Raw genomic sequence first — 69232 nt, 5'->3', positions numbered from 1 at the left:
AAGCTCCTTTTCTCTTTCATACCATTTCTTAGATTTAATTAAAACCAGATTTTCCAGTACTGAGTTGCCACTGTAATTCCTGTTCTCCTCGTCCTACTTCCCCCCCCCCCCCCCCCCCAAACCCCCAACAAGAAGGAAGATCAACTGGTGTGCCTGTTTTCAGACCTCGTTGCTACCCAGTGACCCCTGTGGGCTTATGCCACATGGGGATGTCAGTCGAGGACAAGTTCGCACTCTCTGATGCCCCTGTGGTAGAACCCGCTGCCCGGACTCGCATGTTGAAGGATAGCCACTTGCTCGAGGTATTGGAGGGCCATCGGTGCCTGTGGATCCATATCCCTGCAGGTACCCTCCCATCTTCTGGAGATGAGGGGAGAAAACGGGATGTAATTCAGTAGGACCCGATCCCTGGTGGACCTAATGCCTGTCGCTTCCTATATCTCTGTCTCTCCCTTTCTCTGTCCGTTGAGATCCCAAACGTCATGGCTCTGCGAGGCTGCTTTTGGAGAGAGAAAGTAGGTTTTTCTCTAGGTTACCTTTTTGTATACCATTTGCTACCTTCTATAGGTCTACAAGACCACTTGTCTCTCACCTCCTCTCCAGGCAGAAAAGCCCAGTCTTTCCTCGATTCACCACTCCCTAATGATAGGGACCAGTCTCGAGGCTGTTCTCTGTGCTGTTTCCAGGGCTTGAATGTCTCGCTTGTTTTCTGTGCTGGTATAGCAGGCAAACCAGCCAACTCCACTGCTCCAGGCGAAGCGAAATGCTGCAGATGCTGGAAATCTGAAATAGAAACAGAAAATGTTGGAAAAGCTCAGCAAGTGAGGCAGCGTCTGTGGAGAAAGAAACAGAGTTAACGTTTCAGGTCAAAGACCTGACGGAAGGTCTTCGACCTGAAACGTTAACTCTGTTTCTTTCTCCACAGACGCTGCCTCACTTGCTGAGCTTTTCCAGCATTTTCTGTTTCTACTGAAGCAAGAATGGGAGCCAGCATGGGTGATTCAGGAATAACTGGGAGGCTTGTAAAGTGCCCTCTGTATATCCATCATCCAGTAAAAGCTGGAAGTTCCTGTGCAGTATAAAATTATAGAATGATATAGCACAGAAGGAGGCCATTTGGCCCATCGTGCCTGTGCCTGTATGATTCATAGATGTTCACTCATTCTTTGCTACATGATCTGCAGTGTTTCTCAGCATTACCTCTTTATTGAACTGTGCAGCCCTTAACGTATTTTTTTTTATTCGTTCATGGGATGTGGGCGTCGCTGGCGAGGCCAGCATTTATTGCCTATCCCTAATTGCCCTCGAGAAGGTATGCTGTCCGGGGAGAGCAGTTTTATCTTAAATTCTCCAAGCTGTGAGTGGCGCCTGTGCTAAACCTGCTTACTTTGTGTGACTTTATTTACATTTGTATCCCAACACACGTTGATTGGAATTGAGATTAATTTACCTCCTAATAAAATGCACCATTGGAAAACTGGAATTGTGGCCCTAAAATTTAACTATTCCACAGAGCCATACACGTTTCCAGCATAGTAGGAGGCCATTCAGCCCATCGTGTCTGTGCTGGCTCCTTACTAGAGCAATCCAAAAACTAATTCCACTGCCTCACTCTCTCCCCTTAGCCCTGTACCTTCCTCTGCTTCCAATGTTTATTCCATTTTTCTTTAAAAGATGATACGGTCTCTACCTCAATCACTCCCTGTGACAAGGCATTCCATGTTCCACCAACCTTCTGCATAAAGAAATTTCTCCTACCCTCTCTCCGCATTCTCGGTAACAATTTTAAATTGATGACCCCCTCGTCACTGACTTCCCAACCACAGGAAATAGTCTCCCCCTATTGACCCTATCTAAACTCTTCATCGTTTTTTTTAAAAACCTCCATTAATCCTCTCCTCAACCTTCTCTGCTCCTGTGAACAGTCCCAGTAGCTCAAGTCTCTCCTCATAGCTATAGTTTCCCATCCCTGGTGAATCTACGCTGTTTGCTCTCTATGGCTTTAATGTCCTTTTTATAATGGGGCTCCCAAAACTGCACACAGTGCTCTAACCATGGGCTAACAAACGTTTTGTACAAATTTATCATTACTTCTTTACAGTATAAATGTACAGCACACCTGGTGACAGCTGATCTTCACGTTCCGAGTAAAGTGAGTAAGTTGGGTAAGTTCCAACCATTGGGATTGCAGTTCATCACGGCTCATCTTAACTCCCATCTACCTGTCTTGGTTCTGTAACCCTTGATACCCTTGCCGAACAAAAAATTATCTGTGGGTGGCCATAATCAGGATCGGGTGTGATGCTCCCACAGTGGAATAGCTTGCTGACACTCAGTTTCCCTGTAGCAAGGAGCCAGCAACTGCAAAAAAAAAAGGGGGCAGAAACAGCAATGGTGGTGTACCCCTTCTGTGTGATTTGTGCTGGCATTCAAGAGCTGCCAGTATAGAATGCCAGTGTTGCCCTCGACTTATTCACTGCCTCAGTACCAACACAGATTAGGAAAAATTGCACCTAAGCCAATACGCTTTTACGGTTGTGCAGCTGATGCTCTTAATTCATAACCACAGACTGCTCTGACCAGTCCGGCAGCCTCCAGCGCTCCACTTGAGAACAGTTTGACAGTCCACTCCAGATACGACCCTTGCTTGCTGGGACAAACTCTGCAACTGGGCCGCTGGCTGTTTTCGAGTGGACGCTGGAAAACTTCTCCCCTCCGCCATTACGAGTCGCTGGAATCCCTGCACCTGTGCAGCCCATGACGTTTTCAGAACGGTCTTAAAATCCTTGTTGGCTTTTCTGCGCTTGTTCGTAAGGGGTTGGGCGGGGGGAGGCCGGGGAGGGAAGAGACAGTATGATAGGATGGCAGTGTAGGTCCTGATCCTCGGTTCAGCCATCTGAGGAAGTCCAGGACACAGCCAAAGCAGCTAACCGGTTCCTACTTGTCTTGTAGTGCTGTGTTGAGAGCGAGCATTGAGTGGGGACTGGGAGTTTAAGAAAATTGGGGAGGATGATGAATGGGAAATGGCAAATCCAATCCACCTGCTTCCTTTTGTTCTAGGATAGTGGAGGAGACAGGCACCTAACTGGGAGTCCCTAACAACCTAACCATGATCATGTTTGATACTTGGGTATCCGGTTTTTAGTTGCATTGGGTGGTGGGGGAGATGAGGAGTTTCAACAGAACCATTGTCGATGCCCAGTACTGTTTCCCCTATCAGTGCGTTCCGTCTGAATAAAGAGCTGAATATTCCAGCGTGATGGCAGCAGAGAGCTTTTGGAGGAGGGTGCGAAAAGGGGGCAGAAGCGGTGTCTAAATTTGTCCTGGGACACACTCTGCGCCCCTCCCGGGATTGTGGATCGTTTATACCTTTTTTCCCCCTCCCCCAGTAAAATTCAACGTTTTGTCTTGTCTTACAAAGATCTTGTTTTGCAATCATCTGTGATGAGTGAAAGTGGCTGCTGATTTTTTTTAATGTCGTAACGGATCAGTGAATTGATGTGCAGTAATCCGAACCCTGTGTGGGAAAGATGCACCCGTTCTCTCGGCTGCCCCCTCTTTTCCCCATATTACCACCGCCCCACATATTTACTTCAGCCAGAGTTAGTGGCTCCGGCGCTGGACTTGTCCTGTGATTGCGGCCCCATGTGTCTAGGTGATTGTCTAGCAAGCAGGCTTCTCACCCTTCCCTCCCTGCTCGTCATCCCAGAAAAGGCTTGTGTGTGTTTTTTTAAAAAATTATTTCCCCAGACTTCATCCTGGCTCTTGTGTTTACAAATTGGAAAACTTGCAGTTGGCGTTGGTGACATTTTTAAGATCATTGATGACCTGGAAGGAAGTGAATTCTCATTGCCCTCGGCTGTGAGGAGGCTCGAATTGTACCTGGTGCGCCTTTAGTACAATGTACTGTAACAGACTTTCAGTGTCTTGTGTACAGGATTCCTTTAGAACGAGCTGTGTTCTTTTTAGAACCTCTGCAAAATGATACAGATTGTTAAATAAATCTTGTATATACATTTTTGTACCATTATTAAGGGCAGACCTTTCCTAATAAATTACAAAAGATGAATTGTTTTATCGCGCGTGTGTGCTTTTTTTTGGATATAATCTTGCTGGGCTACAATTTCACAGGTGCCCGCTGGTATCAGCCGCATATAGTGACACCACTATTCCCGGCTAGGATGGAGATGATTGGGTAATTCCTCCGTCAATCACGCTGGGAGACCGCACTGTTGTAAGTGACTGGGATTGATTTTACGCACATAATTTGCATTCCATAACTATCCCTGCTTTTATCGGGAGAAGTTGCTGTAGTTTCGGTCATGAGCTCTGTTTGCTGTAGCTCGTAGAGACTCTTTTTTTTAAATAGTGTGCTGTTTAAATAGACTCTGTTTGAGTTCTACCATAAGTCCTGCCCTGCCCCGCCTCGCCTCCACCTCATTAGCTGACACAATGGTGTCAATAGATACTTTGTCCCGTATCTCACCCAAGTGGCCATTGGCAATCTGAGAGGTCATTCGACTGCAAGGGGCATCGAAGTGGGCTTGATCCCTTTCCTCCTGTCTAATCCCTGCTGCACTTTCAGCAGCCGTGATAGTGATCATGAGCAGGAGCCCTGGCTATGTTTTCTTTTCCTCCCCCTTCCTCCTCCTTGACCCAGGAGCTCAGCCTAGGGTTGCTAACTCTGGCTGGAGGTAATCCTGGAGGTTTGATCACGTGACACCTGATCACTTGACGCTTGCCCGCAGTTTGCAAATGTTGTTGTAGTTACCTTTTTATAAAGATTGGGTCTCCTGTAGTTAAAAGAAAGAACTTGCATTTATATAGCGTCTTTCACGACCTCAGGGCATCCCAAAGCGCTTTACAGCCAATGAAATACTTTTGAAGTGTAGCCACTGTTGTAATGTAGGGAAACACAACAGCCAATGTGCACACAGCAAGATCCCACAAACAGCAATGAGATAACGACCAGATTATCTGCTTTATTGATGTTGGTTGAGGGATAAATATTGACCCAGGACACTGGGGGAGAACTCCCTTTCTCTTCTTTGAAATAGTGGCCGTGGGATCTTTTACGTCCGCCTGAGAGGGCAGACGAGCCCTCGTTTTAAGGTCTCATCCGAAAGACGGCACCTCCAACAGTGCAGCGCTCCCTCAGTACTGCACCGGGAGTGTCAACCTAGATTATATGCTTAGGTCCTGCAGTGGGGCTTGAACCCATCTAACTCAAGGACGAGTGCTACCGCTACCAAGGTAAAATGTTGAGTGAGGATGGGATCGGGCTTGCCCATGATGTCTTCAGTGGTTGAATAGTCTATTGACAATCACTATGGAGCTCACACCTAGATGAGGTGCTTATGGAATGTACCACGGCGAGAGAGAGGGGGACAGAAAACTAGCTCAAAGAGAAAGAAGTTGGCATCGTACCATTGACTTGTCACTTTAGTTTCTTTAATAAAGCAACGGTTGTTCTGTCATTTGGGAGGAAAAAAATCATTGAGAAAGAGAAAATAGTCACAAACGAGCAAATGCATTGCCCGGCCCAGAATGTGATTTATTCGCACGCCTGGAGGGGAGAGGTAATTTGTAGTTGTCATACAGATTTCTGGCAGTTTCGTGTCATGTCACATCTGAACGGTTGCAAGCCCCTTTGCCAAACTCCAACATTAACTTGCAAACGATTGCGTGGACCTCGGCTCATTGGAAGAGCTTTTAGCAAAAGGCCAAGCAAGTTCTGATGCATTCTGATCAACCCCACCTTGTTTTTTCCACTCTCCTCCCCTTATTCCACCAATCTCTTGAACCCATTTATGGTTGCATTATCCAACGACAATTCCTGTATACATTTCCACTGCATGGGCTTGACTTTCAGTTGATCTCACCCTCCTGTCAGCTACAGTCACTTTCAAAACACAATCTCTTTCTAAAGTTGATGAGAATTTCCCCTGTGAGTTACACTTATCCCTTGGGCAGAGTTATAGGAGGTCCATGACTCTGCCTGCAGGCAAAATGGAACATAAGAACATAAGAAATTGGAGCAGGAGTAGGCCAATCGGCCCCTCGAGCCTGCTCCGCCATTCAATAAGATCATGGCTGATCTGATCCCAACCACAAATCGAAAGAACACAAGAAGTAGGAGCAGGACCCGGCCACACAGCCCCTGGGCCCTCTCCGCCACCCACAGGGCATTGACCGATCCGAACTCAGCTTCATGTCCAATTTCCTGCCCGCTCCCCATAACCCCTAATTCCCTTTACTTCTAGAAAACTGTCTATTTCTGTTTTAAATTTATCTAATGATGTAGCTTCCACAGCTTCCTGGGGCAGCAAATTCCACAGACCCACCACCCTCTGAGTGAAGAAGCCTCTCCTCATCTCAGTGAGGAGAAACTTCTTCGCAGGGAGGAATTTGGTAGAGGTAGTCTTGGGTATTGTCAAGTCAGCTGTCGGCCACCAATGCCCCAAACAGAGACTGGCACGGGAAGGAGTTGAATTAATGAAACCCGCTCGTTCACGAAGAGCGGAAGAGTTGGTCCCTTTCACTTCCTCTTCCTTATCTCGTTCACGCCATCCTGTAGTCCAAGGTCTCCTTTTCCGTGTACTCTGTCCATGTGGAGGAGGGCATGTTCCGGTAAGGGTCCAGTAGGATGCGGAAGCAGCGAACGACGAGGAAGCCCAGGAAGATGAAGAGGAAGGCGAGGAAGACAAAGGTGGTCTTCTGCTCCAGGGTCACGGGGCTGACGGATGAGCCAGCGGCCGACACCGGAAGGATGGTGTTCAGGAGGTCGTCAGTCATCGCTGACACTTTGGTTCGTTCGGCATCAACCCTCTGAATCTTCATTCCATTGAGCCAACTGCTTTGGAAAACCTGTATTGAAAATGGAGAGCAAATTAAAAATCTTTTTTATACGTGTCCCTCTTAAACTGCCTATATAATATATTAAAAAATCTTATGCCTGCATGCAGTTCCTGTCTCCAAAACCTTACTTAATTGTGTTAGGGAGGGGAAAAAGTGGCCAGGATTCCAGACTGGAGTGGGACTTAAACCGCCAATCTACTGACTCGGAGAGGAGCGGGCTACCCACTGAGCCACAGGTAACACTCGTGTCGGTAAAGGGAAGGCCTGAGATCAGGAAGATCTCCCTCACACAAAGTCATCAACACTTGGAACAGAGTTCCAGGGCAACGGAGGCCATAAGCCCTGGAATTATTTAAGAAACAATTGTATGCCTGGATTCTGAGCCTCACATTTTAGGAAGGACGTCAAGGACGTGGACAGAGAGAAGCTGGGATTGTTCTCCTTAGAGCAGAGAAGGTTAAGGGGTGAGTTAATGGATTGAGGGATTTTGATAGAGTACGTAAGGTGGGAGGATCGGAAACCAGAGGACACAGATTTAAGATAATTGGCGAAAGAACCAGGAGGGAAGATGAGAATTTTTTTTTACGCAGCGAGTTGTTATGATCTGGAACGTGCTGTCTGAAAGGGCGGTGGAAGCAGATTCAGTGGTAACTTTCAAAAGGGAATTGGATAAATACTTGAAAAGGAAGAAGATTTGCAGGGCTGGGGGAAAGAGCAGGGGGGAGTGGGACTAATTGGATTGCTCTTTCAACGAGCCAGCACAGGCACGATGGGCCGAATGGCCTCCTTCTGTGCTGTGTGATTCTATGATGTCATGACGACAAGAGGCAGCTATCGATCTCCCCCGAGCGCACAGTGGCTGCACTCTCAACAGGGAGAACAGCACATTTCAAACACCTTCTTTCCTGGTGCAGCTTAAGTGGTGGCGATGAATTATTGTGCAGACTGTAAGGCCTGAAGAGGGAGTTCTCGGGCTGTGTGTGTTTAATAGGCATTGTGCTGGAGTCCAGGGGATTCCCTTGAATCTACCTATTCCACTCCTTAGATAATCGTCTGCATTTCAATCAATACCCTTATACATTATTCAAGCATTCCCTGTTGTGGAATGCAGGGGCAATCACCAGTGAGACATGGAAATACAGCTAAATACAGACAATTGTCAGGCTGTCTCTCGTGATTTGTAACCTGCTTCCAGTGCTTGTCAAAAATAACAAATAGGATCGATTTCTTTGTTTCATCCCTTGGCTCTCCGCCTTGGTGTCACCTCGGGCAACTTGTGCCCTGGCGTCTGTTTGTGGCCTTAGTGGGGTTACCCTAAATTTGTTCTGTTTCCCAATTTCCTTCCGCCCTTATGCTTGGTTCTGACCTGGTGTCTCCCTGTGGTGGAGGGATAAGGCTGGGAGCTCAGTGGGTGAATGCACCACCATATGTCTGAAGCGCTCACGCCTCTCAGTCAGAAGGTCGTGGGTTCGAGTCCCCACTCCAGAGGCTTCAGCACGTAATCCAGGCCGACACTCCCAGTGGCAGTACCGAGGGAGTGCTGCACTGTCGGAGGTGCCCTCTTTCGGATGAGACGTTAAACCGAAGCCCCGCCTGTCCTCTCAGGCGGACGTAAAAGATCCCACGGACACTATTTCAAAGAAGAGCAGGGGGAGGTCTCCCCAGTGTCCTGGGCCAATATTCATCCCTCAACCAACATCACTTTAAAAACAGATTACCCAGTCATTATCACATTGCTGTTTGTGGGATCTTGCTGTGCGCAAATTGGCTGCCACGTTTCCTACATTGCAACAGTGAGTACACTTCGAAAAGTACTTCAATGGCTGTAAAGCGCTTTGAGATGTCCTGAGATTGTGAAAGGCGCGATAGAAATGCAAGTCTTAGATTACATTTCTAATCAGAGACAGACATACGAACATAACAGAAAGTAGATTTTTTTTTATTCGTTCGTGGGATGTGGGCGTCGCTGGCGAGGCCAGCATTTATTGCCCATCCTATTAGAAAGGAAACAGAGAGAACAAAACTATGATTGATCAGACAGACAGGAAAACAAATTGGTGATATGATACAAAATATATCAGGTAAATGGATAGAAATGGTTGCCTTTGAATATGCCGAGGGGCTACCCTGAGGGTTTAGTTATTAAATACATCATGTAGTGTGGAACTAACTCCCAGGTTTGGCTCCCGGTCTGTGCTGAATTAGTTAATCACAGCCGGTTTCAGCTGTTTGGCGGCTGGAATTGTCCATGGGTTAGGGAGATGGGGGGTAAGATCACCTAGGCTCCGCCCCTCTGATCGCTGTCCAGTGCGGGTACGGAAAGGGTCTCCTTCCACAGTCGAGCAGCCCGCCAAACCCCACCTTGAGAATGGCCAGACACACGACGGAATGGTACCTTCAGGAGAGGAGGGGGAGATAATCAGGAGGAAAGAAAGAGATAGCCCCTCCTTTTCCACCAGCTTCAAGCAGTTTTAATTCCCAAATACTTGTTAACCCCAACTTTTCCCTCTCCTCTTGGAGCACATTCAATCCTATCAGCACCTTACATGGAAAACTGATAGGAGTGTTTCAGCGACAGGGAGAGATTAGAATACGGTTCACCCATTTGGTTCGGAGAGGGAGAAAATACAATTATACCAAGAAAGACTCAACTTGTTAACCATTAATTCCCACACTGACAAGATAGTTCGAAAGGAAGCACAAAAAGACAATTTTCAATTAGATAACAAAGGACAATTTTTTTTTAATTTAAAAAAAAGTACATTACATTTTGTACCAGCCTCTGGCAGATTAAATATGAATGGGAGATGCACTTTATCAGAAATGTATTTTTTAAAAAAGATTAACAAAAGGTATATCGAACTCTGAAATTAATTTGCTTCCCAATTAAGTCACTCTGTTTTTAAGTTGCAATGTGAACGTATTTATAATACATACCCAGCTGTTTTTTTTGCAGAGATGTACACCAGTTCCTCGTATGAGCTGCTCTTTGGTTATCGGCTGCTGTGGTAACAGTGGTTGTGATTTATTCCTTACTAATTTGCTACTGTGATTGGAATGGAATGGAAAAATAGCCTCTACTTTCCACACACACCCACACACACACACCCCCACACACACACACGGGGGGCAGCATTTTAGCCCCACCTCCCAGTTCCCATTGGCTGCTGTAGCTCTCCATGGATGTCAGTGGGAAACAAGTTTCGAGAAATAACATTGGCTGACTGAACTGTCCGTCAAGGAAGTTAGGGAAAGCTAAGACTCTCTTGAAAGGAAGAAAGACTCGCATTTATATAGCACCTTTCACGACCTCAGGACGTCGCACAAGTGCTTTACAATCAATTAAGTACTTCTTGAAGTCATTGTTGCGATGTAGGAAACGCAGCAGCCAATTTGCGGACAGCAAGCTCCCACAAACAGCAATGTGATAAATGACCAGATAATCTCTTTTAGTGGTGTTGGTTGAGGGGTAAATATTGGCCCAGGACTCCGGGGAGGACTCCCCCCTGCTCTTCTTCCAATAGCGGCCGTGGGATCTTTTGCTTCCACCTGAGAGGGGCAGACGGGGCCTCGGTTTAACATCTCATCCGAAAGACGGCACCTCTGACAGTGCAGCGCTCCCTCAGTACTGGCACTGGGAGTGTCGGCCTGGATTGTGTGCTCGAGACTCTGGAGTGGGACTTGAACCCACGACCTTCTGACTCAGATGAGAAAGATGTGGTTGGTATGTAAAAAGGAAAGAAGAAGGGAGTGGAGGAAAAGAAAAAGCAAGTTCTGAAGGATGGAACCTCAGACAGTGCAGTATTTCCCTGGAATGTCAAACTAGATTCTGGGCTTAAGTCTCAGAGCAGGGCTCGAACTCACAACTTTCTGACCCAGAAGTGAGAGTGCCACCAACCAGTCTTACAAACCAGTGTAATAATGGATTGCCTCAACAACACCAACTTGCATTTATATAGCGCCTTTAACGTCCCAAGGCGCTTCACAGGAGCGATTATCAAACAAAATTTGACACCGAGCCACATAAGGAGATATTAGGACAGGTGAACAAAAGCTTGGTCAAAGAGGTAGGTTTTAAGAAGGAGAGAGAGGCGGAGAGGTTTAGGGAGGGAATTCCAGAGCTTAGGATCTAGGCAGCCGAAGGCACGGCCGCCAGTGGTGGAGTGATGAAAATCGGGGATGCGCAAGAGGCCAGAATTGGGGGAGCGCAGAGATCTCGGAGGGGTTACAGAGATAGGGAAGGCTTCAAAAGTACTTCATTGGCTGTAAAACGCTTTGGGACGTCCTGTGGCCGTGAAAGTCGCTCAGTAGATGCACGTTCTTACTTTCTTTCCTTCTTTCGATTGCTATCCAGTGGCTCTTGCTTCGAAATTTTAAATTGGAGGTGTTGAGGGACCGGGAGCCAACATGGGTCAGCGAGCACAAGCGGTGATGGGTGAAAGGGACTCGGTGCCAGTTAGCATACGCGGCGGCAGAGCTTCGGATGGGCTGGAGTCGATATGGGAGGCCGGCCAGGAGCGCGTTGGAATAGCCTGGAGGAAACAAAGGCACGGACTCTAATTCATCCAGCGTCTGGAGGGAGGTGAGAAATGGGGACAGTTCCTAAGTCTGCAGCTGCTTTATTACTCGACGTCTCTGCTGATAGTTGGCTGCATGCCTTCTAATTTTCCAGCTTCCGCAGGGCACAGACACCCATTACCGAGAGCAGCTGCCCTCATTTATTTTGCTGCACTGCCTGAATGTGTTCGAGCCTGGTTATACGTTTCCCCCCCCCCTCGCTCTGATCGGTGGGATCTCCCCCTCACATCGAAGGGCGCGTGACCCTTAAGGTTGCCAGGATTGTCCTGGAGTCTCCAGGAATCAAAGGTTTGCTCTCCAGGACACTGCTGCAAGCAACCCGGAGAAAAATCATAGGGGCATTGTGTTTTTAAAAAATTTTCTTTGAGCACTTTTGAGTGTTAGTTATAAAACTATCAGAGATGGGCAGGGGGGAAAAGAATGTTTGAGAGACAGTCAAGAATCATCCAACACCCCCAAAATAGAGAATTGATCTGTTATCTCAGGGTCTACCTGCATTTCCAGCCCACGAAAGCCCTCTCCTCTTAGTCAGATTTTCTGTGCTTCCCTCTCCCTCTGCTATTCTACTGTAACCATTTACACCTCCTCTGGACCCATCTTTTGTTATTACGTTGTTCTTTTCCTGCCTCTTTTTTTGTACTTGCTTAAAAGACGTTCATCTCTAACATCTTCCAGTTCTGACGAAAGGTCATCGACCTGAAACGTTAACTATCTCGTTCACGCCAGGTGAATGACTGTCTTTCTTCTTTTAAGATTGTTTTTGCATTCCGTAACATCTGAAGGAAAGAACGGAAGACTTGCATTTAAATTGCCTTTTGGAGTAATAGGGTCAGTAATAGGATAAAGCAGCCCGCTTGACTGGCACCCCATCCACCACCTTAAACATTCACTCCCTTCACCACCGGCGCACTGTGGCTGCAGTGTGCACCATCCACAGGATGCACTGCAGCAACTCGCCAAGGCTTCTTCGACAGCACCTCCCAAAGCCGTGACCTCTACCACCTAGAAGGACAAGAGCAGCAGGCACATGGGAACAACACCACCTGCACGTTCCCCTCCAAGTCACACACCATCCCGACTTGGAAATATATCGCCGTTCCTTCATCGTCGCTGGGTCAAAATCCTGGAACTCCCTCCCTAACAGCACTGTGGGAGAACCTTCACCACACGGACTGCAGTGGTTCAAGAAGGCGGCTCACCACCACCTTCTCAAGGGCAATTAGGGATGGGCAATAAATGCCGGCCTCGCCAGCGACGCCCACATCCCATGAACGAATAAAAAAATTACTGAGTTCCCAGCTATCTGATAGTGGAACTTTGCAATAAATAAAAAGCAACTCGATTTTTAAAAGTAAACTAACTTCTGCAAAAAATTAATATTTGTAATACTACATCGGATGGCAAGCAAATTAATAGTTCAGTGTCAGTGCTGCTATAAATACAATGTATATACTGCTCAGTATGTGGGTAGTTGAATGACAAGCTGGCTGATTAACCTTTGTATAAACTCCTGGGCGTAGATTGTCATCATCGCGATGGTGGTATAGTGGTGAGCATAGCTGCCTTCCAAGCAGTTGACCCGGGTTCGATTCCCGGCCATCGCAGTCTTTTTTTTTTATTCATGAATTTTTTTTTGTTTCCTTCAGAAATTTAACCTATTTTTAAATGTCTTTAAAAAAAATAATAATTCAATTATAAATTGATTTCATTTTTTTTCCCTTTCTCGAATCAGTGTTATTCGTAAATTCTATTTTTTTTATTTGGAGTGACAGCGTCGTTCGCCAATCAGCGTGCGTGTCCGTCGTGATTGACAGGGAATTCCGTTCATAGGGCTGGCAGGGGAAGGCGGGGCTGTGCTCCCGCCTCGGCTTCCAATTGGCGCATCCAGCGACCAATCCAAGTGCGTCCGTGGGCACCTCCCTGAACGGGGTGGGCGGGAGCGAATGGCGGAGGAAGGCGTATCTGGAGTTTGCGCAGAAGGCGGCGAGTGGACTGCATCTGGCACTGGTTCAGTTTGCAAGATTATTCATTTCTTTTTAAACACAGGCAGATCTGGGAAGGGTTTGAAAAACACTCAGCAGCGTTGTAAAGATTGTTGCATTCTTGCAACAGCTGAAAAAATACTTTTAAAAGGAGAAATAGAAATGGAATATTGAACAATGAATTTATAATAATCTACTTTACCTCATTTTTCTCTTATCCTAAAGACATTGACTTCTTGATGCAGCCCTGCCCAGGTTCCTGCAGGAAGCACCAGGAGGTGATGAGGAGCCCAGGTGCTTTTGCAGGTTTCCATTTCTGTGATCACGATTTGCCTATTCCAATGCTCTCCTGGTCGGCCTCCCATCTTCCACCCTCCATAAACTTAAGCTCATCCAAAACTCTGCTGCCCCCCTGTATCCTAACTCGCACCAAGTCCCGTTCACCCATCACCCACTGTGCTCGCTGACCTACGTTGGCTCCCGGTCCGGCAATGCCTCGATTTTAAAATTCTCATCCTGGTTTTTAAGTCCCTCCAGAGCCTTGCCGTTCCCTATCTCTGTGACCGCCTCCAGCCCTACAACCCTCCGAGATCTCTGCGCTCCTCCAATTCTGGCCTCTTGAGCATCCCCGATTTCCATCGCTCCACCATTGGCGGCCGTGCCTTCAGCTGCCTAGGAGGTCCGAAGCTCTGGAATTCCCTCCCTAAGCCTCTCCTTTAAGATGCTCCTTAAAACCTACCTCTTTGACCAAGCTTTGGGTTATCTGTCCTAAATATCTCCATATGTGGCTTGGTGGCAAATTTTGTTTGGAAAATCGCTCCTGTGAAGCGCCTCGGGACGTTTTACTACTTTAAAGGCGCTGTATAAATGCAAGTTGTTGTTGTTAATGGCTGTACCGCAACTCCATTAACCCAGAACACAAACACCAGCAGCTCTCCTGAGTGACTGTTCAAGTGTGAGGCTAGACAGTGTCAGCAGGCTAACCATCCCTGTAGGTCTAAGATGGGATGGGATCTGGGATCTGAGATCTGCCTGGTCGGTACAGTTCAGTCACACTTGGTGGCTCACTTACCTGATAAATATCAGCAGGTGGGGGAAGCAGGAGCAGCAGCAAAAAGTTTAACCCAATTTCAGTGTCAATCACCCCAGTTCAGGTATACCACCTGTGCTCAATTTGTGGCCTGCTTGGGTATTTCAGCTGGCCTGCTATGCAACCATATTTGGTTCGCTATTCAAGAGCATTATTGCAATCACACACGTGTCTGGAGAACAAGGTGCTGTTTTCTTGCCCTCTTGTCGTTAAGTAGCAGAGGGAATAACATCAACAATACTCAATGCAGTCGTTGGTGTTCTGTAAACCCTTTCATTACAGTCATGTCATTTCACATTGACTTTGAAATTACAGTGAAAATGAATACACAAATTCTTAACATGCTTATGTGCAAGCTTTTTTCAGAGATATTAACCCATCCATAATGAATTTTCTAATAAATTTGGATGTTGCGCACCCCTTATTGGGGCAGCTCCATTCTGTGACACACAGGGGATTGGAATACAAAAATAAGGAAGTCTTACTACAATTGTACAAGGCTTTGGTGTGACCTCACCTGGAGTACTGTGTACAGTTTTGGTCTCCTTATCTAAGGAAGGATATACTTGCCTTAGAGGCGGTGCAATGAAGGTTCACCAGATTAATTCCTGGGATGAGAGGGTTGTCCTATGAGGAGAGATTGAGTAGAATGGGCCGATACTCTCTGGAGTTTAGAAGAATGAGAGGTGATCTCATTATCTCATTGAAACATAAAAGATTCTGAGGGGGCTTGACAGGGTAGATGCTGAGAGGCCCTTTCCCCTGGCTGGAGAGTCTAAAACTGGGGGGGCACAGTCACAGGATAAGGGGTCGACCATTTAAGACTGAGATGAAGAGGAATTTCTTCACATAGAGGGTTATGAATCTTTGGAATTCTCTACGCCAGAGGGCCGTGGATGCTGATTCATTGAATATATTCAAGGCTGAGATCAATAGATTTTTGGACTCTAGGGGAATCAAGGGATATGGGGATCGGGTAGGAAAGTGGAGTTGAAGTCAAAGGTCAGCCATGATCTGACTGAAAGGCGCAGCAGGCTCGAGGGGCCGAATGGCCTACTCCTGCTCCTATTTATGTCACACCTGCAGCTGCCCACTTCCACCACTAGATGCAGCATCGCAAGCTCCAGATCCCCTATGCTTACACCCCCAGCATCGCTAATGCATCCCCGAGGGAAACTCGCTGTGTCCCCACTTTCCGTGGGGAAGCACCACTAGTTTATTTTAAACCGGGTAAGCCGACCGATCAAGTAAACAAAGGATTAGTACTCGTGTTCCACAGTGTGACTTCAAGGTCACGTCACAAAGAGGATTCCAAGGCCGTTTTATTTTTAGGTGGTTTTATTAAAAAAAAACCTTCTCCCAAGTGTACAATAAACGCACATATAATCCTGTTGCACTAATGGGGCACACAATGGTTTAAAAATGAAAATCTGGGACAGCATCTGAAATCCGAAGCAACGCAGTACGTTGTCTTCCAGCAGCTGCCCCTGGAAGAGGGAAGTGTTTTGTGGTTTTGGAGCCCCTCCCCTGCTTTTAGAAAAAAAAACTTTGCGGCCCACCTTCACACAGAGAAACGGATCGCACGGTCACTTAGATTTAAAACTGAAATGAGGACGTGGCGCGGGCAGCCCGAGAGGAAAGCGGGCCGAAAGCAGCTGACTGACCGGCCACTGAGTGGCTCGGGCACGGGAACGATCGAGTGATCCAACCCCCCGCAAAATCCACAGGAAGACAGGAACAGTGTGAGGAGACGGCCGAAATAATTAAAAAAAACACACATTAACCTGGAAATGCACTGCAGGTCAGGCAGCAACTGAGAGAAAGACAGGTCAAGGTTTCTCCTGAGATCCATCCTCTCAGGACAGATCCACAAATGGCAGAGACAGACAGATAATGCTGGAAATGCACAGCAGGACTGTGCGTGCATGTGTGTGTGTGTGTGTGTGGAGAAGGGGCAGGTTAATGTTTCGGGTGTAGACACTGGTCAATCATTTTTTGACCACAACAGACACAAAACTAAAGGCGCTTAAGCACCACCACTGGCGGGAGGGTGAAATTACAGCGTGACAGGTTTACATAGGAAATTCCCATTATAGATGCTGGATGGACCTGCTGTGCGTTTTCTCTCCGTTTCAGATTCCCAGCGTCCGCAGTTCCGTGTACCTTCCGCAAAAATACATTTGATTAACAGCCTCCTAAAAAAGAAAACACAAGCAGACGGATATCGCGAACGTAAAAGGGGTCGGAGATTAGGCGACCGGGTCAGTCAGGCTCTGGTGTGTGGGGAAGGGCGACTTAAATCCTCGCTGGCATCCTTCATTCGACTGGATATTTTTAATGTTTGTTTGTAACGTGCCCAAAGGCCAGATGTTTGGTGGATGGAAATCATCACGGCCCCAGCGTACAAGAGGGAGACGAGCCTCTTCCGACTATGGCGTTTGAAGCTCAGTTCTTCTTCGATTTGGCCGTGTCGTATTTCCTCTTGCTCGAGTACCACAGCAGCAGGGGGATGCCGATGGAAGGTAAGGTCATGACGCCAAAGGCTGCCCAGTCCAACTGGAGAGGAATGGTTTTTTTTTAAAAAATCACCTTTAAATCGTTGAATCTTACAGGGAGTGCACACAAGTACAAGGTTTTTAAAAATATATTAATAGATACCGATGCATTAAATAGACCCAGAGGCAACACTGACACTGAATTATTTTTTTGCAATAACTTCAAGCTTAATTGGCTGTTCCCCATCCTATCCCTCCCTATCCATAGACTCATACAGCACAGAAGGAGGCCATTCGGCCCCTCACGCCTGTGCCGGCTCTTTGAAAGAGCTATCCAATTCGTCCCACTGCCCTGCTCTTTCCCCACAGCTCTGCAAATTTTTTCCTTTTCAAGTATATATGCAATTCCCCTCTGAATCAGTGTTTCTTTTTCCCAGATCAGGAAACAAAACCTATCCTGATCCCCAAATACCTGCCGTTTCTTTGACTTGTGTAGACTAGGGATTGTGTCAGGCTCTCCCAGAAGTTACACATTGCTCCTTTTAAGTGGAGACACCTGCATTTTAAACATTTTTTTCTAAGATATAAATAAAAAAGGACAGTAAGTGATGTTGGTCGATGGAGGAATGTTGGCCAGGACACTGGGAAAACTCCCCCCCCCCCCCCCTCCTCTACCAATAGTGCGAGAGGATCCTCAACAACCATCTGGAGGATGCCACCTTCAACAATGCAGCACCCCCCTCAGTACTGCAGTGAGTGTGTCTACCTCGATTATGGGCTCGAGTCTCTGGAGTGGGACTCGAACCCACGACCTTCTGACTCAGAGACAAGCGTGCTAAACGGACACAATTTACTGAAAGCACAGCTTAAAATATTTAACTTGATTTGCCTCAGGGAACCACAGAGAAATCTGATACTCACATAATGAGGTGAGAAGCGCCTATCGAATTCTCTCTGTGCCAGGATGCCACCCTGCCCAGGAGCACTCGTGTAACCCACCTGAAGAGAACGAGACAAGATGCTTATTACAGGTACAGTCAGTCTTTGTAGGGGGCGGATAATTTGGCCGAGTGAGATCTGATAACTGGGACAGTCTCGCTCCCATTAATAGGTTGAGTCATCACACGCTGGGGGTCTGTGCGAGGAAGGAGTACTGACAAAAGTCACCAGATCTCCGCCCAGTGTCCCGGCTCCTCACCCAGAACAGCATGTTGATGAGTGGGCCCCGTGTAATAAATTGGATAGCCAGGAGGTGAAGGATGGAATACTAGAGCCTGGTCTTCAGTTGCTTCCAAGCCTTTATTCAGAGAGATCCACATTACCTACTCCACCCCCTAGATAAACTCGCTTATAAAAAGGATACAAGAGAGTCCCCAATTGATACCCACCATCTGAATACAATTAACACTCATTGATATAAATCATATGGATACAATTAAGATTATAAAGATTACAATTAAAACACATGTTATCCCTGTGTAACACGCCAGGAAGAACACTTAAAAAGAAGCTGAAAGTTTAACTTGAGCAAACTTCACAGTAGGTGTGAAGATTACACAGTCGCTGGTTACAGTCTCTGGGGGAGGGAAAGAGGGAAATGAGGAGAGGGAGACAAAGGTTGTTGGGGGCTCATGGAAGCAATAACCAATTTCTATTTTTTCCCCCCAAAAGAATTGGTATTTTGGTTCTTTGTCCTGGTAGCATGGGCATTTAAAGTAACCCCTGGTTGCTGGAAGGAAAAATGTACATTTACATAGCACCTCATGACTCTCAAACCTCCCACAGAATGAATTATACCGTGCAGTTACTGTTACATTAGTAAACACTCTGCACCCAGCAAGATCCCATGAACGGCAATGGGTCGAATGGTTAGGACATCCATCCTGGTGGCGTTAATCAAGGGAGGAATGTTGGCCGCGACACCGGGAGAACTCTTCTTCGAATAGAGCCATGGGGTATTTTACACCCAGGCAGAGGGAGCCTCAGTTTAACATCTCCCCTGAGGAACAGCACCTCCAACAACGCAGCACTGAAGTGTTACCTGCTCTAGTCCTGGAGAGGGGCCTGAACCCCCGTCGTTCCGACTCAGAGACCTGTGCGCTACTAACTGAGCCAAGCTGACCAGAGCCCGTCTCCCAGGATACGCCCAGAGCCTTCCTGGCCTGACAGCCTGCATCAGCAACCCTGGCTCAGCAGAGTATTAATTTCGTGTTTGAAGTGAATCTGTGCACCGAAACAGACTGGACACTAAAATATACTAATTAGAGAAAAATTAACGGGTGCCACTCACGTTCTGATAAGCTAGTTTTCACAAATAGCCTCGCTTGAGCAGAAACAAAGGAGAATCATAGCATCACAGCACAGAAGGAGGCCATTCGGCCCATCGTGCCTATGTTGGCTTTTTGAAAGAGCTTTCCGATTAGTCCCACTCCCCCTGCATTTTCCCCATACTTTTTCAAGCATATTTCCAGTTCCCTTTTGATAGTTACTATTGAATCTGCTTCCACCGCCCTTTCAGGCAGCGTATTCCAGATCAGAACAACTCGCTGCATAAAGAAAATTTCTTCTCATGTCACCTCTGGTTCTTTTGCCAATTATCTTAAATCTGTGTCCTCTGGTTACCGACCCTCCTGCCACTGGAAACACTTTCTTCTTATTTACTCTATCAAAAGCCCCTCAATTTTGAACACCTCTATTAAATCCTCCCCTTAACCTTCTCTGCTCTAAGGAGAACAATCCCAGCTTCTCCAGTCTCTCCACATAACTGAAGTCCCTCATCCCTGATACCGTTCTAATAAATCTCCTCTGCACCCTCTCCAAGGCCTTGACGTCCTTCCTAAAGTGCGGTGCCCAGGATTGGCCACAATACTCTAGCTGAGGCCTAGCTGGTGATTTATAAAGGTTTAGCATAACTTCCAAACCGATTCCATCACTCACCACCACCTGACTCCCCTCCTGGGCGAGGTAGGAGATAGTTGCGGAGGTGAAATTGAAATACCCAGCTTTCAGTGGCCGCAGCACTACTGTGTGGGTGACGTTACTGGCTCTGAGTAGAAGGGAGTTAAGGAAGCAGAGACACACACAGAGTCCTCATTAAAAGCTTTTAATTGCCCCCGATATTTTTTTTTAAAAAAGCCTCAATTTTCTCCTCTCCTGCTGGGATAGAAAGAACTTGCATTTCTATAGCGCCTTTCACAACCTCAGGACGTCCCAGATCTTTACAGCCAGTGAAGTAAAAGTGCAGTCACTGTTGTAATGTAGGAAACAAGATCCCACAAATGAGATAACGACGAGATAATCTGCTTTTTTGCAATGTTGGTTGAGGGATAAATACCGGTCCAGGACACCGGGGAGAACTCCCCTGCTCCTCTTCAAAACAGCGGCCGTGGGATCTTTTACGTCCACCTGGGAGGGCAGACGGGGCCTCGGTTTAAGGTCTCATCCGAAAGACGGCACCACCGACAGTGCAGCACTCCCGCAGCACGCTTCCAGTGTCAACCTAGATTATGCACTCAAGCCCCTAGAGTGGGGCTTGAACCCATGATCTTCTGGCTCAGAGGCAAGGGAGCTACCCACTGGGCCATGGCTGACTTCAAGGGACAAGGGCAACACCCAGAGCCACCCAATGAGATTACTGCTTCCTTGGCAGCCACAGATATCTGGGAATGAACCTGGAAGACCAAGCTGAGTTTAAGAGATATATATTTACTAATAAATCTTAAATCCACTGTAGTTGTGAAAAGGATACGGAGCAATACGGTCCCATTTCACAGTCAGCATTCCGGACACAATTCCAAAGTCCTCTGGAGGGAAGGAGTCATCGCTGAGCTCCACATCTAGTGCAGCACTAACGGGAACAGATAGGATCGGGATGAACACCTCAAAGGGGTAAAGTTAAACAAATGCAGAAGTCCGAACCCGACATGCTTCCCCTCCCACCCACCCAGTACTTCAGCTAAGTTTACAATCTTAACACGTAAACCCAGGCAGCGAGCGTCAGTTAAAAGTAGGCTTGCATTTACATCGTGCCTTTCACAACCTCAGGGCGTCCCAAAGCACTTTTACAACCAATGAAGGACTTTTTTGAAGTGCAGTCACTGTTGTAATGTAGCAAACGCGGCAGCCAATTTGCGCACAGCAAGATCCCACAAACAGCAATGCGATAATGACCAGATAATCTGTTTTTTTAGTGATGTTGGTTGAGGGATAAATGTTGGCCCCAGGACATCGGGGAGAACTCCCCCCTGCTCTGATTCCAATAGTGGCCGTGGGATCTTTTACATCTACCTGACAGGGGCAGATGGGGCCTCGGTTTAACGTCCCATCCGAAAGACGGCACCTCCGACAGTGCAGCGCTCCCTCAGTACTGGCACTGGGAGTCTCAGCCTCGATTATGTGTTCAAGTCTCTGGAGTGGGGCTCGAGCTCACGGCCTTCCGACTCAGAGGGGAGAGTGCTACCCACAGAGCCACGGCACGGCAGGGCCATACTTCCTACCTGGATCCGACGTTGTAGATGTTGTACTGCAGAGTCAGGTCCCGACCCTCCACTGCGTATTTATTTAAGAGGGATTTGGAGGCCAGGAGCCTTGCTCCTTCGTCACTGCTGACAGCAGCAAAGAGCACAACGCACACACTAATCAGAAGCAACCTCATCTGTGGGGGGGAGAAACAATAAAATGAACAGTTGCGTCGAATTTACAGCACAGAAACAGGCCATTCGGCCCAACTGCTGCATGCCGGTGTTTATGCTCCTCCCACCCCTCTTCATCTCACCCTATCAGCATATCCTTCTATCCCTTTCTCCCTCATGTGTTTATCTTGCACTTTTATAGCATCTGATCACATCAAACGTTACATGAAGAAATTTTTTTTTGGAGTGCAGTGATTATTTTACAGGCAAACTCCGGGTAAGAGTTAGAGAACTGACTGGTTCCTGTCTTAACGGACGTTGGAGAGAACAAACACGAACTGGTATTGCACCCTTCACGTCTCTAGGATCCCCTGATCTCTTTCATTTTCCATGCAGATTATTTCCTTTCATTTTAAGAACTAGTCCCTTCCTGATACTTCGATTTGATGATATAGCGAAACAGCAAAATGCAGGAAACTTTGGGAAGCAGAAAAGTAAAGCTGGTTGGAGCAGAGGAGGTTCTCTGTAACGACGGCTAAGGAGCTGGGAGACACAAAACTAAAGGCGCCACAGCATCATCACAGGCAGAAGGGTGTAATTACAGCGTGACACGTTTACATAGGCTGTTCCCATTATAAATGTGGATGCAGAAATTTATAATGGAAGTGCACACAGAAGTAAGTTTTTAATATATTTATAGATATTTGTATCAATGCATTAAAGTTAGTCCCACTCCCCTGTACTTTCCCCATAGCCCGGCAAATTTTTCCTTTTCAAGTATTTATCCAATTTTGAATCTTTTTGAAAGTTGCTATTGAATCTGCTTCCACCGCCCTTTCAGGCAGTGAATTCCAGATAAGAACGTAAGACATAAGAGCAGGAGAAGGCCACAAGGCCCCTCGAGCCTGCTCCTCCGCCCAATATCATAACCGCTCGCTGCGCAAAGAACATTTCTCCTCATCTCGCCTCCGGTTCTTCTGCCAATTATCTTACTGAAGCCCCTCATCGCTGATAAATGGCCTCTGCACCCGCGCCAAGAGCTTGACATCCTTCCTAAGGTGTGGTGCCCAGAACTGGACCCAGCTGTGAGGCGCAAACAGTGGTTTCTAAAAGTTTAGCATAACCTCCTTGCTTTTGTACCCTGTGCAATTATTATTTATAAAAGCCCAATTGCTTTTTTTTTAAAAACAGCAACTTAAAAGACTTGTGTACGTGAACCCCTCAGGTCTCTGTTCCTACACTCCCTTTAAAATTGCACCATTTACCCCATCCTTCCTTCTAAAATGCATTACTTCTGGGCAGAGTCCCCTTTCTGCCCCTGTGCCAGGTAACGCCCTTTCACCCCCTGACCTTTCACCTCACCCGGGCCCCCAGCTCCTTCAGTGCTTACGTGTACATCGCCCTAACCCCACTAAACCCTCAGTCGATCGATCGGTCACCCCCTCCTTCCCGCGCAGCCGATCGGAGAGACTCCGTTAACATTAACGGGAGTCATTTTTCTTAAATACAAAATATAAAGTAAACGGCCCGCGCGCGCTCCACACACTCACCCTCTCGAGCCCGGACCCCAGGAAAGACCGCTGCGCATGCGCCAGGATTCCCGACGCCACGACGCGATTCTACGTCGTTTTTCCGACCGCCGGCAAAACATTTTTTTTTAAATCGTAACTAAAAATCTCAGTTGGAGAGACCGTCCCAGAAAATCTAATTTCTTAGTTACGTTCAGTCGTGGGGTGGTGGCGGCGGCGGTGACTACAAATCCTAGAATGCATTGCGAAAGTGGGACGCGCATTCTCTTCTGGGAGATGTAGTTCACCGTCGGCCTTTTCCGAGAGGGCGGGTGCGAGAGGAGAACTACATTTCCCGAAAGGCATGGCGTTGGAGACGCGAAGGAGGGGCGCGTCTCCAAGAGCCCGCGGGGCGTTTCCACACCCCCGCCAATGAGAAGGCGCCACGCCATCGACACTCACGCGCGTTTAATGAATAGGATTGGGGGGGAGGGGTTTCCACACTCGTAGCTTGCGCTGACCGGTTACGTCATTTGCCCGGGCGGGCGTTTGATTGACAGCTAGCTTTGCTGGAGCGGACGGACGGACGGAGAGATGGAGTTGCACCTGCTGCTGCCGTTGGTGCACGCGCTGCTTTTGAATTCGGCTCGAGCGGCGGCCGCCGAGAGCAGCGACGTCGTCGAGCTGACGGACGCGGACTTTGAGAGCGGGGTCGCCGAGCACCAGCTCGCCCTGGTGGAGTTCTTCGCGCCTTGGTGAGCGACCCGGGACCCGGCCACCTCAATTACGCGAGCGGCCAGTTTCTGCAGGCTTTCGCGGCCTAAAATTTTGTTTCCCACCACATGATTTCCCTGCTAAATTTTATTTATATGCAATCTGAAAGGATAGACATTCCTGTCTAATGTTTTTTTTTCCCTGCACACATTTCCAATTGCAACCATTCATTGCAAATTGCAGATTTTATTTGAGGTCTTTTCAAATTGCAAATGCTGGGAATCTCAACTAAAAGTTGCAAGTCCCAATCATTTCAGGGCCTGTGGTCCTGCCAGTGATTTGCCCCCACTGTGATCTGTGCAGAGTTAGGCTGAATGCAGCCTGGGGTTGGCTGGTGTGCTGGACTTGGCCTCAGTGCCCTTGGGTTAGGGAGGGGGTGCAATATCTGGGCTGCTGCCCGTCATTGCTGTGCAGTGACCCCCCCCCACTCCCCCAACCTTGAAACGAATGGACGTTGGATAAGAGCAGGATCAAGTTTGGCTGCGATGCCCCACTTGGTTGAATAGCTTGTTTATTCAGCCCCCCCCCCCGCAGTGGGTAGGATTGGGCTTGGGTTCTGACGACTCCCACGGCAAGGCGTTTCCCGCTGATTTGAGCTGCTACGCTGGGCTCGGCTGCGATGCCCCTCAAGACCGAATGTCCCAGTTGAGGCCGCTACGCGGAGAGAGGCCTACAGGAGGGGGCGTTCCCCTCGGGATGTGTCGGAGCCCTGCCCTGCGACTCCTCCTGGGGGGGGTCCGAGTCCAGCACATCCGGGCCCCTATGGGACGGGAGGGAGTGCTCCCGGGCCCCGTCGCCTGCCTCGTTTGAAGGCCTCGGCGGACTTGCTGCCCTCGTGTGCCCGGGCACACCCTGGACGGCGGAGTGTCGGCTGAGCTGGGGATTCATTGCTGTTCGACCTCCTTGCCTTGCTCTCCAGGGGAGGGGTACACAATGGAGAACAGGCAGGATACGCTCCTGTACAGCAAGCGAAAGGGGCCCCAATTAAAATGGAATTATTGGTCCTGAGCCCCCCTGCTCGGTCGAAGAGCCCCAACAAGTTGCTCCACTTTTAAAATCTACACTGAGGCAAACCAGATTATTGCTGCAGTTGTTTTTCGGGGTAGGAGAGCCTAGCTGCTGCTGCGTCGTCACATTCCCGGCACCCTGTTTTATTTATTACGCGGTCGTGAACCTGAGGGTCAGTGACGTTTGTGCCGTTAACCTCTGACCTGCTGGGAGCAAGGACTGTGACTTAAATTTAACTTTTCTCTTGCTGGGAATTGTGGCGAATTTTGGACTGCGTAAGGCGAACTATTCGGCTGTGTGGGGCGTCGCGGTGGAGACCAATTCCGTTCTCGCCTAATGTCCACTCGCTTTCCAAAAGGATTTTTGAATAGTGATCAGGAGCTCGATCGCTCGCCTGGGGTGGCCAGGGCCAATTGCAGCAACCCTCTCGCCTCTCTGACTTATCTTCCAATTGAATTGATCTGAGTCGGCACCCCTGGGTTAAGGAGGTGGAAGACCGCACAGGGTTCACATGTTTGTGATTCGGTGACCCTTACTGGAGGGTGCTTTTTTTATGTAAAAGTCAAGGGGTGGGGAGTGGGGGACATGGTCGGGTTTGGTTGTGATGCCTCCCAAGGTTGAATAGCCCACTGACACCCACCAATTGGGCCCTGTGCCTGTGGAACCGCACCTCTTCTGGGGGGTTGCAAAGATTAAAACAAAGAAGCTTATTGAACGCTATCTCGCGTGAACTTGTTAAAAATGTTTTTAACAAATTGCAAAGTTTCTAGAGTCGACGCAGTTTAACCCGTAAAACCCTGAGTGCTCGCTGAACGAGTTTAACCCTTTCCTGCAGGTGTGGACACTGTAAACGCCTTGCGCCTGAATATGAGAAGGCTGCTACCATACTGAAAGGTTCTGTCGCTCTAATCAAGGTGAGCGTGTCTCTGGGAGGTGGTGCGTTGACGATATCTGGTGGAATGCTTTGGTTTTCGAAGGCTTGCAATTGATAGTTGCACGGAATTGGGGAAAATAGTTTTGTACTGTGCATTTAAAGCTTAATTAAAAGGATCATTTGGTCAGATGCACTTTCTATCCTGAGCAAATAATCCTGCAACTGGTGAATTTACAATGTTTCTGTAGCATAACGTCCCAAATTAAGTACTTTGAATTGTAGTCACTGCCACATTTCCTACATTACAACAGTCAGTTTGGGCATAGCAAGATCCCATAAACAGCAATGAGATAATGACCAGATAATCTGTTGCAGTGATGTTGATTGAGGGATTAAAAATTGGCCCCAGGACACCGGGGAGAACGCCCCTGCACTTCTTCGAATGCTCACCTGAGAGGGGCAGCCCGGGCCTCGGTTTAACGTCTCATCCGAAAGACGGCACCTCTGACAGTGCAGCGCTCCCTCAGTACTGAACTGGGAGTGTCAGCCCGGATTTTGTGCTCGAGTCCCTGGAGTGGGACTCGAACCTTCTGACTCAGAGGCGAGACTGCTACCCACTGAGCCATGCCCTGAGACGCACAACCTAGGGACCGTGCACAACCATCGAGCAATCCGACCCAATCTTGCATGCTGGATTGTCCTGTTTGAATTTTGTGGGTCTGGAGGTTTTGGATAGGGCCGTTCTGTCATTGCTGGACAAAACCTAAATGAATTAGTATTAGCAGCCTGAGATATACACAAATTAATGGGGACGTTAATTTTGTGGCATGTGACGCTGCATGGCATGAGGCTAAATCACCCACGTGGGCAAACGATTTGAATGTTGCGAGTCCCCCTACCCCTCGTACGAAGACGGTCGTAACACGTTTTTCTTTTGGTTTGCGTGCAGATCGATTGCACCGCAAACTCGGAAAGCTGTGGTAAATACGGGGTGAGCGGTTACCCCACGCTGAAGATCTTCCGGAATGGAGAGGAGTCCGGGCCCTATGATGGGCCTCGATCAGCGGGTACGTTCCCAGGGCGAGGAACAGATCAAGAAGTGGAGGGAGGGAGGGGGGCGTGGGGGTTTAAATCAGTGTGGGTGATGCCTTTTGAAGGCTGGACAGTTTTTGTGGGGGGGGCGCGGTTTGTGTGAGTTAGCTCGATCCAGTTTTGCACCCATGAGGTTATCTGGCTCTTTCCATTGGTATTATGTTAGGGACGCGCAGGAGCTGGAGTCTGGCTGGGCTACAGCTCCACTGGTTCCCAGCTACCCAACAGTGCCACACCCGAATGGCCATTGTTCACACGCAAAGCCTGGGCAGAACATGTCGGCAGGCTATTCCATCACGCTTGCTACCGACCGTCCTTGCACACGCTTTCAGAGGGTAGTAACCAGGGGCAGGGACGCTGGCTGCTGCTCTGAATTATCACCTCTTAATTGCTCCCTCCAATCGACACACCTGCGCCCACCAGTACTTTACCCGTAATGTTACACAGCTCAAAATGCTTTCTCCAGGACACAACCCATGTTTGGAACAACCGACTGTAATTCCACCGCTGGCTATTTTCACAGTTCAGTATATAGCCACCGTTGCACTTTCCTGCGATCTCGCTGACAGCACTGGTCTGAGGATTAGAACCTGCTCTTAGTCTTAACGTTCGATACGGTCGCTAAAGCTCGCCCGTTCTGCCCCATAGATGGAATCGTGAGTCACATGAAGAAACAGGCCGGGCCCAGCTCGATGGAGTTAAAGTCTGCCGAGGAGCTTGAAAAATTCATCCATGACTTTGACGCCAGTGTTGTAGGTGAGTTCCTTTTACTTCTCCTCCCCCTCGTCTCTTGCACTCTCCTTATGGTGTAAATTAACTTCAGTGGGTAGCACTCTCACCTCAAAATCAGAAGGTCGTGGATTCAAGACTTGAGCACGCGTTCTAGGCTGGCAGTTCAGCGCAGTTCACTGACCTTCGAATGAGGCGTTAAGCCGAGACCCTGCCTGTTCAGGTGGACGTAAAGGCACTATTTGAAGAGCAGAGAGCTCTCCTTGTGTCCTGGTCAATATTTATCCCTTAACCAATGCCACTGAAAACTGATTTAATGGTCGTATGTCTCTTGCTTTTGTGGGACCCTGCTGTAAATTGGCTGCAGCTTTTATGGCCATAACAACAGTGACTGCTTTTCAAAAAGTACTGCATTGGCTCTGAAATGGAAGACAGGGATGGGAAGAGGCCATTCAGCCCCTCGAGCCTGTTCCACCATTCAGTTAGATCATGTCTGATCTGTATCTTAACTCCATCTACCCGCTTTGGTTCCATAATCCTTGATACTCTCGCCTAACATGAACCTAGCAATCTCACTTTTGACATTTTCAATTGACCTCCAGCCTCAACTGTTTTTTTTGGGGAGAGGAGGGTTCCAGATTTCCACTCCCCTTTGTGTGAAGTGCTTCCTGACATCACCCCTGAACGGCCCAGCTCTAATTTTAAGGTTCTGCCCCCTTGTTCTGGACTCCCCCTACCAGAGGAAATAGTTTCTCTCCACCTACCCTATCGAATCCCTTAACCACCTTAAACTCCTCAAATGCTTTGAGGGTATGAGAAAGGTGCTATATAAATGCAAGTTCATTCTTGCCTTTTCTTAAGGGGTTTTGTACAGTTGAGAACAGGAGGGATGTTTGAGTTTCTATAAATCTGGCACAGGCTCGATGGGCCGAATGGCCTCCTTCTGTGCAGTATGATTCTACGAAATGAGGTGTCTTGCGGCTTTGTCCTGCCCACGGATTGACAGCAGTTCCTTTCCCCAGGGTTCTTTGCTGACAGCAGCAGTGCCTCTCGAGCACAGTTCATCAAGGCTGCGAATTCTCTGAGGAACAGCTATCGATTCGCGCACACATACACCCCTGAGCTCCTGCAGCAGCACAGCGTCGACGGAGAGTACGTATAAACCACGTGCAAACACCGGGCGTGCTGAATGGGTCCTTAATCGGTGCGCGTGTCTTAAAATGTATTGAATAATGAATTGTCGATTAGGGCTATGTTTCACATGCCAGTTGAACAGGCTAGCACGGGCTGCTGTAGTACGTTTGTGAAAAGGGTAAATCAGAGGCTCCCATTAGACCATAAGAGATAGGAGTGGGCCATTCGGCCCCTCGAGCCTGCTCCGCCATTCAATGAGATCATGGCTGATCTGATTTTTACCTCAACTCCCCTTTCCCCATATCCTTTGACTCCCTTGCTGATCAAAAATGTGTCTAACTCAGCCTTGAATGTGTTCAATGACTCAGCCTCCACAGCTTTGTGGGGTAAAGAATTCCACAGATTCACAACCTTCCAGGAGAAGAAATTCCTCCTCATTTCCGTCTTAAATGGGCGACCCCTTATTCTGAGACTATGTCCCCCCTAGTTTTAGATTCCCCCATGAGGGGTAACATCCTCCTAGCATCTACCCTATCGCGCCCCCTCCTGTCCCAAGAAGATACCAAATTTTGAAACAACCGTTTTGGTAATGTTGCTCAGTCTGATTGAATTTTCACGTTTTAAATGCTGTCCTGTAATGATCAGGCTTGGCTGTCGTGTTCCTCTCTTTCCCTCCCTCCCTCCCCTCACTTCCCTTCCCTAACGATCACATAGTTGGTGAGTATGAGGCTCAGATGTGAAGGTTGGTTCCACGGGAGAGGCCAGCGTACGTCAAACCGACCCTCCCCCCCCCCCCCCCCCACCCGCATAAGCCACCCCTTCCAGGAGAGGAGGGAGAAAAACGTGGAGGAGAGTGGGGTGAACAATAGCCTATCTGCCCTGTAAAGGGTTAATTCAGTGATGCAGAAATAATTTTCTTTGTGTTAAATGCTGTGATGGCGAGAAGCCCTTGCCCTCCCTTTCCCCTCCCCCCCCCGTTACATAGAAGGCCATTCAGCCCCTCGAGCCTGTTCTGCCGTTCAATTAGATCGCAGCTGATCTGTATCTTAACTCCACATCTACGCATCTTGGTTCCGTAACTCTTGATACCCTCGCCTAACAAAAATCTATCAATCTCAGTTCTGAAATTTTCAATTGACCCCCGACCTCAACAGCTTTTTGGGGGAGAGTGTTCCAGATTCCCACTCCCCTTTGTGTGAAGAAATGCTTCCTGACATCACTCCTGAGCGGCCTACCTCTAATTTTAAGGTTATGCCCCCTTGTTCTGGACTCTCTCCCACCAGAGGAAATAGTTTCTCTCTGTCTACCCTATCGACTCATTTAATCATCTTAAACACCTCAATGAGATAACCCCTTAATCTTCTACACTCGCGGGAATACAAGCCTAGTGTCTTCTCCCTTCCCCAGCCTCAAACACCAGCTTAAATCCAATCCTCCGGGAGAGGGGGGGGGGGGGAAATACCCCAAAGCAAAATGTTTCTTTGTGCCACTGTGCATCAGTGAGAGGGGGCTGGTAAAATTGGTGGGAGTGGGAGCACAAAAAGATTAAAGCAAGCATTCACTTGCCCAGATTGATTGTTTTCTTTTTGTGAGGAGTTTAAGATGCTCTCTCTTCTTTTAAAGGGCCGTAATTCTGTTCCGACCCCCACGCCTGGCAAACAAATTTGAGGAGAGCAAGGTGATGGTTGACGATTTGTCCTCCAGCACCAAGATCACAAAGTTCGTCAAGGAGAACAGGTGCGGTTTGCTTCAGCAGTTACGGGATTTATATCGACCCGTGGTTTTAACATCTAGGCGGGGCGCCACGAGAGGGTGCAGCTGAGAGAATCGCACGTGACTGCAATGAGGATAAGCTCCCTCAAGTCTCGGAGAATCCCAGCTGAAGGGCTAAGGCCCCTGATGCAGGCTACTGTCACGGTTGGCTAGAGTTGGGGGGGCGGGGTGGTGGGAGGGGAAGATGAGACGAGGTATATTGGGTAGTAGTGGTTCGGCTGTGATTTATCAGACACAAGATAAAGGTTGAGTGGGCAGCACTCTCGCCTCTTGAGTCAGATGGTCGAGGGTTCGAGCCCCCACTCCAGAGACTTGAGCATATGATCCAGGCCGACACTCCCGGTGCAGTACTGAGGGAGCGCTGCCCTGTCGGAGGTGCCGTCTTTCAGATGAGATGTTAAAACGAGGCCCCGCCTGTGATCTCAGGTGGGACCTCAGGACGTCCCAAAGCCCTTTACAGCCAATGAAGTACTTTTTGAAGTGTAGTCACTGTTGTAATGTAGGCAGCCAATTTGCGCACAGCAAGATCCCACAAACAGTAATAAGATGATGACCAGATAATCCGTTTTTAATGTTGGTTGAGGGATAAATATTGGCAAGGACACCGGGGAGAACTCCCCAGCTCCTCTTCAAAAGTGCCGTGGGATCTTTTAAAATTCCTGAGAGGGGCAGACGGGGCCTCGGTTTAACGTCTCATCCAAATTATGGCACCTCCGACAGTGCAGCACTCCCTCCGGCACTGGAGTGTCAGCCTGGATTATACCTTCATTTTTAAAAAAAAAGAATACTTCATTGGCTGTAAAGCGCTTTGGGACGTCCCGAGGTCATGAAAGTTGCTATATAAATGCAAGTTCTTCCTTTTATAACCCCCCCCCCCATTGAAATATTAATTGCCACACAGTCCAGAAGTTTATCACTGTGCTAATGAACACTTAATTACGGGGAACTTCATTGCTAAATCCCTTCCCTGGTGCGAAACTGTGCCACACACAAATTGGTGAGGAGGGGGTTCCCAGATTGATCCTGGGCCCGGTTGGTCATAACTGGAGTGAGGTGCGGTGCTGCAGTAGCCCTTGGTGTCTCTGGGTTGGGGGTGTGGCGTCAACCAGGGGCTCTGCTTCTACGTTCAAGGCGCTATATAAATGCAGTCTTGATTTGTAGACCAGCTGCAATTCGGGCAACTTGACTGTTTCCTGGGTTTGCTAGTACTTTTGAGAGTTCCACCAGGAAGGTAGGCAGATTCTCAACAGCCGCCTGTTCCAGAAACTTTAGCGCTGCTACCGGCCCGTTGCGACCTGGAGAGACGGCTTTCTCTAAAATTGTGATAAGCTCCATATTTATGAATCTCGGGTGGGAAACGACAAGGATTTTTTTCAAGCAGAAACGGTTCTGGTTTGCTTATTTGGCCCTATCCAACAGCTCTTGGAAAGTTCACTGGGAATGGGGGTGGGGAGATGAGGACACAATCGGATGCAACCATTGTGGTCCCCTGCAATGGAATAACCTGCAGACACTGCACGTGGACGAGTTGCTGGCGGGCGGCTTGTGCCCACGGTACTGGACCCCAGCACAGGTAATCACTGCAGCTTTTACATGTGCTTCCCTGTTATGGGGAGCCATTTGCCGATGTGTATTGTATTGATCAGACTTTGATCTTCCTGTTTCCTGTAGCTATGGGATTTGTCCCCACCTGACCCTCGATAACAAGGATCAGATGAGCGGGAAGGATCTGCTGACTGCGTATTACGAGGTGGATTATGACAAGAACCCCAAAGGGACCAACTACTGGAGGAACAGGTACTGGGGGAGAGGGGGTGAGGGGCAACCCCTTTGGCAAGCTTTTGACGGGGAGTTGGTGTTTCGAGGGGGAAGAGGAGAGGAGTTGAATAGACATCCCCCCCTGCAATTGAAAACTGAGTTGAGAGCAGAGATCAGGCTTTTTTCCACAGCTAGGGTGAAAATGCAGGAGAGTTCCCCACTCAAATCTTTATATAGAGGCCAGAGAATAGATTGTTTATCTCACAGCCCCAGGAGGGGGGAGAAATGGTGAGGAACAACTGAATCACCAGTTTTTGCCGCTCCCATCCCCTCCTCTCCTGACTCCCTGCAGTACAGCTCCTCGGATGTCTGAGCAGAATGAATGCTAATCATGCCGGCTTTTTGACTGTGGGGGGCATCACAGCCCTTGCACCGCCCCTGTGCGCACCTGATGACGTGCGTGCACACGCTTCCCGCAGGGTTTGCTGGGATCAGCGAGGGCCCGGGCTTATTTCCTCCCCTTTGTTAGCCCAGGTGGACTGAAGCAGTCTCTCCCATCGCCACCCCACCCTCCTAACGCTGCCTTGGCTGAATGAACACAAATCAGGAAGCAAACCTTTGGACTGCCGTGTTCTGCACGTCTTGCCTATTCACTGGCTGAACCTGCCGTCAGAGAGAGTGAGAAACACTTTCAAAGGTAATTGTAGTGGGGGTGGTGTGCTGGAGCTCTGCTGGGATTTGATATGAAGGCTAGACCTTTCTGCGTAGGAGGGAAGGAACATCGTTCCAGTGTCGCTCTTGCACCCAGTGAGTAATTTTGGAAAATCAGACAGCACAGGAGGAGGCCATTCAGCCCATCCTGCCTGTGCCGGCCCTTTGAAAGGGCTATCTAATCAGGCCCACTCCCCCTGCTCTTTCTGCAAAGTTAGCCGTGGCTCTGACTCTCGCCCGAGTCAGAAGGTTGTGGGTTCAAGTCCCACTCCAGAAACTCGAACGCAAAAATCATGGCTGAAATTCCAGTGCCAGTACTGAGGGAGCGCTGCACTGTCGGAGGTGCTGCCTTTCGGATGAGATGTTAAACCCAGGCCCTGTCTGTCTCCTCGGCTAGATGCAGAAGATCCCTCTGCACCATTCGAAAAGCAGGGGAGTACTCCGTGGTGTCCTGGGCCAATATTTATCCATCAACCAACATCAAAACTGATGATCTGGTCATTGTCACATTGCTATTTGCGGGATCTTGCTGTGTGCAAGTTGGCTGCCACGTTTCCTACATTACAACAGTGACCTTTCAAGTATGGACCCAGTTCCCTTTTAAAATGTTACGACTGAACCTGGTGGGAGTGGGACGGCTTCACGTTGTCTCAGGAAATGGTGAAGGGAGACGGTGCAGAAAGTATCTTTAATTAAGTTGCAATTTTTAAAATCTCTTTCCCCCCACCCCCCCGGTCTCAGGGTCATGATGATTGCCAAGAAGTTCGTGGAGGCTGGCAAGAAGTTGAGTTTTGCGATAGCGAACCATCGAGACTTTGCTTACGAAGTGTCCGAGTTTGGTTTGGACAAAGTCTCTGGAGAGGTCCCCGTGGTGGCAATTAAAACGGTCAAGGGCGAGAAGTATGTTATGCACGAGGAATTTACGTAAGTTGATACCTTGGACCCCTCCTCCACCCCCCCCCCCCCCTTTTTAATGACCTGTGGATTTCCATCTGTCTACTTTGCCAGGGTTTACTTAACAGCAACTGGACATGCTAGCATGAAGGGACACCACTCTAGCAGCGGAAGGTTACACTTTGCATTACATGGTTTACATAGAATTCACAGCACAGAAACAGGCCATTCGGCCCGACTAGTGCCGGTGTTTATGCTCCATGTGAGCCTCCTCCCACCCCTACTTCATCTCACCCTATCACCATATCCTTCTATTCCTTTCTCCCTCATGTACTTATCTAGCTTCCCCTTAAATCCATCTCTGCTATTCGCCTCAACCACTCCATGTGGTAGCAAGTTCCATATTCTCACCACTCTCTGGGTAAAATTTCTCTTGAATTTATTAGTGATTATCTTATATTTATGGCCCCCAGTTTTGGCCTCCTCCACAAGTGGAAACATCTTCTCTACATCTACCCTGTTGAACCCCTTCATAATCTTGAAGACCTCTATCAGGTCACCCCTCAGCCTTCTCTTTTCTAGAGAAAAGAGCCCCAGCCTGTTCAGCCTTCCCTGATAGTTATAACCTCTCTCAGCACTGGTATCGTCCTTGTAAATCTGCAACAATTATAAAACGGTCTGGTTTACGATTAACAAGTACAGTCCCCGCCACTTACACTGCCCCTGCTTTTCAGTGGCAGCAGCTTGTGTGTCCCTGGGCTATGAAGAGTGCAAAAGTCAAATGAGGGGAGTTCCTGCTCCTGATTGCTATCCAGTGCCGGGGAGTTACTGGATCACCGTCTAGGCTCATGCCTGAGATTGGCCACGTGGATGAGTAATTGGGTGGCTGCTCAGCGCCCGTGAGCTTGTATTCAGCAAGGAGTTGATGCTTTCTGAGCATGAGGAGTTACAGTTGGAATGAGGTGAAGCTCCCCTAGGACGAGACGGGGGTCCTACCAAGCTATGAGAAGCCCTATCTAAAAGTGTTACTGGCAAAACATTTAACACCAAATTGTTACAAGCATGTCATGGCCCACTTTATGACCAGATGAATTTTGGACCATCCAAGTGTGACCTCCTACATGTATCTTCAGCTTTTGTAAAGTCGTGTTCTAGGTTTCTTCACATGTATTTTATTATCGTCCCAAATTAATTCACCCCCCCCCCCCCCCCAATTACTAGAGTAAACTATGGGTAATCAGAGTCTGGTTCCTGTCCTTGGCTGACCATGAGCTCTGGTAGTCCATGAGGGCCCCAGACGATATCTCTGGGGCTTGTGGGCAGGGTGTGGGGTCGTTGTAACTCCGTCTGATGAGGCCTTTCCTTCTGACTTTCAGCCGTGACGGGAAAGCCTTCGAACGTTTCCTGCACGATTACTTTGATGGGAGGTTGAAGCCCTATCTCAAATCTGAGCCCGTTCCCGAGAAGAATGATGGGCCTGTCAAGGTGGGTCCAGACTGGTGTAGACAAGGTGCTCTCCATTCACTAGACGAGGCGGGGGTCCTACCAAGCAATGAGAAGCCCTACCTAAAAGAGTGTTACTGGTAAAATATTTAACACCAAATTGTAACAGGCGTGCATCTGATGTACAATTTTAATTGGATACACTTTTTTATATATAATATGCCGCATCAAGGTTGTAAAGGATATGGGGAGAAGGTGAGGTGAATGAAGTGGTGATTAGATGATAATCACAATATGGCCCCTCCCTATCTCTGTAACCTCCAGCCCTACAATCCCCCCTGCGCTCCTCCAATTCTGGCCTCTTGTCCATTCCCCGATTTCCCTCGCCCCACCACTGGCGGCTGTGCCTTCAGTCGCCTAGGGCCTAAGCTCTGGAATTCCCTCCCTAAACCTTTCCACTGCTCTCCTCCTTAAAACCTGTCTCTGACAAAGCCTTTGGTCACCTGACCTAATCTCTCTTTCGGCGGCTCGGTGCCAGATTTAATTTGATAATCGCTCCTGTGAAGCGCCTTGGGATGTTTTACCACATTAAAGGCGCTATATAAATGCAGGTTGTTGAAATCGAACTTGTCGCACAGCCAATGACCCTAACTCATTCTAACACCATGTATCCTTCTAACATTCCTCTCTGCACTTTTCAGCTGAGACATTCTCCCATTTTATTTTAATTCTGGACTGATGTTGTTTGGTGCACTCGCCCTGGGAATAGTACTTCTGTCGCTGTGCAAATTGGGCCTGGGCTGTAGGAAGTTTGTTCTCCCCTTGAAAGGGTGGTGGAAGCAGATTCAATAGTAATCTTCAAAGGGGAATTAAATATATACTTGAAAAGGAAGAATTTGCAGGGCTACAGGGAAAGAGTTGGGGGGAGTGGGACTAATTGGCTCACGCTTTCAAAGAGCCGTCACAGGCACGATGGGCCGAATGGCCTCCTTCTGCTCTGTGTGATTCCTGAGAGAGCGCGTTCACTGACGGCAGGGTTTTTTTTCCCCCTTTGTGTCCAGGTGGTTGTAGCTGAGAACTTTGATGAGGTGGTGAATGATGAGTCGAAAGATGTCCTGATTGAGTTTTACGCCCCCTGGTGCGGTCACTGCAAGAACCTGGAACCAAAGTACAAGCAGCTGGGAGAGATGGTAAGTGACGGCCTTACTCTCAATTTACCCTTCGTTCACTTCCTATTGTCTGCTGAAGAAGGTGACTCTTCCTAGGATACAGAGGAGGGCAATTAGCCCCCCTCCCCCTACGAGGCCAGATATTGTGGCCCTACTGTTGCCCTGGCTGAGATCAGGTACCTTGGCACAAACCAAAGATTAAACCTTGCCCTGTTTGACTCAGTAGAGTAGTGAATTTACCAGTTCACCTGCTGAACATAAGAACTAGGAGCAGGAGTCGGACATTCGGCCCCTCGAGCCTGCTCCATCATTCAATCAGATCATGGCTGATCATCGACCTCAGCTCCACTTTCCTGCCCGATCCCCATTTCCCTTGATTCCCCTAGAGTCCAAAAATCTATCGATCTCAGCCTTGAATATACTCAATGACTGAGCATCCACAGCCCTCTGGGGTAGAGAATTCCAAACGTTCACAACCCTCTGAGTGAAGAAATTCCTCCTCATCTCAGTCCTAAATGGCCGACCCCTTATCCTGCGACTATGTCCCCTAGTTCCAGACTCTCCAGCCCGGGGAAACAGCCTCTCAGCATCTACCCTGTCAGGGCCCCTAAGAATTTTATTCGTTTGAATGAGATCACCTCTCAGTCTTCTAAACTCCAGAGACTATAGGCCCATTCTACTCAACCTCTCCTCATAGGACAACCCCCTCATCCCAGGAATCATGCCTATAAATGCTGTCTGGAAACTTGTCGGAGAAAACTTTTAACACTGATTATGTTCTGCATAAGGTCACTGACGCCAGCTCTCGAACTGCTTGTGTTACAGGTCAGGAGTGATCCTAATATAGTGATTGCCAAGATGGATGCCACGGCCAATGACGTGCCTTCTGTTTATGATGTGCGAGGGTAAGAACGTCACTGGGTAGCATTTGCCGCAGCAAGCTGCTCGTTATAACTTTAAACTTGTGAAATGTTTTGTTCCGTGGTACTACAGGAGAGTGCCTTGGGGCTGTTGGTATGGTTGCAAACACTCTGGGAATATCCTGCTGTTTTGGGGGTGGGTCAAGATAATTTGTTTCTGCACTTGGGCCTGTGTGGTAGTCTTGCTAGAATGGGCCTCCCTTGCTTTTAGGGCCAGTAAGGATAGGCATGTATAGATTATTAAATAGAGTAAGCTAGTTGGCATTATATTATATTGAGCTAGTTGGGTTAAAACACATTTCAGAAAGACACTCGGATGTACCAGACAGGCTTTTAGTGTGAGAAAAGGACTCCAGTACAGATGTGGCCATTTGCAATAAAGATTGGGACAGATAAGATAGCAGCTGTATCAGTAGCATACACCCAGAATGTGGTGATATATGGGACCCACATTTGTCCTATGTAATTAAACCTATAAATATACAACACACTGGAGCTCCCTGGGGATCTTCCATCTAGTCTTGCTGAGGCTAGTGTAAGCGGTCAAGACAACACACTTGCGATCTCCTGCTGAGTCCTTGGTACGTGAGTATAATTGGTATCTATATCTCATATACTGCATGTAGGGAGTTGTGCTTTTATTATCTCATTGACTTGATTTGATAAAGAGTATTAACCAGACCTTTTCACTGTTGTCCTAGTCCTTGAACTTGTATTTGAGGTAAAGGGTATATGACAATATCCTATAATACCTCCACATAAAGGATGTATGAGAAGATCCCATATTAATCCAACTTGGGCCGGCTGCTGTTAACTTGCGATTCCATTCCAAGTTTGTCCTCGCTTCCACTCTTGGCAAATGGTCTGGGTGCGACTGGCCCTCTTTACTGTGTAGATTCTCAGGAAGGGTCTCCAGAGGGCTTGGAACTGCTGGGTGACATCCACACATTACCCGCTGAGACTCCCCATTGTTTCCACAAGCAATTCACTTGGCTTAAGAACAGAAAATGCTGGAGAAGCTCAGCAAGTCGGGCAGTTCACTTGGCTTGTTGGCCCAGAGATGCAAGCTGTACAATGTTGAGGTTGCACTGGTTTTTTTTCTAAAACTCCCCTCACATTTGATCCCCAGACTATGCTGAATTGGCCAATCTCGACTCCAGTGGCAGTTGGACTGATGCATTTGGCCTGAGGAATCTATGCTTGCAATCAGCAAGGCTTCCTGCTGCTAATCCCTCAAACTTCAGAGGGAAAAATATCCCATAGCAGGTTGCAGAGACTAGGCTTGTATTCCCTCGAGTATAGAGGATTAAGGGGTGATCTTTAAGTTGATTAAAGGGATGCGATAGGGTAGATAGAGAGAAACTGTCCTCTGGTGGGTAGAGTCCAGAACAAAGAGGGCATAATCTTAAAATTAGAGCCAGGCAGTTCAGGGGTGATGTCAGGAAGCACTTCTTCACACAAAGGGGAGTGGAAATCTGGAAAACTCTCCCCCAAAAAGCTGCTGAGGCTGGGGATCAATTGAAAATGTCAAAACTGAGATTGTTAGGTAAGGGTATTAAGGGTTACGGAACCAAGGCGGGTAGATGGAGTTAGGATACAGATCAGCCATGATCTAATTGAATGGCGGAACAGGCTCGAGGGGCTGAATGACCTCCTCCTGTTCCTATAAGTAAGCTAGGAAACCTGGTCCCTGTGTTACTCTGCAGAATGGATGGAGACTTCAAAACTGAAGAGAATATGTATAAAATACTCAGTGGATTTATCCCTGTCTTAATTTGTTTGCAGGTTCCCGACTATTTATTTTGTTGCTGCGGGAATGAAACAGTCTCCAAAGAAGTATGAGGTACAGTATTTAACTTTATTGTGGGGGGGGGGGAGAGAAAAGGAGAAGAGAAATTCCCCCCGCCCCCCGAGCTTCCAGCTGCTGGGAAAGTTATCACTGCAATCCGGAGATTGTCCTGAATCCTAGATAGTAGAAAGTGTAGTTAGAAAGACTTGCATTTATATAGTGCTGTTAACGTGGTTAAAAACATCGCAAGGTGCTTCTCGGGAGCGTTACCAGACAAAAATTGACCCTGAGCCACAGAGAAGCCACCAAAAGCTTGGTCAAAGAGGTAGATTTTAAGGAGGGTCTTAAAGGAGGAGGGAGAGGCGGAGAGGTTTAGGGAGGGAATTCCAGAGCTTAGGGCCGAGGCAGCTGGAGGCATGTCGCCAATGGTGGAGCGAAGGAAATCGGGGGATGCACAAGAGGCCAGAATTGGAGGAGAGCAGAGATCTCGGAGGGTTGTAGGGCTGGAGGAAGTTACGGAAATAGGGGGTGGGGGCAACAAACATTCCAAAATACTTCCCGTGCAGTTAATTACTTTGAGATGTAGTGATTGTTATGTAAGCAAATGCAGCAGCCATTTTGCATACAGTAAGATCCCACATGGCAATAAGAACAACCAGTTAATCTGTTCCTGGTGGGGTGTTGATGAGGCCGGTATGTTAACTGGGGCACTGGGAGAACTGCATGATCGTCATGGCATCTTCAACACGTAGCTGGAACAGGCAGAGGCAACCTCCGTTTAACATCTCAACCAAAGGGTTATGCCTCCAACAACGTAGCATTCGCTCTGTACTCTTGTTACTCCATTGTGCAGTGAAAGAAAAGAAAGAACTTGCATTTCTACAGCACCTTTCACAACCCCAGGATGTCCCAAAGCGCTTTACAACCAATGAAATACTTTTTTGACGTGTAGTCTCTGTTGTAATGTAGGAAACGTGGCAGCCAATTTGCGCACAGCAAGGGTCCCACTAACAGCAAACAGATAATCTGTTTTAGTGATGTTAGTTGAGAGGTTTATATTGGCCAGGACACCAGGGAGAAATCTCCTGTTCTTTGAAATGGTGTCGTGGGATCTTTTATGTCCACCTGAGGGGGAAGACGGGGCCTCATTTAATGTCTTGTCCGAAACACGGCACCTCCAACATTGCAGCACTCCCTCAGTACGGCACTGGGAGTGTCGGCCGAGCTTATACGCTCAAGTCCCTGGAGTGGGACTTGAACCCACAACAATCTGACTCCGAGGCGAGAGCGATACCCACTGTGGGAATTGGCTCCCGCGTTTCCTACATTACAACGGTGACTACACTTTTAAAAAGTACTTCATGGGCTGTAAAGCGCTTTGGGGCATCCTGAGGTGGTGAAAAGGCGCTGTATGAATCAAGCCCTTTCTTTAGTGGGCACACACTTGGATGATGTTGCACCACTGCTTGTGGGGACTGCAGCCGCAGCGTGAAGACGGTGCTTTTGGGTCTTTATCACTTTGTCCTTCCTCTTATTTGGTTCTCAGGGGGGCCGCGAAGTCAGCGATTTCCTGAGCTACTTGAAGAAGGAAGCAAGTAGCCCGCTAGTTACAGAGGGAGAAGAGACGAGAGCGGAGAAGGAACTGTGAACGAGACGGGAAGACGAGATCAACACGCAACGATACTAATATAACCATTTAATTTTTTAAAAATGAGATCGGAGAGAAATTGCAACCTGGAAATTGGAGGTGCTGCGTGGTTGACTAGCACTTTGCAAGTACATTCGTAATAATTTACCGAGATTAGCCGTATCTGTGACAGCTTCCCAGTGTTTAAGGTTAACCGGCCATCGTTTAGCTGCGGGCGGATTTTCCGTAACGTTGCCACCAACTCATCTTGCGTCTTGTACCTAAAAGAGGAAATGAGTACAAAAGTCAGCAGCTGAAAGTTTGGACTCCAATGACCCTGTCTCTCCTCTTTCAGACGCTGACAGCTGCTTACGTATTCCAGCGTTTTCCCCTCCCACCTTTTTTTATTTCCTGTTTCCAGCATTTGACGATTTATCTTTTCCTCTTCCATCTTTGGCTCGTGGAGGTCCAGTTTACAGAGGTATAAATGATTAGAAAGCAGTATTTGATCTGCCTTAATAGACCGACTCCTATTTCTGCCCACTGGGTTGCCACTTAATTGGCAGACGTGCTATAAAATCAGGGGAGTGTTTTCCCAGTCTTGCCTCAGTGCAGGGGTATCCTACATGTGAGTAGCATTTCTCCTTGGCCAATGGGCGATTTGCACTGACACTCATAAAACACAAACCGTACTCGAGATTAAAATGAGTCCTAAGAAGACGACAGAAGTATTTTTTAAAAAACCGATGCAGCATTTTAGAACATCTCCGGTGGGGGGGGGGGGGGGATTTTACCCCTCGCCCTCTTGCCTTTCACTTTCCCAGCATTTCGACTCTGTCGGTTCCTACTAGAACTGTACAGTGCAGCCTGCAGGTTCTAGTTTGATGAGGGGCAAGTTCCATCTGGTCCTGCTGGTATTTTCCTTGCATGCCTCATTCCGTGCTGTCTTTCCCCGACCTCCCTTCAAAGTGCTGCTGCTGTCTTAACTCATCCGGGTTGACTTTGACTGTCATTGAATACCAAATTCCTGTCGGGAGGATCCAACTCCCTACCACGTTTTCCCGGACAGCTCCATCCCCGTTTTTTGTAACGTGCGCTGCTATGGAATTACTGACAGGGAATGGCATTCACAAGTGATCCCAGCGAACGGGAGGAGTTTTTGCATATCTGCTCCTGCACAAGGGAACATTTCAAGTTTCCGTTCCATGTGGATGTAAAACTTCGTCCCTTTGCCCTGACGAAACACTACGCTAGTTATTCTTGCACAGTAACCTGGTTATTAAATGCAACTTGTCGGGATCGTGTGGAAACCGTGTTTTTTGTGGGGGGGGGAATTCTGCCTCCAGAAAATGTCCAATGGGATGGAATGGTGCTGAATAGGAATAATGGAAATTGTTTTTTCAATAAATCAATTAAATCTTCTTTGTATTCCTGTGTTTCTTGCCAATGTGCAGTTTCATTGTTAAAGAAAGAAATTGCATTTATATAGCGCCTTACACTGCCTCAGGATGTCCCGTAGCGCTTTACAGCCAATGAAGTACTTTTTTTTGAAGTGCAGTCACTGTTGTAATGTAGGAAACACGGCAGCAAACTTGTGCGCAGCAAGGTCCCACAAACATCCTAATAACTTGTTCTAGGTGTTGTTTGAGGGATAAATGTTGGCCACGACACCAGGAAGAACTCCCCTGCTCTTTGAAGTGGGCGTGGGATTTTTTTACAACCACCTGAGAGGGCAGACGTGGCCCAGTTTACTGATTGTGCCCAGTTGTAGCCCAAAAGGAGCTGGTGTGTGCTTTTGTAAACAGGTTAATGCACCACTTTCCTGGCTGAGCTGCTTGAGAAAGACCAGGAGGTTTGATCCCCAGTTTATGATGTGTTAACTAATTTCAGCTTGGAGGATGGTAACAGGGGTATTATAAATTGGCTTGGGGGAGGGGGGGGGAGGGTGAGAAATCAGCCCGATTCTACATTGACCCATGTTGATTAACACTGAGGACAGATTTGGGCCTGGCTGCAACGCCCATGTGGTTGAATAGCCTGCCAATAGTCATTGTTTAGGCTCATACATGCATAAGCGAGTGAGGTATTAGAGGGAAATTGATGCCCAATGAGCCATGCATTTTCCCCCCTGTTCAAGGCATATGGGCATCGCTAACCAGGCTGGCATTTACTGCCCATCGCTAGTTACAATGAGGGTTTTGCTAGACCACTTAAGAGGGCGGTTAAGAGTCAACTGAGTTGAGGTGGGACTGGAGTTATATAGACCCAGACTGTGTAAGGACAGCAGGTTTCCTACCCTGAAGGAATTAATGAACCAGTTGGGATTTTACAACAATCTGACAGCTTGCAGGTACCACCTCTTTTTTAAAAAAAATTATTACCGCAGTGAACAGTCAATACCCTCAGGAGAGATGGGTAGAGATTTCTGTCTACTGTGGCATTGGTTATGAGCATAATGTAAAAAAAATACATTACATACTCTGAAAATGTACTTTAAATAGTTACTTTATTTCCTCATGACTCTGATCTTGTTTTTTCATGGAAACACATCTGGTTTCCCTTTGCAAATTTCTGCTGGCAGTGCAAGAGACTGTTGTGGAGGATTGCAGGCACTAAACTACCCTATCTCTCCCTAGTGGAAAATGTTCAGGCTTCATTGCAGTGTGATATCTTAGAAACAAAGCTTGTATTTATATCGTGCCTCTGGACGTCTCAAAAGCGCTTTACAGCCAATGATGTACTTTTTGAAGTGGTCACTGTCAGAATGCAGGCAACGTGGCAGCCAATTTTGTGCACAGCAAGATCCCACAAACAGCAATGAGATAAATGACTAGATAATCGGTTCCTAAAGATTGGCCAGGGCACAACTCCCCTGCTCTTCTTCCAAATAATGCCGTGGGATCTTTTACGTCCACCTGAGAAGGCCGACTGGGCCCTGGTTTAACATCTCATGCCGAAAGACGGCACCTCAGACAGTGCAGCACTCCCTCAGTGCTGCCTTGAAGCGTCCAGCCTGCGCTCAGGTCTCTGGAGGGGGACTTGATGCCACAATCTTTTGACTCTTGAGGCGAGAGTGCTACTCACTGGGCCACGGCTGACACTTTGTAAGGGAGGTGTGATAGTGATTAAGAACTCCGGCTAATTTTAACCTCCTTCCTAATGTTGGAAACCCAATGTTAGCACCCACTGCTCTCTGCATTGACATCAGTCGGTTAACACACCAGCTGATGAACACTTGTCAAACGCAGGTAATCACTGAATCAAATGCAAAAATACTGCAGATGCTGGAAATCTGAAATAAAGGACTTCGACCTGAAACGTTAACTCGTTTTTTCTTTGTCCGCAGATGTCTGCCTCACTTGCTGAACTTTTCCAGCATTTTCTGTTTTAATTCCAGGTAATTACTGGCCCCTGAGACCAGCCACTGAACTACAACTCCCAGAGTCCCTTGCAGGGGCGCCGCGATGGCTGCCGGGAAACCGCTCCCTCCAGGACCAACGGTTCGCACGAGGCCGGTGCCGCGCAACCAAACGTGATCGGAGCTGGAGCCCCGCCTTACGTGGGGGGGGGGTCTGATTGGTAGAAGGTGAGCGTCGCCGACGGCCATCGGAGCCGGGGATTGGCTGATGGCGCTGTCAATCAGGCTGTCCGTTGGCGCAGCAGGTTAGGGTGCGGGCCCGCTGTGAGTGTGCAGAACCTTCTAGTAAGAAAAGGCGGCGGGCCGACGACGGACGGACGGACGAACGAGCGGGACGATGTTGGGGCGGCAAGTGCTGGTGTTGAGTGAGTGCGAACCGGCCTCGCGGTTAACGGCGACCGCTTGACGGGGTTTTTTTTCTTTGATTTATTTTATTTTATATTTATATATTTATACACACGCACCGATCACGGTTTCTAATGCCCACACACCCCCCCCCCCCGGTCTCGCTGTTTTTTTTTTCTTTCAGGTCAGAACATCAAGCGGGAGTCGGGCCGCAAAGTGCAGCAGGGGAACATCAACGCGGCTAAGGTGAGGCCCCTTGGACCCGGGATAATGCGAGGCCTCGGCACATGGGCCTGGAGCCTGACCGGGAGATGTTAATCCAGTCACACCCATTCCCCTTAGCTGAGGGGTCCTGGGAAGGGGAGGGGGGGTGGGCGACTGTGGGACCCGGTGCCCACTTTTGTGGGGGGGTGGGTGCAGAGGGACTTGGTGCCCACTTTTGTGGGGGGGTGGGTGCAGAGGGACTTGGTGCCCACTTTTGTGGGGGGGTGGGTGCAGAGGGACTTGGTGCCCACTTTTGTGGGGGGGTGGGTGCAGAGGGACTTGGTGCCCACTTTTGTGGGGGGGTGGGTGCAGAGGGACTTGGTGCCCACTTTTGTGGGGGGGTGGGTGCAGAGGGACTTGGTGCCCACTTTTGTGGGGGGGTGGGTGCAGAGGGACTTGGTGCCCACTTTTGTGGGGGGGTGGGTGCAGAGGGACTTGGTGCCCACTTTTGTGGGGGGGTGGGTGCAGAGGGACTTGGTGCCCACTTTTGTGGGGGGGTGGGTGCAGAGGGACTTGGTGCCCACTTTTGTGGGGGGGTGGGTGCAGAGGGACTTGGTGCCCACTTTTGTGGGGGGGCTTCAGTGGGACCCGGTGCCCACTTTTGTGGGGGGGCTTCAGTGGGACCCGGTGCCCACTTTTGTGGGGGGGGTACAGTGGGACCCGGTGCCCACTTTTGGGGGCGCAGATCAGACAAAGACACGACAGGGCCTGCCCTTGGATGTGGTGCCCCTTGCTTTGACTAGCCTGCAGTACTCGCCATCAAGGCTAACACGTGAATAATGGCTAGTTGGCAAAAAGGTTTGGAACTTTACCTCAGTGTAGAATCAACCGGACTCTAAAACAGCACCAAAAATATGTCAGTGGATTACCAGAGTTATGGTTACCCGTATTCAGCGGCACCTGATCCTTTTGTGTTTCTATTTTTCAGACGATCGCAGATGTTATTCGAACATGCCTGGGACCAAGAGCGATGATGAAGGTACCGCAAGCATTTCTGTTACAGTGGACTTGAGCTGAGGGTGTGGTGCACTAAAGTGCTGAACTGTAGCGACATAAGTTTTAAAAATGAGCAAGTTAGGAGGAAGAGGGAAAGTTGGGCAGAACTCACTGGTCCAAGACTAGTGGAATAATCTACCAGGGAAAGTCATCGAAGCGCCATTATAAATGGGTTCAAGAGGCAGTTGGATGCGTTTCGGGAGAGAAAGGGGGTTTAGGTGGGGTTGAGATCACTAGGAAAGGGGCGGGCTTGGTCTGACAAGTGATTCCTGTTCCTAAAAATTCTTTTGTACTCTGTCATGAAGTTTGTGGCTACTCAATTTGAATTTTTACAGCTCTGAAATAGAATGAAGAATAAAACGGTGGCTGTATTGAGGTTGGGCGATTCTGCCGTTTGCCAATTGAGCTTAGGCGGTGATGCTTTGGTGTGCTATGGAGAATGGCAACTCAGCTCGAGAGCCCCAGCTCCCTATGGTGTGTTCTCTTATTCCAGTTGCAGATCGGTGTCAAGGGACTGCTGTCATACTGTAAAATTCTTAGTGCACTTGTTTTTGTTTAACTGTATTTAATGCTCCTTCTGTCTGCATAAAAATCTCTTGCCGTTAGTGCATCTGTTTGGAATTGAAACTTCTGTATAGTAAAAGGGTTAGTGAAGTAGTTTTGAAGTGATTATTTCCAAACAAATTTATGCATTGTTCATATTTATATTTGTTCTGTAAGTATGTGGAAAGTCCACAGTCCAGTAAGCTTAGCAGTACACCATGTTGCTAAAGTTACAGATGCCTTCCTTCTGCTGCCACACCTCTCCCCAAACTGGTGGTTCATTTGGGGGTGAGTGTGTCGTGTCATGAGGCCCTGATCAATTCAGATCAGGGAGGGTCCAGGTTTAGGTCCTGTTGGAGCCGCAGTGAGGGTGCCCAGCTGCCCTTGCTGAGATTAGCTAATTCAGCACAGATCAGGGACTGGGTTAGTCTCTGCATCCTTAGGCCAGGATTCCCACACATCCCCATACAGTGCACTAGATTGGGCTCGGCCTTCAGGACCTTCACAGGCAAGCAGCTCATTTGGAGTCGTACACGCAGACACTGAGAGCTGCTGCTGCTCTTCGAGCTATACCCTGGCATGTCTTGCTTCCTTTGGGAGTGGAGGAGTAAGAAATTGGAGGAGCAGTTGCAGCAATCGATGTATTGTAGTGCATTATTGAAGTTAATGTGATGTCATTTTCTCCCCCCAGATGTTGCTGGACCCCATGGGTGGCATTGTTATGACAAACGACGGTAATGCCATTCTGCGAGAGGTAGGTGGAATCGGTCTGACTTAATCCGTGTTCGCATTAGGCCCTGGATTCAGGTAGACTGCTGCTCACTGAATCGCTCAAAAAATATCAAACAAAGAGCATTCCTCTTTCTCCACCTTCCTCCTCTCTCAAAATAATTTAGAACAATTTTACAACACCAAGTTATAGTCCAGCAATTTTATTTTAAATTCACAAGCTTTCGGAGGCTACCTCCTTCGTCAGGTGAACGATGTGAAAATGACGAAGGAGGTAGCCTCCGAAAGCTTGTGAATTTAAAATAAAATTGCTGGACTATAACTTGGTGTTGTAAAATTGTTTACAATTGTCAACCCCAGTCCATCACCGGCATCTCCACATCAAAATAATTTAGGGTAGGGGTGTTTGGCCTAAGGGCACAGGTAGCCCTTGAAGCCCAAGTGACTACATTCTTCATACTATATACTTGTTTATGTTTCTCATTTGCTGGTTTATCTCGTTTGAGTTTCGTGGCGGTGGAGATTTGCAAAGGGCTGTTCTCATTGGTCGATTCACTTTAAATCCGAACATCAAGATCTGTTCATATCATCCAACTTGAACTGCATGCAAATGAATGGGAACGTTGATTTAAACTGTATATATGGCTCTGAAGCTCCAGGATATGACCCCCGTGTAGTCCACCCAGATAAAAGCTTGAATACCCTTAGTCTGGGCCATGAACCTACACTGAGCAGAGGGTTCCGGGTTCGATCGCAGGTCTATGCTGAGATAGCTGACTTCAGCCTGGGCAACAGTTGGGGCACTTCAACTGGCTGAGGGGCGGGACAGAAAGAAAAGTCAGCTCGGGTTCCTGCTCGTGATCGCTGCCCAGTGGACCCTGCTGGAAAGTGTGGGTGCCTGGTGGTGGGAGGGGTGGGGTGTTTCGGCTCTGCTGCACAGTGGACAAGGTTCTCTGGGTGTGCTTGCGGATTAGGGCTACTTCATTGAGGTACCGGTAGGCTGCTGGCACGTGTGGAGCTCCAACCGAGCAAGAGTCAGCAACTCCGGGAGAGGGGAGAATTAGGAGGGAATGAGACGAAGAAAATTTCAAGGAAGGATAGTGTTTCCGCCCAAGAAGGGAAGGAGAACTTCATCCACTGTCTGGTCAGTAGCCCTTTTTATAACTGCTGTAACATAAGGGTGTTTTTCTGCTAAAGATGATCTGGTGACATATTTCATAATCTGTTTACGGTAGTGCTGATCCAAGGACGCTGCTATTTTTTGAAATGTGGTTTGGGTCAGCTTTTGTCTCTTAACCCTTCATTGGCTCCGTCTCCTGAATTATATGGCACAAGCAGGGTCTGTCTTTCTGTTAGAACCTAACAGTACACGGCAGGCCCATTAGTAGTGTCACCTGTTAAAGGATTGGTGCACTGTGGTGGGGCACAGGTGCTCACCAGTGCTTCACAGGCCTGCACTGCTCTTCTACAACTGCTATAGGTTGGTAGAGGCCTTGGTATTACTTTATCTGCTTGTGCTCTTGTGGTTGGGGTGGGTAGGGGCAAATGTTTTGTTTCAAATTGAGTTTTATTGCACATAATTCTAGAGTCCTGACCTGAACAGGAGACGAGTTTTTTTTTAAAAAAAATACTCCAATAATAGAATTTATTGAAATATTATTGGTTACCCATACAAACTTTTTTTTTAACTTTATACACGTTAAGATGTGGGATGGCAGTGCTGGGGTGTGGAACAGTTTCCCGTTTTGGATGCCCACTATCGACATCAGTCACTCCCAGGTCAAGTGTAGCACAGTTAGATGCAGAATTGAGCTCTCCCTACTCTGCCCTGACGGTGTGCCTCAGGTCCAACCTGCAAGAAAAACACTCTTGTGCACAACTTGATGCTTTTCCATTTCCCACACCAGCCACCCTGCAGTTTTGTGCTGTGGGCCTTGGACTGGATGGAGACTCCCCAAACTTAATACCTTTACAGACTTTGATTCTGTCAGTCAGAGAAGTGAAAGTGCTGACTCCCTCCCCCTGATTTATTATTAATCCTGACAGCGCAGTGACAGTGAACATCTTCATAGCCTCTGAGTGCTGATTTAGGGGGTGATGCTGCCCTACCACTCATGGATTCTGTTGAATTCCCCCAGATTCAGGTGCAGCACCCTGCAGCCAAATCTATGATTGAGATCAGCCGCACTCAGGACGAAGAAGTTGGAGACGGGACCACCTCTGTCATCATCCTCGGTACGTGAGATTGCAGTTGATGCTGAAGGAACTTTTGACTGTCTGGGCTCGGTCCTAAAACTGCAGTGAACAGGGGCCGTGCCTCCATTTGAGTGAATTTTTTTTCCTCCCGTGAAATCAGAATTCCTAGTATGTGCACATAGGTGCTGATGCATTCCTGACCTGTGTAAAAACCACCTGAATTGCACATGGAAAGAGCCAATAAGGCTCAGAATAGTGAAGTCCCAAGTTCAGCCTCTGGTCCGTGCTGAGTTAAGTGATCTCAGCATAGTTAGTGGTGGGGATGCTGCCTTACTATCCTAGACCAGGGAGAGGGGAGAAAGCCAGCCAGTCGCTATCCATTGACTGTAAATTGCACACAGTGCGATTAGACTTTGCTGCAGTGCTCTCTCATGGTTAAATAGTCTGCTCATACTCACTGTCCAGGTGCACATGTGAAGAATGGCCGCTTGGGTGCGATCTTGTTGAACACAGACAGCTGGCCAAGGACACAGTTACAGGTGTTTTACATTCTGCTGGTGGCGGGCTGTGAATTGTACTCCTAGTCTGAGTCTCCTCCAAGGTTGTAACTACGGAGTTCAGATCAGGCTGTGGTTTAAGATATTTGAACATACTCCTCCCTCAATGCCTCACTTAAACAACATTTAGAGAAATTCCTTTATTTGCTTGGCTGCATTCAGGCCATTGCTAAATTTATCTTTCAGTGCATCTCAAAACTGCTAAACTTCACCCTGCAGTAGTAATCTGGTGTCCAATTCAAAAACCAGCAGCATTTTCAGTGCAGCCGGTGAAGCTGACAGATAAAGAGCAGAACAGTGAGAAAAGACCATCAGGCCTGTCGATACTGTATCCATGAGATGGTGCAACCCCTTCCTAACCACTAATAATGCTAATTACACTGGAGAGAGTTGGTGGAAGCAGAACATTACGTCACTGTAAACCCTGTTTATTTGCAGTTAAATGAGAGGGAGGGGGTGGCTGTGTTTGACTAACTCTTCAGGTAACTTCGTTTCTTTTAGCTGGCGAGATGCTGTCTGTAGCAGAGCAATACCTCCAGCAACAGATGCACCCATCTGTCATCATTGGTGCATATCACCAGGCACTCGATGACATGATTACCACTCTCAAGGAGATCAGGTATGGTGCCTCTGTTTATTTTTCACGCATCTGGTGTTGAAATAAGACAGAACTTACATTTATATGAAAGAAAGACTGGAAGATTTACATTCATATAGCACCTTTCATGACCTCAGGATGTTCCAAATCACTTTACGGCCAATGAAGTACTTTTTGAAGTGTAGTCACTGTTGTGGTGTAGGAATAGTGCCATTCACATCCTCAGGGCACCCAAAGGCACCGCGCAGACAATCAGTTGCTTTTTGAAGTGTTGTTCCATAGGCAAACACAGCAGCCAATTTACACACAAGGTCTCACAAACAGTGGTGAGATAAATGACCAGATAACCTGTTTGTGATGTTGGTTGAGGCACAAATACTGGCCAGGACACCAAGTAAACTTCTTTGCACTTCAAATAATGCCATGGGGTCTTTTATATCTACCCGAATAGCCAGATGGGGCCTTGGTGTAAAATCTCATCCAAAAGATGGCACCTCCAACAATGCAGCACTCCCTCAGTACTGCACTGAATGCAATATGCTGGTTTGCCTCGCTACAGTACCCTGTGTTTAAATATGTTATGGAACCTTAAATATTTTGCCCCTCGTGGTCCCAGTGTCTTTATAAAAAATGTTTTCTGCCTGATACTTGAGGAAAAGTCTAACCTTGTGTTCTGAAGCATTGACCAACTGCCATAAAATCTGTCACTGCGATGCTTAGTTTTTTTCTCCTCCTTTTCAGTACTCCTGTTGATGTCAATGACCGTGAAATGATGCTGAAAATTATCAACAGTGCCATCAACACCAAGGTGTCCAACCTACAGCTTGATCTGGCCTGTAACATCGCACTCGATGCAGTGAAGACCGTGGAGTTTGAAGAAAACGGCCGAAAGGAGATTGACATCAAGAAGTACGCCAAGGTTGAGAAGGCAAGTTTGTGGAGGGTAGAGAATCAGTAGCGCAACCGGACAGTTGTTCTTTGGGATTTCTTCTGGCTCCTAGGCCTGTCACTCGGCATCCAAGGCACCTTCTGCCAAGCAGCTTGGATGATCAAGTGGCAGGCTACAGATTCTTTCCCTGTCTCTTCTGCTGGGCTCCAGTTCCACATGTATTTCCAGCCCTTTGGGTGTTCGTCACGTGTGATTTGGGACTGAATGTGCCAATGGGCTGTTCAACTGCTGGGACTCCTCTCCCCACTCTTTCACCACGCCCCCCGGTCCAGCTGAGTCCAGGCTCCTCGTGCGCTTTCTGGTAGGGGTCAAGGTACAGCAATCGGGAGGAGGAGCCCAGGCTGAATTTTTTTTCTTCCTTCCCCCTTGCTAGCCCAGGGCGCTGACGCTGATTGTAATCTGCTGCTATGGCTCGGGTTAACAATCTCAGCACAGTCTAAGGTCAAATCTGGGGCCCTCTGGTCTGAATGGCATGCTGCAGTGCACTTGCCCACTGACCCTCCGGGGTAGCAGTCTATTAGATGTTGCTGTCATGATTTGCAGGGTGGCATTCCTTCATAATTCAGTCCCAAGCAAGGGAGATTGAGGTGGCACAAAGTGGGTGCATTTTGATTTAACTCCTGAAAGCTGCTGACCTTTGCTGAGGCACTGTTCCACAAGTGCCATGCCCAAATTATTTATAATTAGTCACGTGAGCTTTGAAAGTGGGTTTCTGTAGTGCATTCAACCATGGGGTGCATTGCAGCCAAACCTAGTTTTGTCCTTGTCTGGCATATAACACATGTACTTTCCAGCAGGGGGCACTGATTAGTGGGGTTCCAGGCTGATTTTGTTTTTTCTCCCTTGGGCTGAAGGCACTACGGCCATTTTTTGACACTCTTACCATCACTCGGGCTGAGATCAACTGACTCAACACAGATCATCAATTGAATTTGAGTCTTCCTGGTCTTTATGGCTGAGGTACTTGTGTAATGAGGAGGGGTAATGGAAGAGACCTGCATTGTGAATTTTTTCATTAGGTTACGGTGTGATATTTCAAATGATAGGCAGACCTTTACTCTCTTATTGTTAGCATCACCGAAAATTCACAGCCATTCATACGCTTATTGCCTGGATCGAGATTCTAGAGCGGTGAGTGGAAGTGGATCATTCTGGTGCTGTTTATGGAGGTGAAGTAACCATTTTCTCCCGTGTTGACAGATTCCTGGTGGTTTCATTCACGACTCCTGCGTGCTGCGAGGAGTAATGATGAACAAGGATGTCACCCACCCACGGATGCGCAGGCATATCAAGAACCCCCGCATCATGTTGCTGGACTGCTCGTTGGAGTACAAGAAAGGAGAGAGCCAGGTACGAGGCTTGCGTTTTCATCTGCCGGCATTCCTGAGTGCTCGGTAGGGGGAAGTACATTTCGGAGTGAGTATTGACACCACTGTGTGAGCCAATGAGTTGGGAGACGGGGCGGGACTTACAGCAGAGTCTCTACACACTACAGCAAACTGAACATCTGACCGAAACTCCAAGAGTCTCGATTTAAAAACAGGATTATTTCTCCAGCAAAATGCAATGAGTGGAGGAGAGTTACATGCAAATTGTATGCATAAAATCGATCCCAGTCACTAGGTATGATTGATGGGGGAATTACCCAATTATCTCTATTCTGGCTGGGACTTGTGTCACTATATGCAGCCAATACATTTTCACCTGTTTAGCTTTAGTAATTACTTGTTCTGGTGATTCAGGCTTCCTGACCCTCCCTCCTTCCCATCTCATCTGATGCTGAGATAATGTCCCATGAGGGAAGATGGTCCTCGCTCAGGTACCTTATCCAAGTGGCATTTCTTCATGTGTAAACCTGGACAGCGGGTGTTGGCCATTCAATCACTTGGGGCATTGCAGGACCCTTACCACTGCAATCGGGTAACTTGGAGCTAGGCGGTGGAAGCTGGCGTCTTCTAAAATGTATAGCTCAGTGCTTTGACTCACTCAAATATTTTGGTGAGCTAATCGATTTCCCCCCCAACTACCCGATAACCTGTTATATAATCATCTCCCAGTGATAAGGTATGTCTACTATCTCTGGTACTTTTAATATCCAAAACCATTAGTTGTTGGAATAATTGCTCGATCATTGTTTTTGCCTGCACTCTTAATGTTCCAGACCGATATTGAGATCACTCGTGAGGAGGATTTTACTCGCATCCTGCAGATGGAGGAAGATTATATTCAGCAGATCTGTGAGGAAATCATCCGCTTTAAACCTGACCTCCTCTTCACTGAGAAGGGCATCTCAGGTACTGTACATGCTACTGAGTGTGGAATCTGTCATGTTCAAATAGATCGCAAGAAGGAGGCCCTCTCCAGAATATCAATCCCAGCATCTCCCCATAACAGCATTAACGTCATCCTGAATGGGTTGGCTCAGCCTAACAGCTCATCTGAAGGAAGATGCAAAGTAGCACTCTCTCAGTACTGTGTTGAAATGTCACCCTGTAGCCTTGGTGTGAGGATCAAACCCAAATCTTCCGGCCCAGAGGCATGAGTGCTACTAACTGAGCCAGGCTGATACTCCTTCTGTGATGCGTTCCTCAGTGTGTCTGCTTCGTGTAGGCATTGAGTATTAAAGCCCAGAGCCATTTCCACCCTTCCTGGTTTCCTTTCTGCCCATCTTGTGTGCTTCGGTTGACCCCTGGGCTGTGTTGGTGTTTTTAGCCCCAGTTTGAGGATGGGTAGATGTGGCTGTGTCTGTCTCTTCAAACTGGCCATATATCTGTCTCGTCATGTTGTGGGAGAGGTCAAACGGTGTCTGAAACTGCTCCTGTGAAGCGCCTTGGGACATCTTTACTACGTTAAAAGCGCGATATAAATGCAAGTTAATGTCATGGTAAGTCGATGGGGTTGGGTTGGTCTGATTGCAGAGGGCAGTGAGTAAGCAGGAACTTTTACCCGATGGTTTTTAACACAGCTCTGTTTCAATGCATAACTATTACAGTTCTAGTTCGTTTGAAAATGTTCCCAAATATTCCAGCTGTTAATTTTACCAATACTGGAGTGCCATCGACTGCCAATGTCTGAGTCTTGTTTACCCAAATGTAAATGAATCATCCTGTCTTGTTCAGGTGGCAGCAAATACCCACTTCACCGTGCGTATCTGATCTGCCATTGTAACAAGGGCCAGTTTGGTGTGTCTGCATGCTTATGCTGAAGATAAGAAAGTGTGCTGACCTATGGGTTCAGGGTTGAAATTGTACATCACTACTAGCTGCGGTCAGTAGCGTCAAATGCAGGCGGTTAATTTATCTTTCAAAAATAAAACCCTCAAATTCTGGGCAGGTTCGCTCACAGTGTATTTGGAAAAAATAATTATTTCAGGGCACGCCAAACACAACTTAATATTTATCCTCCTCTTCCTCTCAGACCTGGCCCTTCATTACCTCATGAAGGCAAATATTTCAGCTATCCGTCGCATCAAAAAGAGTGACAGCAACCGAATTGCCAGGTACAGTGACCTTCGATTGGGAGAAGGGAATGGGAGGCTCGTGCTGGATAGAGATTTTCAGTAAATCATGTGGGGTATAATGTTTCTGGAACTTTCCCATCCTGTTTGGAATACATGTTTGAAAAGTGAAAATATTAATGTTTTGTACACCTCTTGGCTTTATATTACCCATAGACTTGTATTGGATGCAGTCATCAAATGCAGGCGGTTAATTTATTATGGAACCCCTCTTGGGGTGAAAGTGATTCCATATCTTGACATAGAATTTACAGCCCAGAAACAGGCCGTTCAGCCCAACTGGTGTTTGCGCTCCGCACGAGCTGCCTCGCACCCTACTTCATCTCACTCGATCAACATATCCTTCTATTCCTTTCTCCCTCGTGTTTATCTAGCTTCCCTTTAAAATGCATCTACGCTATTCGCCTCAACTACTCCATGTGGGAGTGAGTTCCACATTCTCACCACTCTCTGGGTAAAGAAGTTTCTCCTGAATTCCCGATTGGATTTATTAGTGACTCTCTTATATTTATGACCTCTAATTTTGGATTTCCGCACATGGAAACATTTTCTCTAGGTCTACACAATCATTTATTTTTGCAGGGCTTGTGGTGCTCGCATTGTTAGCCGGACAGACGAACTGCGCGAGGAGGATATTGGCACCGGCGCTGGTCTGTTTGACATCAAGAAGATTGGCGATGAATATTTTGCTTTCATCACCGAATGCAAAGACCCCAAAGCTTGCACCATTCTCCTGCGTGGCGCGAGCAAAGAGATACTGGCGGTAAGCAGGGCAGTGGATCGACACTCCAGGAGTATTAATAAATATGCAGACTATTTGATAAGAGGTGTTTAAAATTATAATGGGTTAGGACAGGTCAGATAGTAACAGTGTTTTCAGTGATTATGGGGGTGAGGCCATAGATACAAGATTAAATGTAAGAGATTTAGGGCAGAGAGAAGAAGAAACCTTTCTTATAGTTGCGAGGTTGTGGAGTACAATTAGAGTTAGTGATTGAAGCAGCGACCTTGTCGCTATTTAAGGATAGCTTAAGGAGGTTGAAGGATATGGGAATGGGGCAGGAACAAGAGATTAGGGCTAAGGCTTACGTGGAGGATAATTACCAACATGGTTTTAAGGAGCGTCTTAAAGAAGGAGAGAGAGGCGGAGAGGTTTAGGGAGGGAATTCCAGAGCTTAGGGCCCAGGCAACTGGAGGCACAGCCGCCAATGGTGGGGGTGGGGGGTGGTGGTGAGGGAGTAGGGAATGCACAAGGGGCCAGAATTGGAGGAGAGCAGAGATCTCAGAGGGTTATCGGACTGGAGGAGGTTACAGAGATAGGAAGGAGCGAGGCCATGGAGGGATTTGAACACAAGGATGAGAATTTTAAATTGGAGGCGTTGCAGGACCGGGAGCCAGTGTAGGTCAGTAGTTACTGTAGTTTTGTTAGGTGTGTAGATTCACTGTTTGGTTCTATTTCAGGAGGTGGAGCGTAACCTCCAGGACGCCATGCAAGTGACTCGCAACGTACTTCTGGACCCGCACCTGGTGCCCGGTGGCGGAGCAGTGGAGATGGCCATAGCGCACGCCCTGACTGAAAAATCCAAGACTATGACCGGAGTGGAGCAGTGGCCGTACCGTGCAGTAGCAAATGCCCTGGAGGTCATCCCCAGGACACTAATCCAAAACTGCGGAGCGAGCACCATCCGTTTGCTCACCTCCCTGCGGGTAAGACGTTCCCTTTGACGCTGGCGATTAGGATGGCTTCCTGACCCATGGGTAATCTGTTCCTCTGTGATAATCAAACCTTGCACTCCTCTGACAGCACCTGGGAGCTAGTGTAGTACTAGCCATGCAGGTCGGAAGGTCCCAGATTCAGTTACTGGTCTGTGCTGAGTTGGCTAATCTCTGCCACTGCTGCCCATACGCGCTGTTTCAGTGGGCCTTGGGACCACTGGGTAGGGAGTAAAAATCACTGAGGTTTCTCACACGTGAATATACCCAGTGATTCTGGGTTGAAATCCACACACAGTTCTCAATCGCCACAAGCTCTGTTCCCTAGTCACCGATTCCATCAGCCTCCCTGGCCACTGTCTCAGGCTGAACCAGACTGTTCACGACGTATTTGACCCTATATCCCCACCGTCCCAAAAGACCACTTACTCCCACCTCTGTAACATCACCTGTCTTTGCCCTTGCACTCAGCCCATCTGCTGCTGAAACCCTCACCCATGCCTCTGTTACCCCCAGACCCCTGGGTGCTGACCTGCATGGTTATTTGGAGCTGAATGGGAGGAATCCCAGCCCTGGTGAAAGGTCCACCCCCAGCTCCCATTAATCAACCAGGCTGACTGGTCTACCAGTGAGAGCACTACAAACTTGCCTGGCTCCGGTGTCAGATTAGAGCTTATCATGGAGGGTTGACTCGGTTTCAATCTTACTTTGCCAGAAATGCCCTACTGGTGCCAATTCGACCCCAAAAAGGGGACTATGCTTACCTCAATAAAGTTTGTGTGTTTCCAAAAAATTCAGCATTATAAACAGCTAACATTAATGGCCAAACAGCCTTCTACAGGATTGAAATTACTGAGTTTTGGCATCCAAAAAAAGGTTATTTCCCACCTTCCCCTTCCTGGTGTCCATACTATATGGAAAGTCCCTGCTGATTTGACTATGTCTAGTTCCAGAATGACTGATTCTTTTGTTGTTTCACTGTTCTGATGCTGTTGTACCTGCATAATCTAAATGACAACCTGTGTTTCTTCTTCACAGGCAAAGCACACTCAGGAGGCCTGCCAGACCTGGGGAGTCAATGGAGAGACTGGGGCCTTGGCAGACATGCAGGAGCTCGGAATCTGGGAGCCACTGGCTGTCAAAGCGCAGACTTTTAAAACATCAGTCGAGGTGAGTCTCACCAGAGAGCTGAGCACGGCTGGGAGGGAGAGGGTATGGTTATGATTTCTGTAATGAAAAGATGCAGGTTTGTAGCAGCCCATCCCACAACTCTTCAATGCTTAAATCACTGCAATTGAAAGAAATTCATTGCCCGATTTTCATCGCTCCGCCATAGTCAGCCGTGCTTTCAGCTGCCAAGCCCGAAGCTCTAGAATTCTCCCTCTCTCCCCCTTTAGGACCCTCCTTAAAACCTACCTCTTTGACCAAGCTTTTGGTCACCTGTCCTAATATCTCCTTATGTGGCTCGGTGTCAAATTTTGTTTGATAATCGCTCCTGTGAAGCACCTTGAGATGTTTCACTATGTTAAAGGTGCTGTATTAATGCACTTTGTTGAAACACAGATGTTTTGACACAAGACACAAACTGTTTACAGGAATGGATATGTCGGAGTTATTTTGGTATTTCTTATCTCTATAAACTTCAATAGCAAAATGTAGAAGATGGTTAAAAATGTATTTTTTGTTAGCTGTGAATATGAATATAATTGTACGGTCCTGGCAGAATGAATGATTGCAAACAGTACTTGTTTGTAACTTGACGGGACTGTTAAGATTTTGATTGCAAGGTTGTCCCAACTAGTGCCCGTGAAACCCTGACAAGTCTCCTATTTGTGTTTATTTCTCACTCTGATCTGCCCTGTTTGAATTTCATGGGCCTGGGGGTTTGCAAAGTGCTTTACATTGCGCTGTCATCTCTTTGGTGCATAAATCGGAACGGTAAGATCTGTTAGTGTCTGCAGTTTGAAGTATAATTAGTGGGAATGGGGATTTAAACCATCTACATAGCTCCATGCTGGGCCCTAAGTGGCCTTCAAAGAGCAAGGTTTGGCCGCTCTGCTAGAAGTCCTGCTCTCCTGTAGCGTTTACATCAGCATCATCATCCATTTATATAGCACCCTTGATGTAGTCAAACATCCCAAGGCCCTTCACAGGAGCGATTGTAATTTGACACCTAGCCACGTAAGGAGATATTAAGACAGGTGACCAAAAGCTCGTTTAAAGAGGTAGGTTTTAAGGAGCGTCTTAAAGGAGGAGAGAGAGAGATGGAGAGGTTTAGGGAGGGAATTCCAGAGCTTAGGGCCCGGGCAGCTGAAGGCACGGCCGCCAATGGTGGAGCGAAGGAAATTGGGGATGCGCAAGAAGCCAGAATTGGAGGAGCGCAGAGATCTTGGAGGTTGTAAGGCTGGAGGAGGTTACAGAGATAGGGAGGGTGACGAGGCCATGGAGGGATTTGAAAACAAAACTCTTAAATCAAATGCTTTCAACTGAGGACAGAAAAACAAGGGATTGTGGTAGTAGGTGGGAAATCATAGTGACTCAACTGGCATTGGTGGGGTGGGGGGGGTGGGTTTGCTGTTCATGTAAACCAGTTTTCATTCTGAGAAGAGCACACACCTCATCTCAGTAGGAGGCTCAGATGTTGACGTGCCTATTTGAAACTGCAGTGCAACCACAATACGATTCTGGCCATGAGGAGGCCCTCCACCCTTCAGTGGCTCTTGATAAACATGCAACGTGTGACTGAGCCTACAGCACAGAACAGGCCATTCGGCCCAGCTGGTCTATGCTGGCATTTATGTTCTACACAAGCCTCCCTCCCCTCTTCATCTCACCCTATTAGCGTATCCTTCTATTCCTTTCTCCTTTGTGTACCGATCTAGCTTCCCCTTAAATGCATCTGTTATTCGCCTCAACTCCACATTCTCACCACTCTCTGGGTAAAGAAGTTTCTCCTGAATTCCCTATTGGATTTATTAATGACTCTCTCACATTGATGAACTCTAGTTTTGGTCTCCCCCCACAAATAGAAATATTTTCTCTACGTCCACTCTATCAAACCCCTTCAGTATCTTAAAAAGGCCTCTATCAGATCAGGAAGATCTCCGATTCAATCCTCCACACTGTGCCGAGTTATCTGATCTGTCAAGGCAGAAATAGGGACGGCACCGATTGGTTTCAGTGTCCTGGGGTTTGGGAGGTGGGTGTGGGGGCAGGATTCATGCAACTGGTCACTAACCAGTAAATCCAGCTCGGAAACGTGGCGGTCTGTTGAAGGCTGGGACGTTCCATTCTTGGGCTGCTGCCTGTGGGATTGTATCCCACTGCAAGTCAGTGCCATCGGGAGAAGAGGGGTGAAAAGAGTAGAGAAACCCCTGCCTGCTGTGTGCTGACCTTTCTCACGTTTGCCTTCTGTTTCACCTGCAGACCGCCATCTTGCTGCTGCGCATTGACGACATCGTGTCCGGTCACAAGAGCAAGAAGGACGGCAGTCACGGCGGCGACGGGGATGCATCGCACAATTAAAACATGGGACCGCGGCACCGAATGCAGCGTAGGACCACGCCCCATCCGGTCTCCACACAGCCGCCTCCCCCAATGCAGTAACCGCTCGGGACAGGCCCCTTCCTCCCCCCAAATCCATATTTATTGTTTAAAGACGAGACAAGGCAGCAAAGGTCAACCAGGTCTGGGGAAGGTGGGTGGGAGGGGGCGATGAAAATGTGCGGTTACTTATTCGGAACTCTCCATGGCTGTTTGAAGGAGCACCAACAGTAACTTTCATTATTTTAGTTTTCATTGTCGATATTCAATAAAGATTACTCCAATTAGAGTGCTGCTTGTGGTTTACTGTTTCTTTTTAACACATGCTATCTTCCCCCATTTCCCCTCTCCTCTCCTGAAGGAGTCCTCTCTGGATGGGGGTGTCGGTTGAGGGCAGTCTCGGCTCTGATGCCGGCCCAGGCCTCACACATTGAAGAATTGCCAGTGTCTGCGAACCCAGCAGCGACGGGAGGAAGAACAATCTGGTACCTTGTACTCCGGGCATCCACTCACGATTTAACTCCATCACGAGTTGCCTGTTTTGGCTGTGCTGGCGAGGATAAGCAGTAAACAGGATGCATCTCGATGGAGAGTGGGGGAGCTTCAGGCGCTTGAGTGGGTGCAAATGTGCCAGTTGGCAAATGGGGAGGAGGAGGAGAGTTGGAACAACCAATGCAAGTCACCAACTTAATTCAGTGAAAAGGTGCATTGCTACCTCTAGATTTACACTACAAAACGAGAGCCCTGTAATTCTCGTACCTGTCGCCTGATGCTCCTCGCATTCATTCACTGTTATCACAAAGCAGGGAGTAGACTACAAGCTGCATACTTCATTTATTGGGACAGTTGTAGAATGCTAAAGCACAAACAGGCCATTTAGCCCATCTACTAATCTGCACCAGTGATTTAAGAGCCACCTTGTCTAATCCGACTCTCCTGAACTCCCTTTGTTCTTATTGATGCTGATCTTAAATTTATGCCCTCTAGTTACTGACCAGTGGAAATAGTTTTCCCTAATTTACATGATCAAAACCTCATAATCTTGATCGCCCTCCAGCAGGTCTCTTCAACCTTCTATGTTCCAATGAAAAGAGCCTCAGTTTCTCTTGTGTCTGGAATCACAGTTCCACATTAAAAACTCCCTGATCCCTAAACTGAACAAAGCAGTGGAATATTTGTACATTGATGTGTTGGTTAAATTAACCTGGCCATCAGGTTCCTTTGTTGTCAGCAGTGGATAGCACTCTAAGTCAGAATGTATTGGGTTTGAGTTCAACTCCAGAGGCTTGAGCTGATGTGTCGTCTTTCGCGTAAGGTTAAACCCAGGCCCCCCTCTACCCCCTCGAGTGGACGTAAAAGATCCCACAGCCACTATTTTTGAAGAAAAGTGGGGGAGTTTTCCCCCCCACTCTGGTGTCCTGGCCAACATTTATCCCTCAACCAACATCACTAAAACATATTCTGGTCATTATCACATTGCTAAGTATGGGATCTTGCTGTGCACAAATTGGATCCAGTGTTCCCTATGTTGCAACAGTGAGTACACTTCATTGGCTGTAAAGCACTTCAGAGCGTCCTGAGGTGGTGAAAGGCGCTATATAAATGCAAGTTCTTTAATGAAAAAAATCTGCAAATTACTGGAAATGTCCAAAAAGTACTGGAAATGCATCAGTATCTCATTGAGAAAGGCAGGTTGACATTTTGGGTAGGGCTCTTCATCATGGAACCCATCGAAAACTCTAAAATGCCTTTCCCTTTCAGATACTGATTGATCTGTTCTGCCCTGCAGCAATTTTTTTCTCTCTAGTTTGACCGTGCCCTGCCTTTCTCCCTGTGGTATGATTGCACCAGCAGGGCGTGCTCTCATGTGCATAGGCCAAGTGGCCATTCTTCACGTGTAACTTGAAAATGAGTCCCTGGGGGGGGGGGGGGCGCTATTTGACTGCAGCAGGCATCGTAATGGAACCTGATACTCTCCTCACCGCACGCACTTTCCAGTAGTGGCTGTTGGACAGTTATTAGGGCCATCTTTAACCCAGGGACAGTGCGGACAATTGTGGCCCCTTGTACTGAGAACAGCCAGGTCGTACGTAAATAATGGGGATCAAAGACTCTTTACCAATGAGCCAAAATGGGAAGTGCATTTCAAGCATTTCATGCGAATTTATATATATATGGTATTAAAATCTTACATGCACTGCCAGTTGACTTTTCCCAATACAAATACCTCTGTCCACATTCAGAAAGAAGAAGAAAGAAAGACTTGCATTTCTATAACGTTCTTCATGGCCTCAGGATCTCCCAAAGCGCTTTACAGCCAGTGAAGTATTTTTGAAGTGTAGTCACTGTTGTAATGTGGGAAATGTGGAAGCCAATTTGCAAACAGCAAGCTCCCACAAACAACAATGTGATAAATGTCCAGATAATCTGTTTTTAGCAATGTTGCTTGAGGGATAAATATTGGCCCAGGACACCGGGGAGAACTCCCCCCGCTCTTCTTTGAAATAGTGGCCGTGGGATCTTTCACGTCTATCTGAGAGGGGCAGACGGGGCCTCAGTTTAACGTCTCATCTGAAAGACGGCACCTCCGACAGTGCAGCACTCCCTCAGTGGAGTGTCAGCCTGGATTTTTTTTTTATTCGTTAATGGGATGTGGGCGTCGCTGGCGAGGCCGGCATTTATTGCCCATCCCCTAATTGCCCTCAAGAGGGTGGTGGTGAGCCGCCTTCTTGAACCGCTGTAGTCCGTGTGGTGACGGTTCTCCCACAGTGCTGTTAGGAAGGGGCGTTCCAGGATTTTGACCCAGCGACAATGAAGGAACGGCAATATATTTCCAAGTCGGGATGGTATGTGACCTGGAGGGGAACGTGCAGGTGGCGATGTTCCCATGTGCCTGCTGCTCTTGTCCTTCTAGGTGATAGAGGTCGCGGGTTTGGGAGGTACTGTCGAAGAAGCCTTGGCGAGTCGTTGCAGTGCATCCTGTGGATGGTGCACACAGCAGCCACAGTGCGCCGGTGGTGAAGGGAGTGAATGTTTAGGGTGGTGGATGGGGTGCCAATCAAGCGGGCTGCTTTATCTTGTGCTGGCAATGGGAAATGTGTGTAAACTTTGCCGCCCTCAAAGTCAAGAGAGGAATGCACAACTTTAGAATGGGGGACTGAATTACAACCCGCCCGCCCTCCAACCCCGAAGCAAAACAATCCGTTTTCTTTAAGGGCGCCTGCGCCTTTAAGAGTACATGTGCCTTTAAGAGAGCGGCGGGAGTCAGCTGGTCAGGTCAGGTGATGCGGCAGTGTAACAGACATGGCCGCGTTAGTGACATTGTTGCTGTCTGTCTGGTTTGTTACATTGCAGTCGAGACATGCGAGGGGCACCGACTCCTACCGCCGACAGGTAACGGGGTAGCAGGAGGGTAGGGAGCATAAAATCTACAACACGGGGAGGTTTTAAATCTAATTTAAGGGGGGGGGGGGGTAAGAGCAGTGCTGTCGTTGGAATGAGAGTTAAAAAGGAAAAAAAGATACATTCTGAAAGTTTATTTCAAGGCAGCCCTGTGTATTGTCCCTTTTTACCTTGTTATCTCGCCGGTTTCGCACTCACTTTGTCCCCCAAGCATCAGTGGAAGGGTTGGCCTGAGCGCCGATGATGTGGGGATAAAATAGGCCGGGGTTCCCGCTGCTGGGCGGTTATCCTCCGTTGCTTCATTGCTGGGAAGTGAGGGTTCGAAGGGGGACTGGATTAAAACCTGCAAACGCTCAGCAAGTCAGGCAGCATCTGTAGAGAGAGAGAGGGGGAGGAACAGGGTTGAGGAGTCAGGTCGAAGACCTTTCATCAGAACTGGATGTTTAGAGGTCAAACAGTTTTAAGCAAGTTTAGAGCCAGGTGGGGGGAGAACAAATAGGGCAGGAGTGATTAAATGACAAAAAGGACGATAGTGCAAGGACAAAAGGGGCTGGTATATGGGATAAGTACAGAAACAAAAGATGGGTCAAGAAGAGGTGTAAATGGTAACAGCAGAACCAACACCCCCTGTCTGGGGGAAAAAAAATGGGAGCAGTGATTATCATCTGAATGGGACTGGGCTCAGTTATAGAAAGGTTACAGCATGGAAGGAGGCCATTTGGCCCATCGAGTCCGTGCCGGCTCTATGCACGAGCAATCCAGCTAGTCCCACTCCCCCGCCCTGTCCCCGTAGCCCTGCAAATTTTTTCCTTTCAAGTACTTATCCAGTTCCCTTTTGAAAGCCACAATTGAATCTGCCTCCACCACCCCCTCGGGCAGTGCATTCCAGATCATATCATGTGGCAAATGGAATTCAATGTAGACAAATGTGAGGTCATCCACTTTGGATCAATAAAGGATAGAACAGGGTACTTTCTAAATGGTTAAAAGTTTAAAAACAGTGGATGTTCAAAGGGACTTAGGGGTTCAGGTACATAGATCATTGAAGTGTCATGAACAGGTGCAGAAAATAATCAAGAAGGCTAATGGAATGCTGGCCTTTATATCTAGAGGACTGGAGTTCAAGGGGGCAGAAGTTATGCTGCAGCTATACAAAACCCTGGTTAGACCGCACCTGGAGTACTGTGAGCAGTTCTGGGCACCGCACCTTCGGTAGGACATATTGGCTTTGGAGGGAGTGCAGCGTAGGTTTACTAGAATGATACCCGGACTTCAAGGATTAAGTTACGAGGAGAGATTACACAAATTGGGGTTGTATTCTCTGGAGTTTCGAAGGTTAAGGGGTGATCTGATTGAAGTTTACAAGATATTAAGGGGAACAGATAGGGTGGATAGAGAGAAACTATTTCTGCTGGCTGGGGATTTTAGGAGTAGGGGGCACAGTCTAAAAATTAGAGCCAGACCTTTCAGGAGTGAGATTAGAAAACATTTCTCCACACAAAGGGTGGTAGAAGTTTGGAACTCTCTTCCGCAAACGGCAATTGATACTAGCTCAATTGCTAAATTTAAATGTGAGATAGATAGCTTTTTGGCAACCAAAGGTATTAAGGGATATGGGCCAAAGGCAGGTATATGGAGTTAGATCACAGATCAGCCATGATCTTATCAAATGGTGGAGCAGGCACGAGGGGCTGAATGGCCTACTCCTGTTCCTATAACCACTCGCTGCATAAAAAAGTTTCTCCTTGTCACCTTTGGTTCTTTTGCCAATTACCTTAAATCTATGCCCTCAGGTTCTTGACCCTTCTGCCAATGGGAACAGTTTCTCTCTATCTAGTCTGTCCAGACCCTTCATGATTTTAAACACCTCGATCAAATCTCCTCTCAATCTTCCCTGTTCCAAGGAGAAGAACCCCAGATTCTCCAGTCTATCCACGTAACTAAAGTCCCTCATCCCTGGAATCATTCTAGTAAATCCCTTCTGCACCCCCTCCAAGGCCGACACATCCCTCCCAAAGTGCGGTGCCCAGAACTGGACACAATACTCCAGTTGTGGCCGAACCAGTGTTTTATAAAGGTTCATCATGACCTCCTTGCCTTTGTACTCTACGCCTCTATTTATAAAGCCCAGGATCCTGTATGCCTTTTTAACTGCTTTTTCAACCTGCCCTGCCATCTTCAACGATTTGTGCACATATACCCCCAGATCTCCTCTGTTCCTGTACCCCTTTTAGAACTGTGCCCTCTAGTTTATATTGCCTCTCCTCATTCTTCCTACCGAAATGTATCATAATGGGACATCTGCCAGAAATCACATTAGTGACTCGTGTGTGTGTGTGTGTGTGTGTGTGTGTGACTGGCTATTTGGTCATGGGGGGGAAATGTGTGTCCCTTGACTTCCCGTCACTTGACGGGGGGAGAGAATTGTGGGGAGAGGGGATGGATTCTGTTGGGAGGGAGTTACCCATAACTGATGCATTGTAAAATGTTTCTTTCACTGTGACTCTGTGATCTGCTCAATTGGTGGAGCTGTCTTGCAGCGCACGCCAATGTCGGTAGTTGACTGAAGTCCAGTCGTGATGTCGGCTGTGGCCAATTATATTGTAGTACGCGTTATCCTGGCAGGCTATCTACTGGGCTGGTGCAGAGGGTGTGCGACCCAGATTGCTGAGGTTTATTACAGACCTGAGCTCCTGTTAAAGGCTGACACTCCCAGTGCAGTACTGAGGGAGGTGCCGTCTTTTGGAGGAGACGTTAAACTGAGGGCCCCGTCCGCCTTCTCTGGTTAAAAGTCCCACCGCCACTATTGGAAGAAGAGCAGGGAAGTTCTCCCCGGTGTCCTGGGCTAATATTTATCCCTCGATCAACACCCTTTTTAAAAAATGAATTGACTGGTCGTCATCTCATTTGCTGTTGTGGGATCTTGCTGTGCGCAAATTGGCTGTTGTGTTTTTCTAAATTAATGACACTTCAAAAGTATCGCCCGTGAACAAATGCACGTTCACTCTATCTGCATCCTTGGACACGAGTACATCTCCGATACCTGGTCGGGTGTGCATTGATATCTCGTCTCTCAAACCCTCCCCACTGGCTCGTGTTAACTCCCTCCCTAGTGTACATATTGTACCTCACCCCTTCTTGTATGAGCCCTGACTGCAAGAGTCAGTCGGCACGTTTGAGAACGGAGGGTGTCGCAGTGGGACCCAGTCCCGTCCTCGCCTGCCGGGCTCCTCGAGCGTTTCCAGCGGGAGTAGCTAGAGTCAGGACTGCGAGCCCTCCCCTATCCCCCAGGGGGGCCCCCACTGCCGACCGCAGCCCCCTTCCCCTCCGCCATTGCTTCCCCAGATGAGAGCTAATTCCACACCTGAGAGATTAGAGAGTATGGGGTTCCTTTCACTGGATCAGGGAGGGTTAAGAGCAGATTTAATAGAAGTGCTTAAAATTATGAGGGGCTGTGGTAAGGTAAACGGGGGGACGGGGAGCTACTGGTCTGTGAGTCAGTAACGAGAGCGTAAAGGAAGTGGATAAATATTTGTAAGTTTAAAAAAAAAAAAAAATTTTTTTAAAAGGGCAGGAGAACGGGATTGAGGGGTGAGCTTCAGAGATAGAACACGGGCGATAGGACGAATGGCCTCCTCCAATGATTTGTGTCTCCTCTAAGTAGGGTTTGAAATGAGGAAGCGAAATGAGGAATAAGTGACAGATGCTGATTCTGTGGCCACTGGATGAGGTCATCTTGGTAACACGTTAACTGCCCGGGGTTTAAAGGGGAGCGTACATGCTTCGCGATGCCCCTGTGGCCAAATAGCTGGCCAATGTGCATCAGCCTAGACATTTTTTTTTTAAATAAAGAAAGTGTGACTAGCCAGCTGGGGCTGTACAGAACTGTACCCCAGCCTGGGTCAGCCCCTTCCAGAGGGGGAATGGGGAATCTCTGCTGCCCCGTATCCTAACTCGCACCAAGTCCCATTCACCCATCACCCCCCTGCGCTCGCTGACCTACATTGGCTCCCGGTCCGGCAACACCTCGAGTTTACAGTTTTCGTCCTGGTGTTCACGTCTCTCCGTGGCCCCCTCCCTATCTCTGTAACCTCCTCCAGCCCTACAGACCTCCGAGATCTCTGCGCTCCTCCAATTCTGGCCTCTTGCGCGTCTCCCAATTCCTTCACCCCTCCATTGGCGGCCGTGCCTTCAGCCGCCTGGGCCCGAAGCTCTGGAATTCCCTCCCTAAACCTCTCCGCCCCTCTCTCCTCCTTTAAGACGCTCCTTTAAAACCTCCCTCTTTGACCGAACTTTTGGTCACCTGTCCTAATATCTCCTTACGTGGATCGGTGTCAAATTCTGTCTGATTTACGCTCCTGAGAAGCGCCTCGGGGACGTTTTACATTAAAGGCGCTATATAAATGAAAGTTGTTGAATCAATCTGAACCCAGTGTAGCTGACCATTGTTTTCTCTCTCTCTCTCTCTCTCTCTCAGGTTTCCTTCGAGTATAATCCTGGAAGGAATGAATCGGTCACGGACTCCTCCTCTCCCAGCGTTCCGAACGTGCTCCACGTGCGGGCAGTCGGCCGTAACGACACCATCCACTACCTCTGGAGCACCCTGGGGGCCCCCACTGTCCTGCTGGTCTACACCAGCTCCCCCAGCAGCTCGCTGCACATCAACTGGACCCGGCTGGAACTGCGGGACCCCTCCAGCGCTGTCCGCATTCAGCCCCCCAAGTCAGTCGTCTATTCCACTGCAGTTATTTTCTCCCGGGTAAGTACCGGGGGGGGGGAGGGTGGGGAGCCCGAGGACACTTGAGTGCCTTGTGGTTACTGGGAAACAGGATATGGCCGTTCAGCCCCTCGAACCTGTTCCTCCATTCAATTAAAGAAAGACTTGCATTTCTGTCGCGGCCTCAGGACGTCCCCCAGTGAAGTACTTTTTGAAGTGTGGTTGTAATGTAGGAAGCCATTTTGTGCACAGCAAGATCCCACAAACAGCAACGTGATAAGTGACCAGGTAATCTGGGTTTTCTTCTTAAGCGATGTCAGTTGAGGGATTAAATATTGGCCCAGGACACCGAGGAGAACTCCCCTGTTCTTCGAATAGTGGCCGTGGGCTCCTGAGAGGGGCAGACGGGGCCTCGGTTTAATGTCTCCTCTGAAAGACGGCACCTCCGACAGTGCAGCACTCCCTCAGTGGAGTGATAGCGAGTGGCACGGGACTAACAATGACAACAGCTGGCGCCTTTTAAAAGGCCGATCGTTTGATTAGGTTGAGTCCAAGGGTTACAGAGACTTTGGTCCAAGGATCCTGTTTGCAGTCCTCCTCGTGTCAAGATCTTCCACGGGGCAAAGCCAGCTTTTAAAGCTTGTGTACTCTGTCTATCTGAAGTCGCGTGAAACACAATGCAGAAATGCGCTCTATCTCTGCCTCATCTGCTGTGCAGCAGTTTGTTCACTTATCGGGGAAATGTTGACCAAGCTTCAAACCCTTTTGCAATTGTGCCTCTCGAAATGTATCTCCAGTTTATCGTGACTTTTTCAAAACACAAACCCTGCTGTTTGTACATGAGGCAACTGTCAAACTGTTAACCGATGGTTTTAAATCTGGAGTTAATTGTTTGCCAGAGGGAGGAG

General features: G+C 48.1%; 6 protein-coding genes and 1 non-coding gene across 8 annotated transcripts in view; 5 read left to right on the top strand and 2 right to left on the bottom strand.

Annotated features, from left to right (window-relative positions):
- Positions 1-803, top strand: part of LOC137306618 (GA-binding protein subunit beta-2-like) — a 49295-nt gene extending 48492 nt beyond the window's left edge. For both annotated transcript variants that reach the window (XM_067975922.1, XM_067975921.1), the window contains one exon: positions 1-803. This exon is cut by the window's left edge and continues 4583 nt beyond it. The gene's annotated coding sequence lies outside the window, so the exon portion shown is untranslated.
- Positions 804-5434: 4631 nt separating this feature from the next.
- On the bottom strand, positions 5435-9995 carry LOC137306745 (cortexin-3-like). Its single transcript, XM_067976113.1, has 2 exons — positions 9796-9995; positions 5435-6867 (listed from the first exon to the last, which is right to left on the bottom strand). The coding sequence occupies exon 2, from the start codon at positions 6838-6840 to the stop codon at positions 6562-6564; it is 279 nt and encodes a 92-aa protein (XP_067832214.1). The 5' UTR covers positions 6841-6867; positions 9796-9995; the 3' UTR covers positions 5435-6561.
- A 2973-nt stretch (positions 9996-12968) lies between these two features.
- Positions 12969-13040, top strand: trnag-ucc (transfer RNA glycine (anticodon UCC)). The gene has a single exon. It is a non-coding gene; the product is annotated as a tRNA-Gly (tRNA).
- A 2788-nt stretch (positions 13041-15828) lies between these two features.
- ssr2 (signal sequence receptor, beta) lies at positions 15829-23268 on the bottom strand. Its single transcript, XM_067975918.1, has 6 exons — positions 23185-23268; positions 21500-21657; positions 20752-20850; positions 19941-20049; positions 17925-18002; positions 15829-17064 (listed from the first exon to the last, which is right to left on the bottom strand). Exons 2-6 carry the CDS (start codon positions 21655-21657, stop codon positions 16954-16956), a joined length of 555 nt encoding a protein of 184 aa, XP_067832019.1. The 5' UTR covers positions 23185-23268; the 3' UTR covers positions 15829-16953.
- Positions 23269-23681: 413 nt separating this feature from the next.
- Positions 23682-42258, top strand: LOC137306615 (protein disulfide-isomerase A3-like). The gene is made up of 13 exons (XM_067975916.1): positions 23682-23897; positions 25760-25838; positions 26748-26865; positions 27539-27646; positions 28642-28771; positions 30377-30490; positions 32198-32323; positions 33737-33919; positions 35266-35374; positions 36394-36522; positions 37327-37406; positions 39207-39264; positions 40757-42258. Exons 1-13 carry the CDS (start codon positions 23737-23739, stop codon positions 40856-40858), a joined length of 1497 nt encoding a protein of 498 aa, XP_067832017.1. The 5' UTR covers positions 23682-23736; the 3' UTR covers positions 40859-42258.
- Positions 42259-44495: 2237 nt separating this feature from the next.
- On the top strand, positions 44496-60494 carry cct3 (chaperonin containing TCP1, subunit 3 (gamma)). Its single transcript, XM_067975915.1, has 14 exons — positions 44496-44620; positions 44785-44846; positions 45793-45843; positions 47095-47157; positions 49271-49367; positions 50387-50504; positions 51225-51411; positions 52633-52782; positions 53594-53726; positions 54850-54931; positions 55532-55712; positions 56411-56656; positions 57701-57832; positions 60089-60494. The coding sequence occupies exons 1-14, from the start codon at positions 44593-44595 to the stop codon at positions 60185-60187; spliced, it is 1629 nt and encodes a 542-aa protein (XP_067832016.1). The 5' UTR covers positions 44496-44592; the 3' UTR covers positions 60188-60494.
- A 2992-nt stretch (positions 60495-63486) lies between these two features.
- Positions 63487-69232, top strand: part of glmp (glycosylated lysosomal membrane protein) — a 10220-nt gene continuing 4474 nt past the window's right edge. Inside the window, exons 1-2 of the mRNA XM_067975914.1 lie at positions 63487-63598; positions 68085-68366. Of these exons, the coding sequence (XP_067832015.1) occupies positions 63509-63598; positions 68085-68366 (372 nt within the window). The 5' untranslated portion in view covers positions 63487-63508. The remainder of the gene's footprint in view (positions 63599-68084; positions 68367-69232) is intronic.

The sequence above is a fragment of the Heptranchias perlo genome, chromosome 44 (assembly GCF_035084215.1).
Source record: "Heptranchias perlo isolate sHepPer1 chromosome 44, sHepPer1.hap1, whole genome shotgun sequence".
In the NCBI taxonomy this organism is placed as follows: Eukaryota; Metazoa; Chordata; class Chondrichthyes; order Hexanchiformes; family Hexanchidae; genus Heptranchias; species Heptranchias perlo.
The sequence above is the reverse complement of the archived record's forward strand: the minus strand, read 5'-3'. Positions and strand labels throughout refer to the sequence as shown.

Coding starts and splice junctions, on each gene's coding strand:
- LOC137306745 (XM_067976113.1), bottom strand. CDS start 6,840: ATGAAGATTCAGAGGGTTGATGCCGAACGAACCAAAGTGTCAGCGATG.
- ssr2 (XM_067975918.1), bottom strand. CDS start 21,657: ATGAGGTTGCTTCTGATTAGTGTGTGCGTTGTGCTCTTTGCTGCTGTC. Junction 20,050..20,751: donor AAATGGGACCGTATTGCTCC/GTATCCTTTTCA, acceptor CCTTCTACTCAG/AGCCAGTAACGTCACCCACA. Junction 18,003..19,940: donor AGGAGGGGAGTCAGGTGGTG/GTGAGTGATGGA, acceptor CGTTCTCTTCAG/GTGGGTTACACGAGTGCTCC.
- LOC137306615 (XM_067975916.1), top strand. CDS start 23,737: ATGGAGTTGCACCTGCTGCTGCCGTTGGTGCACGCGCTGCTTTTGAAT. Junction 28,772..30,376: donor CAGCACAGCGTCGACGGAGA/GTACGTATAAAC, acceptor CTTCTTTTAAAG/GGCCGTAATTCTGTTCCGAC. Junction 39,265..40,756: donor AGTCTCCAAAGAAGTATGAG/GTACAGTATTTA, acceptor TTTGGTTCTCAG/GGGGGCCGCGAAGTCAGCGA.
- cct3 (XM_067975915.1), top strand. CDS start 44,593: ATGTTGGGGCGGCAAGTGCTGGTGTTGA. Junction 45,844..47,094: donor GACCAAGAGCGATGATGAAG/GTACCGCAAGCA, acceptor TTCTCCCCCCAG/ATGTTGCTGGACCCCATGGG. Junction 57,833..60,088: donor CTTTTAAAACATCAGTCGAG/GTGAGTCTCACC, acceptor TTTCACCTGCAG/ACCGCCATCTTGCTGCTGCG.